The sequence below is a fragment of the Chiloscyllium punctatum genome, chromosome 18 (genome assembly GCF_047496795.1).
Source record: "Chiloscyllium punctatum isolate Juve2018m chromosome 18, sChiPun1.3, whole genome shotgun sequence".
NCBI lineage: Eukaryota > Metazoa > Chordata > Chondrichthyes > Orectolobiformes > Hemiscylliidae > Chiloscyllium > Chiloscyllium punctatum.
In genome coordinates this window covers 48,629,218-48,701,306 of record NC_092756.1, presented here as the reverse complement: position 1 = coordinate 48,701,306, position 72,089 = coordinate 48,629,218, and the positions used below count along the sequence as shown (strand labels likewise).

Below are 72,089 nucleotides of genomic sequence, written 5' to 3'. Positions count from 1 at the left end.
GAAAATGATATTTGACAAAAAACCAATCGTAATAGAGCTAGCATCATAACTCTAAGCATCCCCAGCAGTCTAAAGAAAGTGCTGAAGCACCAAAAAAACCTAATTTACAATCTTACAGAAATAATCCGGCGCTTGCGTCACCACTGTATAATCAGTTTCTCAAATTCGCTTTAGTCTGAGTTTCAGCGGATCTTGCGTTGATTCGGCTGTCCAGATTTCTTCCTCAACTGGAGGGTCCACTGGCCCTTTGATCCGAGTGTAGTGAGTCCAGCCTTTCCCCACCGTCCTTATTGCCGTTTCGGTAGTCAAAAGAGCCTGATACGTCCCTTCGCAGTCTGGCTGCAATTTAGTCTCTGTCCATGATTTTACTAAGACCCAATCTCCCGGCCGGATGGGATGAACGGTGAATTCAAGGGGTGGAGTCTGTGCCAATAAACCCTGTTCCCTGAGGAAAGACAAAGAGGAGGACAAGCCCAGTATATAGTTCTTTAAGAAAAAATCTTTAGGTTCGGGAATTGGCTATTCTCCCTTCCTTCGAAGATAAGGTAATCCAAATAAGATTTCATAGGGCGATCGTCCCAAATCTTTCCTTGGGGCTGTTTGTACTCACAAGAGAGCTATAGGTAAACATTTGGTCCAAGGGAGTGTGGTTTCTATTATCAATTTAGAGAGCTGTCATTTGAGTGTGTGGTTCATTCTCTCAACCTTTCCTGATGATGGCGGGTGCCATGGAGTATGGAACTCCCAGGAAATTCCCAACCCTTTTGTTACCCCCTGTAACACTTTAGACGTAAAATGAGTTCCTTGGTCGGAATCTATATTGTTCCCTAGCCCATATCGGGGAATTATGTTCTCCAATATTGTTTTAGACACCCCACTCGCAGTGGCAGTAGCTCGGGGGTATACCTCAACCCAACCAGATAGATGATCTACTCCGACCAGCATATATTTTAGTCTTCCTACTCTGGGTATTTCAGTATCATCTACTTGTATACTCTGGAAGGGTCTCTGTCTGGGTCTCTTCCTCCTGGGGTCTGTTTTCTCAGGCCTTTCTTATTTACCTTTCTGCATATTATACATCCCTCACATATATGTTTAGCAATCGTATATATTCCTTTACATCCATATTCTCTAAGAACGAAATCACACATGGCTTGTACTCCCCAATGGCTGCCATGATGTGGGACAGCCATAATTTCTCGCATCTTCATTTTGTTTAACGTTTACCTTCCATCAGGTAACCTCCAATGCCCGTCAGCTGTTTTTACAGCCCCTAAATCTTGCAATTCTTTTTCCTCTCTTTCAGTAAATGTAGGAGCTTCCCGAGGACCTGGGACAGGAGGTATTAGGAAATGGATCACCACTTCTTATGGGCTCAGGGCTGCTTCCTGAGCCACTTCATCAGCTAACCTATTCCCCCTAACTTCTGGTTCATTTCTATTCTGATGACCATTGACATGCACTCCCGTTATTTCTCTGGGGAGTAATAGGGACTCCAAGACCCGTTTAATCAACTCCTCATATGCCAATTCCTTCCCCCGGCTATTGATCAGTCCTCATTCCTGCCATATCTTTCCGAACGTGCCAACACCAAGTGCATATTTAGAGTCAGTGTATACTGTTCTCTCTTTATTTTCTAACGCCCTAAGGCTCTTTCCAATGCATAGAGTTCGCAGGTCTGTGCTGACCACCCATTTGACAACCTTCCTGCCTCTACCACACTACATTCCGTCCCATCGACGACTGCATACCCATTAAGTCTTTTCTCTTCAGTCACCCGGGATCATCCGTTTATAAAATGTGGGGCTCCTGCATGAAGCGGAACATCTCTCAGGTTCATGCGGGCCTTAGTTTGGTATTCTATAATGTCAAGGCAGTCGTGCCCTGGATTCTGAGGAGATTCTCCTTCCCCTTTCCAAAGAAAGGCAGCTGGATTTAAACAATTGTCAGTGACCAACACTAGATCATCCTTTTCTATTAATATTGCCTCATATTTCAGAATCCGCGAGTCAGTCCACCATCGCCCAGCTTTTTGGTTTAGGATCGTTCTCACTTGGTGTGGGGTGCTTACTCTGAGGGCTCCCCCAAATGTAAGCTTTCTGCTTTCCTCCACCAACAGTGCAGAGGCAGCCACGGCCTGCACACACTCAGGCCACCCCCGGGATACTGGATCCAATAGCTTCGAAAGATATGCTACTGGCTGTCTCATTCATCCCCACCTCTGGCTTAATACTCCAAAGCCGCTCCCTTATCTATGGTAGCAAAGAGGTGGAAAGGTTTATCTAGAGAAGGTAAGGCTAACATGGGGCATGGACGAGATCTCTTCTGAATTCTTAGATAGCTTTTCCTTTTCTTCCAAACTCAGACACTTTGGTTCCTTCTGTAATAGTTTGAGATATAATTTATTCGTCTTTTGAGCATAAGAATCAATCCACAATCTGCAATATCCCGTTAAACCCAAAAAATTACGTAATCCCCGTTTGCTCCTGGGCAGCGGAATCCCCACTATTCCCTCCACTGTTCCGGCCTTATCTTTCGCTTTCCCTCCCTAACTAAATGTCCCAAGTATTTCACTTCTTGCTCCACAGATTGTAGTTTGTTTTTAGATACCCGCAGTCCTTGCTGACCCAGGAAATTCAATAATTTGTTAGTTGCTTCTACTACTCTTTCTTTTCTTTTTCCTATTACTAAAATGTCGTCTACATATTGCAACAGGGTAGTCCCCTTGGGGCTGCTAAATTTCTCCAATATTTGTTCTAACATCTGTCCAAATAAATCCGGGGATTCCGTAAACCCCTGGGGAGCACGGCCCACCGGTATTGCTGTTTCCATCCTGTCTAGGGATTAGATTTTTTTTTTAGATTAGATTACTTACAGTGTGGAAACAGGCCCTTCGGCCCAACAAGTCCACGCCGCCCCGCCGAAGCGCAACCCACCCACACCCCTACATCTGCCCCTTACCTAACACTACGGACAATTTAGCATGGCCAATTCACCTGCCCTGCACATCTTTGTGACTGTGGGAGGAAACCGGAGCACCCGGAGGAAACCCACACAGACACGGGGAGAATGTGCAAACTCCACACAGTCAGTCGCCTGAGGCGGGAATTGAACCCGGGTCTTTGGCGCTGTGAGGCAGCAGTGCTATTCAAAGCAGTGATCTTCCCATTCAAAGGCGAACAAATTCCTACTTTCCTCCACCAAGGGACAAACCCAAAAGGCATCCTTTAAATCTATCACACTAAACCATTCGTGGTCATGAGGGATCTTACTTAATAATGTAAAGGGATTTGGCACCACTGGGTGCCTGATCTGTACTATTCAATTCAATGTTCTCAAAACCTGCACCAATCGATAAGTTCCATTTTCGCACTGGTAGAATTGGGGTATTAAGAGGAGACACACATGGCTCCAACAGTCCATCTCTAATCAGTCCCTCAATTACTAGCTGCAGTCCTCCTTTACCTTCTATGGAAATGGGACATTGTTGCTCATAAACAACGTCCCCTTTCCTTTTTAAACTTATTTCTAGGGGACGGATCTGTATTTTTCCATGATTCCCTTCTCTAGCCCATACAATAGGGTCTATCTCTCTCTCTCCACATCTTCTGTCAACATTGTCATTTGTACAACTAATTCTTTTTCCTAAATTCAAATCTCCAGTCCTAAGAGGATAATTCAGTCTCTCCCGAATAAGTTACTTCCTATATCAGGGATATACAGCGGTTCCCCTGTGACTCTATCCATAGGACATCTATCATCATAGGTTCAAATACTGGAACAGTAAATCCTTCCCCTTTTACCTCGGAACAGTAATTGACCGTGTTGACATTCCTTCTATCTTTGGTTTAAAATTCAGCGATGACTGTGCTGCCCCCGTATCTACGAGGAAGACTACGTCTTCCCTACAGGGTCCCTCTTTCAGGTTTATCAAGGGGTCCTGGTCGCCCCCCGAGGGCAGGAACCCCTGACAACCCTATTCTTCAACAAAATTCATAAGCGGAATTGCCCTTTCTTCCCTGTGTAGATCAGGACACTCCAGCATAAAATGCCCGGGTTTCTGCAATAACAGCATCCTGCCTGTGGAGACTTGCATCTCTGCCCCTGTCGGCCGAACCCTCTATCAAATGCTCCCCCTTTTCTTCTCCTTCTCCCTCTTCCTCTCTGTCCTACATGATGCCATCTACCGCTCCAGTTGCTCACTATTGGTTCCATTCTTTTCTTAACTACCTCATCAACCGTAGCGACCATCATTTTTGCCTTCTGTTTTTGTCTCTCATCCTCTCTCTTTCTGTGCCTCTCGTAACAATTCATCTAATGGTATTTCACTCCTCCCTTCTATCTTCAGTATCTTTCTCTGTGTCTGGCCATTCCTTTGTCACAAAACATACTTTCAAAAGACCCTGTGCCACTGGGTCCTCAGGGTTCATTCTAGAGTATTTCCACATTGAGTCTCTTAATCTATGCAAGAAAGCTGAGGGAGTCTCATCTTTCTCCTCTTTAACTTCAAAGGCTTTAGTCAAATTCTGTGACTTCGGAACTGCCTCTCTTATTCCTTTTAGAATCAGGTCTTTCAATTCCATCATTTATTTCCTATGCTCCGGGTTTTGATTTTCCCACTGGATGTCACTGAGGGGAATCTCTGTCTCTCCCTGTCTAGTATCCCCATCCCCAATGTTAAGTTCCCATATTTTAATGGCTGCTCTGGGTATAAGTCCCCTTTCTTCCCCAGTAAATAGTACATTCAAAATAGACATTAACTCAGTCCACGTATACAGACTGGGCACCAAGAATTGATCAATTTGTTCAGACAACCCTACCGATCCTCAATCAGGACCTTCATCTCCTTTTTAAATGTTCTGTCCTCCCCACTGGTGAGGGGGACAGTTTCAAACCCAACCTTTTTGTCTGCTATTCGTACCTCCCGAAGGGGATAAGTCTTTATATTCTTCCCCTTTTTTTGTTTTGGTTTTTCCCCCTTAGGCTTTCGTTGAGATACTCTAGAGGCCTCCTCTACATCTACTTTATCTTCCCTTCCTTTTGTTGCGGATTGATAGTGGGGACCAATAACATCCCCGTGCACCACCCCTTCGTTCTCCTCTTGTGGGTCATCTGTTCCCTGTCCCTGTCTGTCTGTCTATGGCCCTCCCCCATTTTCACCCAATATGATTTCACGGTACGGTGGGGGGGGGGGGGGGGGGGGGGGGAGGGGGGGCTGGGTGTGCAAACAGGCAAAAGGATCCCAGGGACTGGGTCGGGTAGAGGGGGAATCCCTTGTCTTCACTACCATCATTCCCAAGCTGCCCTTCCAACAGGACGCATTCTCCGCCTCTTCTTGACTAAAAGTTTGTTTTTTATTCACATACATACCTAAATACTGACAGACCCAATCCTCGCCTGAACCGTACTTTGGCCAGAAGACTGCCAGACGAAGGATTGGGTCTTTGGTCCATACTAAACAACAATATTTCATCATTTTCTTTTTATCTTTTTCCCTTGTACAAGTGTTACTTGTCCATTCCTTCAACATCCTCCCCAACGGACATTCAGGAGGAATATTACCAGGGACTTTTTCTTCCTTTACTCAGTGACAGTTCGACTTTCTCTGCCTACACCCCATTTTTTGGGGCCCTCACCAGTCACTCAGTGATTAAATACCCCTTTTCCTGGCCACCAAGTTTATACTTAAAAGTCAGTTTTCTGATGTTGGTCTGTTCACAGAGTTGCCTGGCCCCTTTTCTACATATTTTTTATCGACCTTGTTTCACTGCCTGATTCAGATATCTCTCTTGTGGGATTCGTACCTGTCACCCAAGGGAGAGGACAAAACTGGAACAAGAAACCCCTCATCAATTGTGAATGGGAGGCATCTTCGCAGTGTCCAGGGCCAGGCACTCCCCCCGGCGATGGAAGAAAATCCAGGATGATCCCGCAATTGCGAGAAACTTAGCCCACTCACTTCAATAATTTCAGTGCGAGATAAGATCTGAAGCAATCAGTATGTTTATTATACGCTTGCAAGCGTGGTGCCTGAAATAGACTCGCAGAGTTTAGCAAGTACATAGGATTCACTACTCCAAACCCGGTGCCCATTACTATTGTTTCTCTCTTGCCTTATCTGGCCTTGTGCATAACAAAGTACAGGTTTTACTTGGCCTTTTCACCACATCCTGACTGTGGTCAACTGTAAGGTATATCCTCCTTCACTGTGATCTATTTCTCCCACTTGTGACATTCCCTCCCTTTCCAGAACCATATTGAAAATTACGACCTTTTAATTGGGGTTTGGTTTTTGTTTTTGCAGAAATGGGAAACAAATGCTTATAACTACTGCTTGTACAAGCATATCTGGCTTAACCTACATCCTCACAGCACCTTAACTATTTGTCTGTACCATATACTATTGCTTGCAGACACCTTTCATTCTTGTATGCACATTTTAGCTAATATGAAAACAATTATACATTTCCTTAATGTAGGTTTCATTCTTGTTGACTCAGCTCTTGGTTGAAACAATTACAAACTGGTGTGAGCTCATTTACCTTGCATAAGTAATTATGATTGCAGAAGTAACACTATTTCACCTGAAACCCATCGTTAGTAGTGTCGTGAACAAAGAAGAACAAAGAATACAGAGAATGTGCAGCCCAGGAACAGGCCCTTTGGACAGCCGAGCCTGAGCCGGTGCAAATCAACTATCTAAACATGTCGCCCAATTTCTAAGCATCTGTATCCCTCTGATTCTCACTTACTCATGCATCTGTCTAGGCGCACCTGAAATGAATCTACCGTGCCTGCCTCTACTACCTCTGCTGGCAACGCATTCCAGCACCTACCATCGTCTGTGTAAAATACTTTCCATGTCTATCTCCCTTAAAAGTTTCACCTCTCTCATTGAACGTGTGACCTCTCATTATGGAATCCCTCATCTTGGGAAAAAAGCTTATCTCTATCCACCCTGTCTGTACCCTTCATGATATTGTCGACCTCAATCAGGTCCCCTAAATCTCGTTTTTTTCTAATGAAAGCAGAAGTAATCTACTCAACCACTCTTCAGAGCTTGCATCTTCCATACAAAGCAACATCTGCATAAACCTTCTCCGCATTCTCTCCTAAACGTCGACATAATTTTGGTAATTTGGCGACCAGAACTGTACAAAGTATTCTAAACGCGGCCGAAACATCTCTTGTACAATTTTAGCTGGACTTGCCTGCTCTTATTCTTATGCCCTATCCGGTGAAGGCAAACATACCATGTGCTTTTTTGACCACTCTATCCACCTGTGAAGTCACCTTCAGGGTACAAAGGACCTGAACACCCAGATATCTCTTCTCATCAAGTTTACCCGAGTCTCTTCCGTTTACTGTATTACTTGGCTCTGGAATTAGACTTCCCCAAATCATCACCTTACATTTGCTTGGTTAGAACACCATTTGCCACTTCTCTGCTCAAGTCTTCTGTCTATATTCCTCTTCATTCTTTGACAGTCCCCTATGTTTTCTGGCTACTCCACCAATCTTTGTGTCATCTGCAAATGTAGTGGTGATATACTGGGCTATCAACCTTTGGAGATTGGAACATGGCAGTTGTTCATCCCATGCAGCAAGGAACCATGTTTTGATGCTTTTTCCTAGTGAAGTACCACTGTTTCCTGATGTAGATCAATAATTCAAACTTTTTTTATTAGGAGTCATGATTTAGATGTTTACTGATGATACATAGTCTTGTAGTTGACTCTGATGAATAATGTCAGGGACCGCAGGGATGTATCCTTCAGGTGGAAAGGCAACATGGTGAATGGAATTGAATCCAGACCAATGAGTGGTGGTGAATTTGGGGAGTTGTAACAATAACAGTGAGGATTCTGATTGGTGAACAGGAACAAAGAGATCTTGGAATGGGCATTCACAGATCCCTGAAGACAGGGACAAGGAGATAATTTGTTCGAGAGGTTTTTGGATATTTTCTATTGTTGACCACAGACTGTGGATGATATTCGATATTTAGCAACCGCCAGTTTAGGAAACAACTAAAGGAATGAGCACAAGTCTGGTCCATGCAATAATCTACATTTTTAATAACTGAAAGATGAAAGATAGAGGGCTGAAGTATCAACCTTTGCCCATCAAACTACTTCACCACTCAATGAATTTATCACTGATCCCTGTCCAAGTCATGCTGGTATGTGCCTTGGATGGTAATTTGCAAATGGTGAAGGTTCAGTGCATCTTCAACCTTGTCCTTATGGTCGGGACAGTTTTTGAGCTTTGAAGTTTCTGTCAACAAAGCTTGGATGACTTACTTCAGTGAATTTTCTATGTGGTGCACTCTGCTGCAATTGTGCGTTAGCAGTTAAGGGAATAAATATTCAGGTGTTGAACAATATACATTAAAGTGACTGCATTGTCGTGGAGGGTGTCCAGTTCCTTAAGTGGTATTGAAGCTACACGCACCTCGGCAAATGGACAGAGTTCTGTTAAACATCTAATTTGAGCGTTGCAGACGGTGTAGGTTTCACGAAGACAAGAGTTGAGTTAATAATCAAACAAAGTCGACCCACGGACAGGTTTTTGTCGTCAACTCCTTTATAGGGGTGGTCAGGTTCCATTTTTCCTTCATAAGAGCTCCAAGGACGATTACACGGAGGAATTCAGTTACATTGAAGTCATTCAATGTCAATCGAATATGATTAGATTCTCATTTGTCAGAGTTATCTTCGCTGTATTTGGTCCTTCTGTGGGTCAATCCGATTCTAATCGCTTTCTGATTTCAAGTTCCAATTCCCATCTGCGCCTGAAATTTCAACCCGTTTCCTCGTCGAAATTTCTCCATCTGTCTTAATAATATGTAAGGGACAGCACAGACTTACTAACATGTTGTTAACTCTGAATACAGTAGAACATCGTGATATGATTGGTTAGGCTGGGATTATTCTCCTTCAAACAAAGGAGGAGGAGAGGAACTTTATAATCACATAATAACAATTATAAATGTTCAATATTCGTGGGATCTTGACAGGGTAGATACGGGTAGGTGGCTTGCCCTTTGCTCTGAGGAGAGCAACAGAGGACATAATCTCAGAATTAGATATTGCCCATTTATTTCGGAAATGAGGAGCAATTTCTTTGCTCAGGTGTTAAAGAATCTGTGACATTTTCCAATAACCGCTGTTGAGACTGTGTGGTTGGGTACTTTCAAACTGTGCCAGATAGTTAATCAGAAAGATGATGACACTTTGTCGAGCTAAGTGAGCAGAAAGAAATTCAAGATTATCAGATCAATATGTTAAAAATCACACAACACGAGGTTATAGTCCAACAGGTTTAATTGAAAGCACATTAGCTTTCAGAGCGACGCTCCTTCATCAGGTGATATTCAGGTGACTATCACCTGATAAAGGAGCATTGCTCAGAAAGCTAGAGCTTCCACGTAAACCTGCTGGACTCTAACCTCGTGTTGTGTGATTTTTTACTTAGTCCAACACCGGCATCTCCAAATCAGATCAACCATGAATGGTTGAGCAGACTCCTTGGGCTGAATAGCATATTTCCACTTGGTTTAACATTTCGTCTAAGGCTTTATTTTATTCATAGGTTCAGAATTGTGAGGGGATGGGATGAAGTGACAGGAAAGGTTTATTAAACAGATCAGACAGATCAGGAAAAAAGCTCATAAACACAGGAAAAAGAAATGTGCTGTGACCTGGGGGCAACAAATGACACTGGGCACCAGCACAGGTGGCTGTGTACAGAAGCTGTGATTGCTGAAGGAAGGTGCTAGATCTTATACAGTTGGCAAGTCAGTGATCACGCTGGACGACAGATCGTTGTATGATTGACACACAGCAGAAATTGGTGAAAGAATGAAATGTTTGTTTCATTGGAGAAATTTTCTGTGGTTCCAATTCCGAGTGACTGTTTGAAATACTGATCAGATCTTTGTGTGAAGTGTTAGGTTAAAATACTCATGAACAACCTCACTGGATACACTTGTGCGCTCGATCGCTTGTAATTTTTTTCTCTTTGTTTCGATGTAAATTCATAGAAAGACAAGATGGAATGTAGGGCAGAAAGAAAAATGCGTTCCTTCTCATTCCACCAATTTCATATACAATTGAATAGAATGACTGCTCTCACTCTTCATTTCGACTTTAATGTGGTGTCGATTATTTGTGAATCGCCCGTGCAGTGAAGGGCAAGAACAAGATTCTCGATCCAGTGTTTACCAGAGGGTGAGGTGCAAAGGAAAACTGCTAGAGCGGTGCGTAAAGTTAGCAACCAGAGTGTGACTCGAACCCGTGAATGTGGAGCACAGCGGTGCAATAAAACAGCACCGTAATCTCAGTCTCCTCTGCACATTTTGTCGTGGGGTGACATGTGACCTCATCAGGTTACATGTGGTGAAAGTCATGGATGAGAAAGTTCCAGAGCGGAATCAAATCCACACCATTGTGTTACTGCTTTCAGTCGAATTATCATAACAGCAAATTCCAATAAATAGCCAAGCTGGTCAGAATGAATAGCTGTCATTAATACATTCTGAGTCAGAACTGAGTGCTAGATCTTCTAGTCAGAATGAAACAGGACAAGAATTTTCCGTCATATTTACACCTACATTTGACTCATAATTTCTTCAGTCACTTTCTCTTTCACGTGAAGAAGCAGCCATGGTGAGTGAAATAAAGGCAATGTTGTTGCTCAATGGCGTTTCTCATATGGCTGAAGCTGAATTGGATTCAATCGTAAGAAATGCTGATTTATTCGTTTTATTTTAATTTTGCTGAAACCTCACAAGTTTCATTGTAATAATCAGAAGTGAATTAGATATATCTCATTGGAACGATTAATGTTGTATTCAAATTTGCTCTGACTTAATTTCAGCTTACGGAAAATACTGCTTAGAAAAACAGAGGGTTAAAGTGCAAAAGAAAACCCAGCCGTTTTGTTGCTTGTTACTTTGGCAGATTTCACTGAGTATTAAATGGACCAAATATCATGGTGTTTGTTCTCACATCTTTAACGCATGTGATGAAAGCAGGAAGTCGATCTCCAAGCAACTGGTCACTTCCTATTCATTATGTAATATCTTCCGTTCACAATAAATAAAAATCCACTCAGTTACATTTACAATGCTTTAGGTGGAATATTATGCCAAATCTTTCAAAATGCAGAGTTTTGGAAGCGAATCTTATTCAGTTTTGCACACATTAAAGAAATTTCTTTACATTTAATGTCAACCAACTTCGACATTGTTTCCCGCAACTTCCGACCGACTACACCCCACCTCTGCACCATTACCTAGCCACATGCTGTCTCTCTCCTTGTGAAATTTATTCTTTGTATGTCACCAATTGTGCCTTTCCAAATATTTTGAAAATCAGATTCTTGCAGTGACAGCGAATCTGTTCACATCATTTCTTTGTCCTTCCAAGGTTTTATCAAAGGTATTGAAAGCCTGTCATCTCGATGTTTACTTACTTGAAAGAGGGAATTTTCCACCTATTTAGTCTGTTCAAACATTTCATAACCTGAAAAAATCACATTACGTTTTCCTTGGTTCAGGGATAACTGTTCTCAATTTTCCAAGAAGACAAGTGAATAAAATCTCATCCTCAGTTCACCCCCATCAGCATCTTCTCTAATGGCTTTACACCCCAGTAAACACCGTCATTATCAATTCATAGAATCAAGGAATCCTACAGTGTAGAAAGAGCATTTCAGTCAATCGAGCCGGTGTCGACTCTCTGAAGAGCATCTCACCCAGACCTAGCTCCCCTCCCTATTTCCTTATATTTCACCTGAAGAAGGGGAATCCCTCCCCCATATGATTTCAAATAAACCTGTTGGAGTATAACCTGGCGTCATGTGACTTCTAACCTTATCCCCACGTTACCCATGGCTAATTCACCTAATTTACTTAATTCACTCCCTGGAGACGAGAGGGCAATTTAACTTTGCCAATCAACCTAACCCTCCCTCTGAACAGCAATGCGAATTACTGAGACAATGTTCCATCATACTGGGCAAATGCTGTATCATTTTTTAATGGTTTTCTACCCTGGTAACAGCCTCATTAAAACAAATGAACCCAAATTCAATTTCATTCGTGCTGCGGGAAATGTTTCTGCACTCATATTTGAATGCGTTTATGTTGTTTTTTTCCTCAGCTTCCTGCTTCTAGTAAACACTTCAATCCGGAACAAGTCTGTCAAATGCTTTTCATTCCAGCACAGGCACAAGGTGAAGTTTGCAGAAGTCACGTGTTTGGCCGTTCACTGACACTCTGCCTCCCTGAGAGTTGCAGTCCTTCCCCACCTTTAAGGAGAAAGTGAGGACTGCAGATGCTGGAGATCAGAGCTGAAAATGTGTTGCTGGAAATGCGCAGCAGGTCAGGCAGCATCCAAGGAACAGGAGAATCGACGTTTCGGGCATAAGCCCGTCTTCAGGAATCAGGATTCCTGAAGAAGGGCTTATACCCGAAACGACGATTCTCCTGTTCCTTGGATGCTGCCTGACCTGCTGCGCTTTTCCAGCAACACATTTTCAGCTTCCCCAACTTTATTCAGGCAGCAATGTCCTTCCTGTGACATGCCCCATCGAGACTCGAAGGGCAGGTATCCATACCCACATTTGGGAATGGAGCGACAGTTTTAAAATATTTACATTGTCCCCAGCGGAAAATTGATCCCTGTGTCAGGCGGGGACATGAACCATTATACTACTGAGGACAAGAATGTCAAAGGAAGCCCTCCAACTCAATGTGGCCACACTTGACAAAAGCAAGTGCCTAATGAACTGAATCCCATTTCACAATGCTTACCCCACAGCTTTATATGCCTTCGTATCAAAAGTTCGCATCTGACTTTTATTCAGGTTATTAAGGATTCTGCCGCTTTGAAAAATGCAGGCAGTGTATTCCAAACTCCAATCACCCACTGGCTGATAAAGGTTTTTCGCAAATCTTCTCAAAACTTTCTGTCTTTCTTTTTAAATCTCTGGCCCCTGCTGATCGATCCCTCCATCAATAGGAAACACGTTCAGTCAACCCTGTCCATACTCTAACTCAATCATGTCTTGTCCACATTTCCTTTACACGGCGACAAACACTCCACTCTGTCCTGTCTTTCTTCACAAATGAAACTCTTCAGCCCAAACAGTATCCGGGGAAATATCTCCTGCAATTTTCTCTGTGTGATCACATCCCTGCTATAATGTGACTAGCAAAACTGCGCACAACACACTTGTTTGAGCCTAATGAGCATTTGTTTTAAAATTTTTGGATTAGTGTGAGGGCGATTCTGGCGAAGCAGAATTTATTACCCATTCCGAATTGCCCAGAGGGCAGTTGAGACTCAATCATATTGCGATGAGTCTGAAGTCGCAAGCAGCCCCGACCAAGTCAGGATAGCAAATTCCATCCCGAAATGACATCAGTGAAACAGATTTTGTTTTCAACAATTGTCAATGGATCTATAGTAGCCATTAGATTCTTCCTTGCAGATATTTTTTGAAACCAAATTTGACAATCATGGCATGGTGGGATTCAAGCCCGAGTACCCAGACTATTACCTCGGTCTCTGGATTATCAGTGCTATGAAATTACCACAAGACCAACGCAGAAAGCCACAAAAGCTGATCTTTTCCAATAAAATGTCTTTGCACCCAAACTGCCCTGCGTATTTTCCATGAGCCTGACGCTCCAATTGTCTCTGGCCTATGTCAGTAAATGTTGCTACATGGGGATTGATTTCACAACCGCGGTATCCAAATGGATCGACTTGTTTGAAGGTCCCGATGGTGGGACTGGGGCACGTTCACCCAACAACAGTGACCGCAGCAGCAGCACAGACAGAACAGTATGAATGTGAAAGAGAGTGATAGATTGTGCATTGCCTCAGAGAAATGGGGGGAGGGACGGAAATGAGGTTTAACGATCGTGGGAAGGAGAGGAGTCTCCGACAACGGGTGTGTTTGAATCCTGATAAATGCAACGCAGAGATGTAAGAGAGCGGAATTTGAAGGTAAAACAATTAATTTCTTAGCATTTGTCACAAAAAGGACAACGGAGAGAATACTAAGTGCCGTGATTTGGTTTCAAATCGGGGTTTCTGTGGTCACAATTCAAAAAACCGACAACCACGATCACAGTAACCACAGAACAGGATGCTTGCAAGCAGCAATAAGTATACTAGCAGAGGAAATGTTCGGAAGAACAGCACATGTTCAATATCAGTACCCAGGGAACAGTGACAGACATGTGGGAACTGAGAATGAGTTGAATCTTTCAGTTTGATGTCCTCAGAGGCTGTGGAGATCCCTTGAATGAGAATGTTGAAAATGAGTTTGATCGATTTCGACAAAACATCAAAGACTCGGGGGACAGTACAGGATATTGTTGAAATGTATGCTTCAATAGCATTTTAGCTTAACATCGGCACAGCCGTCCCAGACCGAACCGGAAATGGGGATGGGAATGTATGCACGGAGTTATTCTCTGACTCCTGTGATGAAATAGGTGAGCGTCCTGTCCTTCTGTGATGGTATAGAGGCGCAAGAAATTCCTCGGTTGAGTGTGCTCCTGCTCAAGGGAATGGTTGTCCCCGTTTATACTATCATTGCGATTTCCAGTTCATTTTTCTAAGACAGCTGAGTGGCACAAGTGGAGCATGTTGAGTTCTGAACTTTGCAGTGGTGGGTTTAAAAGATGATTTTGCTGTTTGGATCTGTGTTTCTGACACTGGCAGTGGCAGCTACATTTGCTCGCATCAGCTCAGTATCAGCTTCTTCCACACAGTCAAGACTTCAACCTGGAGAAGGTGGCGTTGGGGTGATATTTTAAACTAGCCATCCTTGGGGATTGGGACATGGAAACGGTGATGTTTACGTTCGACGAATAAAACATGAAATACAAGCTTGACCTCAGGAACAGAGATCATGACTTTAATTTACTGCAAACCCATTCATTCATGACCCTTATGTAGGGGATTCAACCATCTTCACCCAGCCATGCCCACGAGAGACTCCAGGACCAGAAAAACATGAGCTGACCCTTAATTCAAGAATCTCCACAGTGTGGGGAAGCAGTCTAATCGGCCCTTCCAGTCCACACGGTACATCAGAAGCGCATCCCACCAGTCCCCAGGGTATTCTCTGTCCCAAAAGCCTGCATTTCCCATTGTTGATCCATGTAACTGGTACATCTTTGGTCTGAGGGAGAAATGAAAGCGCAAACATACAGAGAATGTGTAGAGTGCCCACAGACAGACACCCGAGGCTGGGATCACAAACCGGGTTTGTGTTGAAGCCAGACAGCAACGAACGAGGGGCGAAGAATAAATATTGTTCAGGCCAGTCATACTCACACCCGGTAGGTGAATGAGGAAGAATGAAAAGACATTCACAACATGAAATGTTTGTATCTGTGTGGACACAATTTGAAACGATCGTTCACCCTGTGAGGAACAAAGGACACTGATACCACAGAGAAAGCAGGGCAATGTGGGATCTGTTGGAAGGGAATCAATTAACCGCAGAAATGGAAACTCATTTAATCAGGAACATTGGGGAGAGACCGTTCACCAGTCCCGCGTGTGGGAAGGGATGACTGAGCAAAACAACCTCCGGAGACTCCAGCAGGATTACATATCCCATCAGGTGTTCAGTTATGCTGTCAATGCTGCTGTTAATCCCAACCAGCTGCCTGCTCCATAGTGTCAGTCAGAGTCATATAGCATGAAAACAGGCCTGTCAGTCGACCCAATCCATGCTGAGCATATTGCCAAACTAACCCATTCCGGTCTGCCTCCTCCTGTCCCCGCTGAGTGGTGATAATGCCCTTGTAGTTTTATTACTGTGTTGTTAATCCAAAACCCAGGCAATATTTTGGGGACAAGGGGTTCAGGTCCTGGCATGACAGATAGTGGAGTTTGAATTCAATAAGCACCTGGAGTTGAAGAGTCTCGTGGTGTCCTGAATCAGTTGTGTGGAAAATCCCATCTGATTCACTCATGCCAGTTCGGGAAGCATCCTGCCATATTCATCTGCTCTGTCCCACAGGAGACTCCAGATGGATAATACCGTGGTTGACTCTTAAATGCCCTCTGGGAAATAACAACTGCACTAGGCATGAAGAAATTTATTTTAAAAATCCCACTTTCCCATTCATGTTTGGAATTAATTGTCCATTAAATGTTGCAAACATACCCTCATCCATCACTTCCTCAGCAAGTTAATTACACACGTAAAACACCGTCCCTAAAAAATGCCTTATGTCTTTTTTTTAAAAAATTCTCTCTTTTCAAGTTCAACATCTGCACTCTCGTCTTGAAATCCCCCTCCTGGGAAAAGGCAGCTATCGTTAACTCTAAACTTCCCTCTCAATTATTCATAAACTTCTGTCAGGTCGCCGCTCAAAACCCTAACCTAGATTGAAAACACTCTCATCTAGGAGAAAGTGAGAACTGCAGATGAGAGATCAGAGTCAAGAGTGTTGTGCTGAGAAAGCACAGCCGATCAGGCAGCATTTGAGGAGCAGGAGAATTGACGTTTCGGGGAAGAGCCTGGTGAAGGACAGTTGCGCGAAAAAAAATTAGTTCTCCTGCTCCTGGGATACTGCCTTACCTGATGTGGTTTTCCAGCACCCCGATCTCGAATCTGAAAATAGTCTCAGCCTATCCAGCCTTTCATTAGAACTCAGACCTTCCACAGGCAACAAGTATGTATACCTTTTGTGAACAGACTCCAGCTGAATAATATCATTCCTACAACTGGGCGAAGAGAACTGGACATAATATTCCAGAAGAGGCCTCATCAATGTCCTGCAAAACTTCAACATAACGTCCCAACTCCTATACACAAAGGACTGAGCAATGAAGGGAAGTATGTTAAATGCCTTTGAACCATCTTGTCTGTTGGTAATGCAAATTACGAGGAATTATGTACCTGCACACCGAGCTTCCCTGTTCTCCAACATAGGCAAAGCCATACTCTTTTTGTTGTACCAAAATGCAATACCTTCCATTTATCCAGATTGAACTCAATGTTACATTTTTCAGTAAAACGACTCATTGGATTTAGATCCTTTTGAAACTCAGATAATCTTCCTCACTGTCTACAATTCTGGCGTCGCCTGCAAACCTACGCTGCATGCCTGCTGTGAGTTCCACTGTTTTCTCATATAGATCAATGATTCATATTTACTTGTAGTGGCCGTGATTTAGCAGTGTGCAGATCATACAACAGTTAGCCATACCATTAATCATGAGGAAGAAAGTGGCAGACTGCAGGGAGATATCAAACAATTTGAAATAAAAATGGTGAAAGCAATTCATTCCAGGGAATTGGGTGATAATGAAGCAAAATTAAACTTCAAACCAGCTGCCCACGCTTCAGCTGTCTCAGTAAGATGCACTGTAGATTGCTGTTATTATAAACGGGAACAAATGTTCCCTTCTACACCGCCTTTGACCAGAAGGACTCCCAACCTCGGAATTGCTTGCGCCTCTAAACCATCATAGAAATACCGTACATTCTCCGGTTGCGTCACTTGAGCCATCGAGTATCTCTGCGACCTCATTCCCATCTCGATTTCAAATTGGTTATTCACGACTGCGCCACTCAGTTCATCTGATTCTAGGGCTAGGAACTGGGACTATGTGGCAGCACTGGTTACTGCCTTGTGTCGGGAAACTCGAGAAGTAGCCGATGTTAAACTGCATTGTTATTGAAGTATACATTTCAACAAAAGCTTGGTAAAAACAATGACTGCAGATGCTGGAAAACAGATTCTGGATTAGTGGTGCTGGAAGAGCACAGCAGTTCAGGCAGCATCCGAGGAGCAGTAAAATCACCGTTTCGGGCAAAAGCTCTTCATCACGAATACAGGCAGAGAGCCTGAAGAGTGGACAGATAAGTGAGAGGAGGGTAGGGGTGGGGAAAAAGTAGCATCGAGTACAATAGTTAAGTGGGGGAGGGGATGAAGGTGACAGGTCGGGAGGGAGGGTGGAATGGATAGGTGGAATAGAAGATAGGCAGGTAGAACAAGTCAGGACAAGTCATGGGGACAGTGCTGAGCTGGAAGTTTGGAAATGGGGTGAGGTGAGGGAAGGGGAAAGGAGGAAACTGTTGAAGTCCACATTGATGCCCTCGGGTTGAAGTGTTCCGCGGCGGAAGATGAGGCGTTCTTTTTCCAGGTGTCTGGTGGTGAAGGAGCGGCTGTGAAGGAGGCCCAGGACCTCCATGTCGTGGGCAGAGTTGGAGGGAGAGTTGAAATGTTGGGCCACGGGGTGGTATGGTTGATTGGTGCGGTTGTCCCAGAAATGTTCCATAAAGTGCTCTGGGAGGAGGCGCCCAGTCTCCCCAATGTACAGGAGACTGCACCGGGAGCAACTGATTCAATAAATGATATTGGTGGATGTGTAGGTAACAAAAGCTGCACTGTCCCGGGAGTCTTTGATGTTTTGGAGAAATCTATTTATCTCAGCCTTCAACACATTAATGATGGAATCACCACAGCCACTGGGGGAACCGATGTTAACCGGTCAGCCCATTCTGAGTTCCCACATATCTGCCACTGTTCGCTCAGCACTGATATTGTGTATTTGTTGCTCTGCCTAATATTTCTTATGATACTTTGCTTATTCTGAGTGTTTAGCGTGTTCGTCTGTGGTTTGCCGTGATCGTATAGTGGTTAGTACTCTGCGTTGTGGCCGCAGCAACCTCGGTTCGAATCCGAGTCACGGCAGTAGTTGCTCTAGGTGTCCCAGGCTTTTGTGAAACACAAAGGAATCAGTTGTTTGAAAGTTTTGATTTTCTCCAAGGTGATATTTTTTTCCTTCAAGCTCTGCTCGCTCACATCTCGGTGTTTCATATGTCAGAATTCAAATCCACCTGTTCTCAGCGATTTCTTCCCTCCTACGATCACTAACCGAACTTTCCATCCCAGACCCCCACCTCATTAATTTGGAGATGCCGGTGTTGGACTATGGAGTACAAAGTTAAAAATGACCCAACACCAGGTTATGGTCTTACAAGTTTTATTGAAGCACTAGCTTTCGGAGAGCTGTTCTTTCATCATGTGTTTGCGGAGTCATTTCCTATTTCACTCAGGCATTGCAGAATCTAATACAGACTCTCACATTGATACCGATCAGTCTGTGTGGCTGTGGTCACTGTTGCTGGATGAACGTTCCCCAACCCCACCATCGGGACCTGCAGACCATTTGATCCATTTGGTTACCACTATTGTGAGATCAATACTCATGTAGCAGCTTTTACTGATATAGACGAGATATTGGGGGCGGAGTGAGGGGAGTCCAGCTCAGGAAAATGGCACAGAACAGTTTCGGGGAAAAGCGACTTAATTGGATTAGATCAGTTTCACTACTTTTCTGCAATGGCCAAGCGCTATTACCACTGAACACTGAACTGTTAATTCAGACACCACGGACCTGGATTTAACTCTGACCATGTTAGGTGGTAGAATTGGGATTCAATAAATATCTGGAATTATGAATCTAATCACTCCTATATATCCATGTTCAATTGTTGAAAATAAAACAAAACAAACTGACGTCATTTAAGGAATGAAACTGCCATTCTTACCTGCTCGGGTCTCCATGTAACTCAAGACTCACTACAAGATGGTTGAGTCTCAACTACCCGCTGTGCAATTAGGGATAGCAATCAATACTGCCGAGCCAGCGACGCCCTCATACTGTAACAGAATAGCAAAAATAGTTCATTCGGCCCGAGCGAGATTACTGTGTGCAGTTCTGCAATTCAGAGTACTGCATCGATGTGATCGCACTGGGAAAGTTGCAGGAGAGATTCACTGGGATATTGTCTGGGCTGAAGAGTTTCAGTTGTGAGGAGAGATTGGACAGACTGGGGTTGTTTGTCGCCGAGCAGAGGAGATTGGAGAAGACATGACTGAGATGTAATAAATACTGAGGAATATGGATAGGATTGACCGAAAGAAGCCTTTGTTATTGATGGAGAGATCGAACACCGGGGCCAAGAGATTTCGGGAAAAGGCAGAAAGGTTTGAGTCGATTTGCGGAAAGGGTCAGAGAGGCGGAAATCATTCTAACCTTTAAAAGAATTAAGATGTTAATTTGTGATGCCAAAACATATAAGATTATGGGCTAAACGATGGAACTTGATTCAGGTCTTCAAGCAGTTGTGTTGGACAAGTGCGGCCACAACAGGCTGAAGGGTCTCCTTCGATGTTGATATCCTCCACAGTATCGTGGTTCGTGTCCCCTCCTGTCACGGGGCTCAATTCTCCGCTGGGGGCATCGTGAATGTTTTAAGCCTGTCGCTCTGCTCCCCAGTGAAGGTTATTCATGCCTGGCTTTCCATTCTCGATTGGACATGTCACAGGAAGGACAGTGCTATCTGAATCAGCGTGGGGAAGGACTGCAGCTCCGAGGGAGAGAGAGTGTCAGTGAAAGTGCAAACACATAACTTCAGCAAACTGCACATTGTGTTTGTGTTGCAATGAAAACCATGAAATAGAGTTGCTCCTAACTGATATGTTTATTTAAAGCAGGAATCTGAGGAAGAAAACAGAATAAACCCATTCAGATCTGAGTGCAGAAACATTTCCAGCAGAACTACTGAGGTTGTACAGCGTAGAACCGCGTTTGGATGCATTGAATTCGGGTTGGTGGGCGCAGCTTGCTTTCACTCGGCGGAGTTGCCAGTGTGTAAAGCCATTACACATGATATAGATAGTGTTCAATGTGATGGTACATTTGTTCAGTGGTTCGCACTGCTCTTAGGTCTGTAGGTGAGGTGTGTTGGCCATGTTAAATTGCGCTGATGTGCCAAGGGAGTGAATTCAGTAAGTTAAATGAGTTAGCCATGGGTAACGCAGTGATAAGTTCAGCAGTCACAGGATGCCATGTTTTATTCCAGCAGGTTTATTTGAAATCACAAGCCAGAGGCCTGGAGGGATAGAGATGGGAGCGAGGTCTGGTTGTGATGCTGTTCAGAGTCTCCCTCCAGACCTGTTTGACTGAACTGCACTTTCTGCATTGTAGGAAATCTGTGATTCTATCAGAGAGGACACTGCCAGCGTTTACTGGGTCGCTAAGACATTAGAGACGATGCTGTCGGCGTTTAGTGGGGATGGAGTTTTATTTATTTGTGTTTTGGAAAATTTGACACTGAACCAAGGAAAACCGAATGGAATTTTTCCAGCGTATTTGAGGATTGGAGAGAGTAAATATATGGAAAATTCACTCTTTCAAGTTCGTATATTTCTGAACGTCAGGCTTTCAAAACCATCGATGTAGAGCAAATAAATGATGGGAGCAGAGTTTCTGTCACTCAGAGAATCCGTTTCCAAAACATTTGGAAAGGCACATTTAGAGACACACAAGCAGTGAGTTTCACCAGGTGAGAGATAGCCTGCGGCCAGGTAAAAGTGTAAAAGTGGGGTGTGGGGGGTAGAAGGTGCGAGGAATCAGTATCTAATTTGGACGACTTCAGATGCAAAGAAATATCAGAAAAGTCTGCAGCTGAGTAAGATTCAGCAAAAAACCCTCAGAGTTTTGAAAGATTTTATTAATATTCCATATGAAGCATTATAAATGGAACTGAGCAGATTTGGCATATTGTCAAGGCAAGCTATTCCGTAATGAAAAGGAAGTGACCCGTCTCTTAGAGATCGATTTCCTGCTTTAACCCCATGCCTTCAAGGTGGGAGGACGATCGCCATGATGTTGGGTTCATTTGATACCCACTGAAATCTGTCAAAGTAACTGAGCATCAAAACTGGCATCTTGTTTTGTAGTTTAACCTTCTGTTTTTCTCATCAGTATTTTCTTTAAGCTGAAATAAATTCCGAGCAAAATTGAACACAACATCGAGCGTTCCAATCATATAAGTCCAATTCACTTCCGATCATTGGAATGAACAGAGTGAAGTTGCAGCAAAATTAATAAAACGAAACGAACAAAACTGCATTTCCGGGAATTTTACCCAGTTCAGGTTCAGCCATATGAGAAAGCCCATCAAGCTAAAAAAAACCTTCACTTCTCTCTCCGTATATACTTCTTCACGTGAGAGAGAAACTGTCTGAAAAATTATGTGTCAAGACTAAATGTGCGTGTGAATGTGACGGGAATTTTATGTTTGCTGGTTCGTTCTGAGACAGTTCCGAATCGGAATAAATCAAGGACAAGGTATTCCTTCCAAGGGCATGGTGAATCTCTTGGATTTTGCTGGTATTATTTTTCCTTCGAAAGCAGAAACATAATGGTGTGGATTCGATTCCGCTCAGGGAATTTCTTATCGCCTCGGAGCACCATATGTAATCTTGACGGGGTCACATTTGAGCCACTTTGAAATGGGCTGAAGTGGCCCAGAGGTTAAGGCGATGGGTTGCTCTTCCATTGCGCATGTTTGGATTTGAATCCTTCTCTGGCTGTTACTTCTATCAAACGCACCTGTGGTTTCCCTTTGTGCCTCGCATCTTTAGGATACATTGGATGGAGAATCTTGCTTTTGCGCTTCATTGCACCGGAGATTTGTGATAAATCGGTACCTCATCAAAGTCAAAGTAAAGCAATTTGGTTCTGTTGTAAGTTACATTGGGATAATGAAAAGGAGGGCGACGTTTCTTTCCTCCTTTCATTCCATCTTGACTTTCTATGAATTTGCATCGAATGAAAGGGGAACAAATAAGGAGAGATCGGGTGCAATAGTTTATCCAGTGGGATTGTAAATTTTAATGTAATACTCCATACAAAGTTCTGATCAGTATTTTAAACAGTCAATTGAATTGGAACCGCAGAAAACCTTTCCAATGAAACGAATTTTTCATTCTTTCACAAACTTTTGCTGTGTGAATCATACCGCGATCCATCATCCAGCGTGATCACCAAGTTGGCAACAATATTAGATCCACATAATATCTTCAGCAATGACAACATCTGCACATACCCATTTGTGGTGCCCAGTGCCATTTGTTGTATCCAGGCCACTGCACATTTCTTGTTCATGAACTTATGAGCTTAGTTCCTGATCTGTCTGATCAGTTTGAGAAAACTTTTCTATCACTTCATCCCATCCCTCAGAATTCTAAAGATATCAATAAAATAGGGCGTTAGACCAAATGATGTAGGATTGGAAATCGGCCATTCAGCCCATCAAGTCTGCTCCACCATTCAACGAACTCATGGCTGATCTGATAATCCTCAACTCCATTCTCCAGCATTGCCTCTACAAAGCTTCATCATCTTTCTGGTTAAATGTCTGTCTGGCACAGTTTGAAAATACACACCATCTCAGCCTCAACAACAATTTCGGCAAGGAGTTCCACCGATTAACTGGCCCCTGAGCAAAGAAATTACTCCTCATTTCTGAATTAAATCGGCAACATTTTATTCTGTGTTCATGTCCTCTGGTGCTCTCCTCATACCAGAGGGTGAACCACCTGCCCGTATCTACCCTGTCAAGATCCCATGAATATTGAACGTTGCAAAATGTTACTTTGTGTTTTTAGAGCTCTCCTCCGTCTCCTTTGTTTCAAGAAGTATATTCCCAGCCTGATCAATCATTCCACGAAGCTCCATTTTCTCCATTGTTGACAACATGTTCATTCATCTCTGCTGTCCCCTGCAGTGACCCTACATATTGTTAAGGCAGGTGGAGACATTTATGTGAAGAAACGGTTGAAATTTCAATCACAGACGGGAAGTGGATCTTGAAATTCGACAGCCACTGGAATCAGATTTGTCCACACAAGGACGAAATAGAGTAAGTATCACTCTGACAAATGAGAATCTAATCATATCTCATTGACATTCAACAACTTTACTGCAAAGAAATTACCCCGTGTAATCGTCCATAGAGCTATTATTTCGGGGGAAATACTTATAAAAACTGGCTACATAAACACTTTGACAGCAACAACATGTTCTTGAGACATTTTTTTGATTATAAATTCAACTCATTGTTCCGTGAATCCTACATCGTTTGCAAGGCACAAATGAGACGTGGAATATAACTCTCTCCATTTGCCTAGATGGGCATAACTTCAATAACACTTAAGGAACTGGACACCGTCCACGACAATGCAGTCACTTGAGTGTATCCGCTTCAACACCTGCAATCGTCATTTCCCTCACCGCTAAGGCGCAATTGCAGCAGAGTGCACCAACTATAAGATGCACAGGAGTAAGTAATTTGGGCATTTTTGACAACCTTCAAAGCTCAACAGCTGTACTGACGAAAAGGACAAGATTAGAAGATGCAACGAAACCCCACCATTTTCAAGTTACACTCCAAGGCCCATACCACCCTGACTTGGAAAGGAATCAGTGAGAAATCATTGGTGAAACGGCCTTGATGGGCAAAGTTGCAAACTTCAGCCTTCCATCTTTTATCTTACAATTTTAAGAAAAATGTTGATTTATGCCGTGACCAGACTTGTGCTCAGTCCTTTCGCTGTTCACTAAACTGGTGGTTGCTAAAGTTCTGCTATCATCCACAGCCTGTGGTCAACAATAGAAAATACCCGAAAACCCTCTCAATCAGCTGACTCCCCTCAAGATTAGAGTGGTGTTGGAGAAGCACCGCAGGTCTGGCAGCATCTGAGGAGCAGGAAAAATGGACGTTTCAGGCAAAAGCCCTTCATCAGGAATGAGACTGGGAGCACATGGGATGGAGAGAGAAATGGGAAGGGGGTGGGGCTGGGGAGAAGGTAGCTGAGAGTGCTGTAAGTGGAGGCAGGCGGGGGGGTGAACATGATATGTCAGAGAAGTAGATGGAGTGGATAGGTGGGAATGAAGATGCACAGGTGGGACAAGGCAGGCGGACGGTGTTGAGGTGGAAGGTGGGAACTGGGGTATGGTAGGGGGAGGGGAAATGAGGCTACGGGTGAAGTGAAAATTGATGCCATGGGGTTGAAGGGTCCCGAGGCGGATGATGAGGCTTTCTTCCTCCAGGCATCGGGTCGTGAGGCAGTGGCGATACAGGAGGCCAGGACGTTCATGTCCTCGGGAGCGTGGGAGGGGGTGTTGAAATGTTTGGCCATGGGGCACTGGAGTTGATTCTTGCGGATATCCTGGAGATATTCTCTGTAGTGTTGTGTGAGAACCCATCTCCTCTCTCCAACTTAGAGGAGACCGCATCGGGAGGACCGTATCCAAGAAATGGCATGTGTGGAAGTGCAGGAGAAACTTTGATGGATGTGGAAGCCTCCATTAGAGCCTTGGACAGAGGTGAGGAGGTAGATGTGGGTGCAGGGTTTGCAATTCCTGCAGTGACAGGGAAATTTATATTTCCATCCCCACCGCTATCCACTTTTCACAAAGACTGTTTCCTCCATGACTACCTAGTCAAGTCCACGGCCTCCAATGACCCACCCTCCCCTCGCATCACCTTCCCCTGCCACCACAGGAATCGCAAAACCTGCACCCACATCTTACCTCTCACATCCTTCCAAGGCTCCAATGAGCCTTCCACATCCATGAAATGTGCATGTGTACTTCCACACGTGTCATTTATTGCATCTGTTGCTCGCGATGTGGTCTCCTCTACATTGGGGACTACATTCTCGGAGAGCGCTTCAGAGAACATTTCCAGGTCACCCGCAACATTCAACTCCAACGCCCCATGACCAAAAACATCAATTACTTCCACACCACCCCCCCCACCCCGTCTCTCCCAAGGACATGCACTTCCTGGGTCTCCTCCACCACGATTCCCTCACCACCAGACGCCAGATCTTCCACCTCGGTACCATCAACCCCAGGACATCAAAGTGGTCTTCACCAGTTTCCTCATCTCCTCACAGTCACCTTATCCGGGTTCCAACTTTCTAACTTGGCTCCGTCCTACTGACCTGTCCTACCTGTCTATCTTCCTTTCCGCCTATCCGATCCACCCTCTTCTCCGACCTATCACCTTTAACCCCATCTCTCTACACCTCTTGCACTCTCAGCGAAATTCTTCCCAGACCAGTCCTGCCGTTTATCTCTCCACTCTCGAGGCTCCAAGCTTTATTCCTGATGAAGGGCGTTTGACCGAAACGTTATTTTTTTTCTGCAAATCGGATGCTGCCTGACCTCCTGTGCTTCTTCAGTACCACTCTAATCTTGATTCTGATTTCCAGCACCTGCAGTACGTACTTCCGTCCATCTGATTCCCCTGTCATTGATCTTGAATAGGCCGTTGCTAAAGTTCCAGTATCGTTTCCCTGCTCTTATATTTCCACCTGCGGTCAAGAACAGAAAGTATCTCCAACCCATCGAGACCACTTGATCCCTTGTCCAATCACCTTCAAATATTCGTGAATGCCTACTCCAATTTCTCTTTTGTTATTGTTAACAGTCACACTTTTATCATTGTTAATCCTCAAATTCATTATAACCCACTTCACTGGATTGAATTCCATACAGCACATTTTCTTGCCAATTGTTTCCAATCTCCCTGCAGTCTATAGCTGTCTTCCTCATGCTTAATGACATGACTAATTGTCATATGATTTGCAAACTGCGAAATGATGGCCACGACAACTAATTAAAAATCGTTGACCTATATGAGAAAACAATAGAACTCATAGAAGCCATGGTTCATAAGCTTGCAGAGGACAGCAGAATAGGAGACTGTAAAGAAGGTGATCTAAGATTCCAGAAGGATCTTAATCCATTGCATCTTTGGGCTGAAAAATGTCACATGAAGTTCAGTCTGGATAAATGGAAGGTATTGCATTTTACTACATCAAATACGAGTCAGGCTTATACAATTAATGATCGGGCGTTGCATCGTGTTGTGGAACACAGAGGCCAGGAATGCAAGTTCATAATTCATTTTAGTTTCCATCATATATAGACAGAATGGTTAAAAAAAATCATCTTGCCTTCGTTGCTCAGTCCTTTGAGCGTAGGAGTTGGTACATTATCTTGAAGTTGAATAGGACATTGGGTGATGCGTCTTCTGGAATACTGTGTCCAGTTCTTGTCGCCCAGTAATAGCAAGGACATTATTCAGCTGGAGTAGGTTTAGAACAGGTATACCAGCGTATGGCTAGTGGGAAAGGTTTGTGTTATAACGAAAAGCTGGATCAGCTGAGAATATTTTCACTCGAGCACTGAAGTTTGAATGGCGACCTGATAGAAATTTATAAATTATTGTGACTTCTGCTTGAGTTAACTGTAACATTCATATTAACAATGCAGTAATAATATTACAAGGGCATTATTAACCCTGAGCCATTACAGGAGCGGTCAGATGCGACTCGTTTAGTTTGGCATTATGTGCAGTATGAGGTGGAAGGAGTGAAAGACCTGTTTTCATGCTGCATGAGTCTATGACTTTGACGCTATGAAACCGGCAGCTGGTTGGGATTAACAGCAGCATTGACAGTTTAATTTACCTCCGTTTGGTATATGTCATCTTGCTGGCTACGCTGGAGTTTTTATTGGCCATTGAGCCCTTCCCACGGAACTGTTGAACAGTCTGTCCCCAGTTTGACTGAGTAAAAGAGTTTCCACTGCAGCAGGTATTTGAATTCCTCATTGCGCTGGTTTCTCTGTGATATCGGTGTCTTTGTATCTACCCAGGATAAACGATTGGTTCAAATCATGTCCACGCAGACATAAGTCCCGTTGTCCATGTTGTGGATGTGTTTTTATTCTTCCTGATACACCCACAGGGTGTGGACGTCGCTGGTCAGGACAGCATTTGTTGTTCATTCTGATTCGCTGCTGCCTCGCTGCACGAGAGACATGGATTCGATCCCAGACTCGTGAGATTGTTTGCAGTTTGCACAGTCTCTCTTTGCTTGTGTGAGTTTCCTCCCACAGTCTGAAGGTGTGAAGGTTACTGGGATCAGCCATGGGAAATGAAGGGGAAAGGAATAGGTATGGAGTGTGGGTCTGATAGGATGTGCTTCCAAGGTATGGTGTCGACTGGAATGGGCCGAATGGCCAGCCTACCCACAGTGTCGGCATTCTCGGATTGTTCTGCACCTGGAGTCACAAGTAGGCAGGATTGGGTAAAGATGGTAGCATCCCCTGTATAGGGGTCATGCATGAATGGGATTGCAGGAAATTCAAGGCATGTTCACTGTTCCTGAGGTCAGGATTCCATTCCAGGTTTTATTCGTCGAACTTTAACATTACCAGTTCCGTGTGTGAGTCCCCAAAGATGACTCGTTTACGATATAACCACAACACCACCTTCTCCAGGTTGCAGAATTTACTGGGAGCAAGAAGCTGATCCTGAGCTGATGCAAACATAAGCAGCTGCTACTGCTAATGTCAAGAACACTGATCCAAATAGGAAAATGAAATTTCGAACATTGCCACCCCAAATGTAAAGGTCCAACACGCTTCAGATGCGCCAATCGGCTGTATCAACAACATGTACTGCTTATGGCTATAATGTAATAAATGGGGGCAAGTATTCCCTTCCGCCCCGCTTTTGACCAGGAGCAGTGTCAACCTCGGAAATACACGCGCCCCTCTCCTGTCATTCCATCCCAACTTCCAATTGGATCTTCGTGGCTGCTTCACACAGTTTCCCTGATTCCGGGTCTGGAACTGGAATTAAGTGTGATTGCCTGCAGCAGTTGGTACTGCCTTGTGTGGGCAAAGTGATGTAGTAGCCAATGTTAAACTATAATGTTTTTGAAGCATACGTTTCAACAATATTCTGCACTGTCCCATGAGTCTGGAGAGTTTCATTAATCCCATTCTCCAGTACTCTTATTCATGGAATCTCCCCAGACTCTGTGGACGTTAAAGTTAAAGATTCAGCCCATTCCCAGTTCCCACATGCCTGTCATTAAGTCCTGATATTGTGTATTCTTCCTGATGTTTCCTCTGCTACCACAGTGGCTGCGGGTTGGAAGTGCGGTCTGTGGAGTGCTGCAACCATTTAGTATTTCGTTTTCTGCGTTGGGATTGCTGCGACTTCGTATCGAATCCACATCATTGCAGTCAGTTCTCTCAATGTTTTACTTTTGATGAAACACGGTAAGAAATAACTCGTTTTTACATGATAATGTTCTCCGAGGTGATGATTTGTTTTCCATCGAATTTCATTCTCTGATATTTCAGCGTTTCATGCATCAAGATTTAAACCCAAAAGTTCTCGAAGATGTCCCTCCCTCCCACTCGCCCTCACTCTCTTTTCCGTCCCTCGTCCCATTTAACTAAGGCATTGCACAATCTAACTTAAACTTTCACGTTGATACCGTCTTTTCTATGCCATTGCACTTACTCTTGCTGGGCGACCATGCCCCAATCTCTTCATTGGCACCTTCAAATCCTTCGATCCGTTTGGATATCGTGGCTGTGAGATCAATTCTCTTTTAGCAGCTTTTACTGACATGGACCAGAGATTATTGGAGCGTGAGGCTCAATAAATGGACACAGAGAATAATTGGGGAAAAGAGACTCTATTGGAAAAGATCAGCTATGACGACTTTCTGCAATAGCCTACTGGTATCATTGCTGGATTTTAACATAAAAGGCCAGGTCACATTCTGGTGAGACGCGTTCGATTCTCACCACACCACGCCGCTGGTAAAATAGAAATGCAAGAAATATCTCCAACTAAGGAACCGCTAAACCCGTTGTCTCAAAAGCCCATCTGTTTCACTAAAGTCCGTGAGGGAAGGAATCTGCCGTCCTTAACTTCTCTGGCCTCCATGTCACTCCAGACGTCTCGGCAATATATGCTGCAGACCAACACCACATGATGATGCAGAATGTAAAAAAAAAGGTTCATTTGACTCTACATAGACAATTGTCTGCAGTTCACAGGAGTCGAAGGAATGGGATCACACTGGGAAAGTTGCAGGAGAGGTTCACTCGGATAGTGTCGAGGCTGAAGAGATTTGGTCATGAAGAGAGACAGGACAAACTGGGGTTATTTTTCATGGTGCAGAGGCATTTGTGAGAAGGCATGGTTCAGATGTACAAAATAATGAGGGGTATGGATAAGGTAGACTGAAAGGAACGTTTCCCATCGACAGAGAGATCGATTACGGGAGCGGGAGCGGGAGCGGGAGGGGGAGGGGGGGTGGGGAGAAATTTAATGAGAAAGACAGAAAGGTTTAAGTAGATGTGTGGAAAAGCGTTATAGGTCGTCGTGTGTTGGAATTTGCAACACTGTGTCTGTTAGGGTCAGAGAGGCAGGAACCCTGAGAACCTGAAGAAATATTCAGATATGAATATGTTCTGCCAATAGTACAAAGCTATGGGCTAAACGGTTCGAGTCGTTCAGCAGTTGTTTTTGACAAATTGAGTCACAACGGGCTGAGGGGTCTCCTTTGAAACTGTTGTCCTCGGGAGTATAGTGGTTAGTGTCGTCGCATGTTATGCTTGAGATAGGAGCTCAATTCCTCGCTGGGGCAGTGCAAATGTTTTAAAACTGTCGCTAATTTCTCAAATGCGGATTATTAATGCTTGTCCTTCCATTTTCCATGGGACATGCCACAGGAAGGACAGTGCTGTCTGAATCAGCGTGGGGAACGACTGAAGCTCCTGCCGAGACAGTGTCAGTGGAAGTACAAACACGTGACTTCTGCAACCTGCACCGTGTTTCTGTATTGGAATCTAAACCATTTAATAGAAAGAAGAAGGAAGCTGAAGAAGAAACAGGGTCAACCAATTTCAATGTGAGTACACAAAGATTTTCCGCAGCATCTTGAGGAAAACTGACAAACGGTTCTGAGAAAGAGTTTCACTTTCAGAACTGTTAGTCCACAGCGGTGTTTTTGTTCCACTTAAGCACTTAAGAAATTGAATAACAATTTAACTGAAGACTTGAAATGTTAGAACACACCAGACGACGAGTCACGTGCTGGAAACTGTCTTTACAAACGAGATGTTTGATGACTGATAATGATGCAATAGGCGGAAGGGCCATTCGCCATGCTTTTAAAAACACAATGACTGTCATTTTTCAACTGAACCAATAAGTCAAAAACAAAGTCACCAAGAAAATTTGCAAACCTTGCATATGTCTTCGTTGGTGCGAGAGTGTTCAAATTCAGCTCTCTCACTGCTATTTCCCAACGTTGATTTCCAGTCAGGGAAAAATATTTGTAGTTCCTTATGAAAGTCGTAAATTGAACATGAATTCCTGACATTACAAAATAGCAAAGATATCAGTGCTGTCAGAGTCAGTGAGAATTTCATATCGGAGATGAATTCCAATGTAAATAAACGTTTGCCATTTCCTGCTCAGACTCAGTACTACAAAAATCATGCTGACTGAAACATTTAGGTTTTTTTCAAGGATTTAATAAGTTGAATGCACAATGGTTGATTCTGCAACCAGAATGCCTTGGATTGAATGACTTGTCGATGCAGGTTTTGGACTAGGGTATGCAAATTTGAAAATCACAGAACACCAGGTTATAGTCCAGCAGGGTAAATTGGAAATACTAGCTTTCAGACTGCTGCTCATTCATCAGGTGGAGTACACAGTTGTAAGACACAGAATTTAAAGCACAAGTTTACACTGTGATGTAACTGAAAGTGTACATTGAAAAATACCTTCATTGTTTGCTAAGTTTCCCATCTGTTAAATTAACCATGTTAGCTTCACTTCTTTCATTTGTAAAGTGCAAAACTTTTTATTATAAAGTTACATTCTCATGTGAGCTTTAAGAATTGGTGTCAGCCCCCGTGTGCTGTTGTCTGTTCCATAATGTTTAGACTGATTCGAATTTTATAAAACGAGTTAAGAGAGATTTACATGGATTCATGCAGTTTTTGATCAAAGTGCAATGTAATTTTGCAAGTACAAATTCACCCCACGTGTGTGTGTGTGTGTGTGTGTGTGTGTGTGTGTGTGTGTGTGTGTGTGTGTGTGTGTGTGTGGAGGAGGGTCGCTGTGTGTAGATAGGGCATTGGGACCACCTGTACTGTGACATGAACCCAAGATCACAGTTGAGGCCATCCCCATTGGTTCCGAAATTTGCTATCAGCCTCTGCTCGGGCACATTTAGCAGCTGCCTGTGTTGAAGTCTGCCTTGGAGGATTGTCACCTGAAGGTCCGAGGTTGGATGTCCTGGACCAAGGAAGTGCTCTGCAGCTGCGAAGGGGCACAAATGTCTGTGATTGATGTGCAGTTCCATTCATCTGTTGCTGTACCCTTTGCTCGGTTTCACCAATGTACCATGCCTCAAAACATCCTTGCCTGCAGCGTGGTATTTTGTTTAGATTAGATTACTGACGGAGTGGAAACAGGCCCTTCGGTTCAACAGGTCCACACCAACCCGCCGAAGTGCAACCCACGCAGATCCATTCTCCTACACGTCACACTACGGGCATTTTAATATGGCCACTTCACCTAACCTGCACATTTTTGGACTGTGGGGGCAAACCGGAGCACACCCACAAAGACACTGGGAGAATGCACAAACTCCACACAGTCAGTCGCCTTAAGCGGGGATTAAACCTGGGTCTCTGGCGCTGTGAGGCAGCAGTGCTCACCATTGTGCCGAGATTAGCGTCAGCCCAAACATTATGGCACGGACACAGCACACAGGGACTAACACCTTCAAAGTATTATCGGGGCTGACACTAACTGTTAGAGTTCACCTGAGAATGTAACTTTCAAAAAGGTTTTGCAAATTACATAAGAAAGAAGTGAAGCTAACATGGTCATTCTTACAGATAGAAGATTTAACAAACAATCAAGATATTTTTCAATGCATATTTTCAATTACATCACACTGTAAACTTTTGCTCTAAGTTCTGTATCTTATAACTCTTGCGCTCCACGAACACCTGATAGAGGAGCAGCCCTCCAAAAGCTAATGCTTCCAATTAAACCTGTTGGACTATGACCTGGTGTTGTATGATTTATAACTTCGTATTAGAATGCAGATCTCAAAATTAAAACAGAGATGGAGAAGCATTTATTCTCTCTGACAGTTCTGGATCAGTGGACTTTCTTGTAGCAGAAGGCTGTTGAGGAAGTGTCATTAGGTGTAATAAGGCTGAGATCGGCAGTTCTTGAAACTGCAAATACATCAAGCGTTATGGGGAAACGCAAGAAAGTGCAGTTCAAGGTTATCAGATCAGACATGAAACCATTCAATAGCGGAGCAGACTTAATGGTCTGAATGGTGTCTTTCTGTTCCTAAAATTGTTGGCCTTAATATGAAACTGCAAAACCGACCTGAGTAAAACATGCCAAATTAAAAAAGCATGGTCCTCCCGGAACACTGAACCGACGTGCAATGAACAAAGAACCACACAAATGGCAGATAATATGAGTAATTGATATGGAGTGGTCAGTATACCAAGATAAACAGGAAAACCGATATTCAGTATCGACATTGAACCTGGCCCCACGAGGGATGTAGTTAACTCTCACAAACCACCATTCCCCTTCCATTTTAGTGACGCCCTCTCCGTTCTTGATTTAAAGTGGTTGAACGTCAGGCAATTGCAGCTGACGTTGCTGATGCAGAACTGTAACATGCAGGGAAGCGGTTCTGACTGCTGCACAACATCATTCTGCTTCGAAAGATCAGGCAGCATTTCATATCGATTACTGAAAACGTTAACATTTAACAAGCCATGACAGTGAAAGCATTGAATCCTCATCACTATACTACCAGGGAAGATTTCTGTTAACACCACCCTGGACACCATGAGATTCATCATTCTGTTCTCCCATCCTTCTGTGCATGATGCCCTCGGCTCTATTCCAGTCTTGTTGTTTGCCTTACAACACTGAGGCTAACCAATCATCTGTTGCATTGAAGTTTCTAATGTATGAGACCTTACCTCTGAGCTGGCAATGTGCTGGCTCAGTGGTGATATCACTGGTCTTGTAAACTAGAAAGTGTTTGAAATATTCCATTCCTGTTTTTCAGTCCAAGAACTTGAGGAAAACCGTTCGGCAGGACAGGAAATAGCGAGCGAGAGCAACGATCTAGTTTTGCTGCAAGAACGAGGTGAGGCAGTATAAAATACAGAGTAATGGGGAAACAATTAGCAAGGAACACTGGGACGGGAGGGGCTGAATGTTTCCTTTCTTTGCTGTAACCAGACACTGGCGTTGAAGTCTGAAATGGGACAATATCAGCCAAGCGGGCGAAATCTTACTTTCTGTTTGTTTTCTCCAGAGGCCTGTTTCACTCTTGTGGAAATGTGCCTGCGTGCTTTAGTCTGTGGGTAAAAATGGGCTTCAGTTCCCCGACTGGGTGTGAACATATTTTCCCCATCTCAAACTTCAATCCCATTTATTACATCTTACAAGATTAAAACGTTCCAGGGTAATTAGCATTGAGATGAACACGTGAAATATCAGAGTTTACAAGAGTACAGACCAGGTGCTGGGAAGGAAGATGATGGGACCCATTTCTGTGCTGGAAACACTTGATAATTCATTCATCTTTGAGGGGAAACGTATCTGCAGTGACACAATTTTAAAAACTGTGTTATGAAGAAACGGTGCAACAGTTTCTGCCCTCATCCCTGGTGAACCAGTGGTTAGTATTCGGCGCTTTCATTGAGTGGCCTGGGTGTCATTACCGTTCAGGAAATTAGGATATTTTGTACCTGATGCAGAGAGAGCATGTCTTCCAGGAATCTGTTTAATGCCTTAGATCAGTCAATACCCCAGCTCATCAAAGAAGGGAAAAGTGCCTTCCTCCTGTCTGCGCAGTCGGACAGTTCATCCTTCATTCACCTCTGAGTCCACTTCACAAAGAGTTTCAAAATACGATCAAAACTGAGTGTCAGCGATTCCTTTTCTGTGCTTTTAATACACAGAAGCTACAGCGATTGAATGGGTTGGTTTCTGAAAATGAAACGTACTTATGAACAATGTGCGTTGCTATTTCAGGATTGTCTTCTCTGACAGCGCTGAGACATGATTGGTGTTCTCTATGATATGGAAGTGCCAGTGTTTGAGTTGGGTAGACAAAGTTAAAAATTACACAATATCAGGGCATATTCCAGCAGGTCTATTTGGAAGCACGAGCTTTCATAGAGCTGTTCCTTCATCAGGTGAGTGTCTTTCTGCCGAAACTTGATGTATGTGTCAACATGCGCGATCTTTTGGAAGATCATCTGGACTTTAACGGATCGTTCGTGGTGTCAAGGGAACTTAATCGTATTTTTCATCACCACCGAATCATACTAAAATACTTTCTTTCTTAAACTTTATTTAGCACGTGCATATTGCAGTCAATGCGAAGTAAGATAATGGTGTTAACTGACGTATGTTCAATAAAAATTACAACTTATTTTTCATTTTGAATTACTGCTACTTAAAAAGGATAATGTTTTTAATAAAATCACAGTTTTATTCCGTGTGAGCGAACGTGGTTTGTATTATTTAAATTGAACTTCTTCGCTGTGTAAATTGATGAAATCGATCTCAATTTCAAAATAAAATTGGTATTGTTGTCATCCACCTTGAAATGTGGTCATAGAGATATACAGCATTGAAACAGACCCTTCAGTCCAACCTGCCCATGTCGACCAGATATCCCAACCCAATCTAGTCCCACCCGCCAGCACCCGGTCCATATCCCTCCATACCCATCCTCTTCATATTCCCATCAAAATGCCTCTTAAATGTTGCAGTTGTGTCATCCTCCACCACATCCTCTGGCAGCTCATTCCATACACGTACCACCCTCTGTATGAAAACGTTGTCCCTTAGGTCTCATTTATAACTTTCCCCTCTCAAACTAAACCTATGCCGTCTAGTTCTGGACTCCCTGGTCCCAGGGAAAAGACTTTGTCCATTTTTCGTATCCATGCCCCTCATAATTTTGTAAACATTTATAAGGTCAGCCCTCAGCCTCCAATGCTCCAGAGGAAACAGCTCCAGTCTGTTCAGCTTCTCCCTAACGCTCAAATCCTCCAACCCTGGCAACATCCTTGGAAATCCTTTCTGAACCGTTTCAAGTTTCACAACATCTTTCCAATAGGCAGGAGACCAGAATTGCACGCAATATTCCAACAATGGCCTAAACAATGCCCTGAACAGCCGCAGCATGACCTCCCAACTCCTGTACTCAATACTTTGAACAATAAAGGAAAGCATGCCAAACGCCATCTTCACTACCCTATCTACCTGCGACTCTACTTTGAAGGAGATATGAACCTGCACTCCAAGGTCTCTTCCTTCAACAACATTCCCAAGCCCCTATCATTATTTGTATAAGTCCTGCTGAGATTTGCTTTCCCAAAATGCAACACCTCGCATTTATCCGAATTAAACTTTATCTGCCATTTTAAGCCCATTTGCCCATCTGGCCAGATCCTGTTATAATCTGAGGTAACCCTCTTCGTTGGGCACTACATCTCCAATTTGGAGTCATCTCTAAACTTACTAACTGTATCTCTGTTGCTGATATCCAAATCATTTATGTAAATTATAAAAACTCGAGGACGCAGCACCGATCCTTGTGGCACTCCACTGGTCACAGCCCTCCAGTCTGAAAAACAACCCTCCACTGCCACCCTCAGTCCTCTACCTTCGAGCCAGTTCTGTATCTAAATGGCTGGTTCTCCCTTTATTCCATGAGATCTAACCTTCCTAATCAGTCGTCCATGAAGTCCAAATAGATCACATCTACTTCTCTGCCCTCATCAATCTTCTTTGTTACTTCTTCAAAAAACTCAATCAAGTTTGTGAGACATGATTTCCCACGAAAGCCATGTTAGGTATTAGAACGAAACGTCTGTTAATGACATTCGTTTAAAGACATTTTAGATCCTTAGACATTTAGTTTATGCTGCATTAATCAGTGGTTATTGATGCACAGTTTATGTTCACTTCCTGCAGTTAACATGCTGATTTCTCCAGTTGTTCATAGTTCAGTGTGATGCATCCAGTGTGTGCATAACGAGAGGGAGCTTGCTTCCCACATCTCGTGTTTATCTGTGTCTTATATCCAGTATTCATCAATGGGAAGAGCAAGGGGGGAAGGACGAGACCAATGTGTAAGTCTGTCCCTGCCAATGCACGGTACCCACATCGGCAATTCTCTACTGTGCATTCACAGCCAGTTTTCTGTGCCGCTACACCCACCCACTGCACCTTTGGAAATATCTCTATTATTTTGTGGTGTCTCTCTGTGCTCTTACCAGCAAGATGAATCACATCTACCCAACCTGCTCCAGATTTCATGTGATAAAACACTCATTCAGAATCCCATTGCATTAAACATGCACATCGCATCTCTCGTTATTTCGTTTCCCTGGATCTCTTTCATAAGATTAACGTTCACAGCAACTTGGAAAAGAAAATCGCGTTCCTTTTCATTATCCCAATTCAGTCTACATTTCGTTCAGTTCAGGCATAGGTCTCAAATTATTCTTTGAAGTTTTATAATATGATCGATACAGATAAACTAACCATTGGAGTTCCAATTTCAATAAGACAGCTGTGATAATCCAAAAACAGCGATGAGAGTGGGATTCGAACCCACGCGTGCAGAACACAATGGATAAGCAGTCCATCGCATTAACCTCTTGGCCACCTCGTCGCATCGGCATTGTCGGGTAGAACATAATCTCCCAGACGATCACAATCTCATCATCTCTGGGGAATCTCCCATTCACAGCCTCCAACCTCATTGTCCATTAACCCCACACTGCCCGATTCTCCTCCTTACTAAGATCTGCTGTCTCTGCCTGCGCCTGTTTAACCCAACTCATCTCTTCCTACCTCAACACCTTCCTGTCTCCCCAGTCCAGGAAATTCTCACCTACGTTTGTGACACCACCTATGCACTTCATCTCCTCCAAGACTTTAATTTCCCTGGTGCACAACGCGTCATCTTCATATTGGAGATCCAGTCTCTGTACACATGCATTAGCTATGACGGAGTCTCCAAGCCCTCTGTTTCTTCATCTCACCCCATCCCAACCAGTACCCTTCCACCGACACCCTCATCCAGCTGGCTAAATTAGTCTTCACCCTCAACAACTTTTCTGTCCAATCCTCCCACTTCCTCCAAACCGAAGGGGTAGCCATGGGCACACACATGTGACCAAGCTATGCCTGCCTGTTTGTCAGATATGTGGAATTGTCCAACTTTCGCAGTTACTCTGGTACCTCTCTCCACTTTTTCCTCCACTGTATTGATGAATTCATTGGCCCCACTTCCTGCTCCCACGAGGAGGTTGAACAGTTCACCAACCAACACCTTTCCCCCAGAACTCAAATTCAGCTGGATCTTCTTGACAACTCCCTTCCACTTCTTGGAACTGTCCATCACCGTCTCCAGCGAATGACCAATGACAGACATATATTACAAGCCCACCGACTCCCACAGCTACCAACACGACACCTCCTTCCACCCCACCTCGTGTAAAAACACCATCCCTTATTCCTAATTCCTCCGCCTCTAGCGTATTTTTGCCCAGGATGACCAATTCCACCTCAGAAAGTCCCAGTTGGTATCCTTCCCACGTGGTTGATGATGCCCGTCAGTGCATCTCCTCCACTTCACTCACCACCGCCCTTAAACCCCACCCCTCCCGCAACAAGAACAGAATCCCATGGTCCTCAACTTTCACCCCACCAAACTCAGCATAAAACACATCAGACTCCACCACTCCTGCAATCTCCATACAGACCCCACTGTCAGGTATATATTTCCCTCCACACCCCTATCAGCATTCTGAAAAGACCATTCCATCCACGAACCCCTAGTCAGGTCTACAACCCCCAATAAACCCACACCCCACTATTGGCATATTTCCATGCCACCGCAGGAATGGTAAAAGCAGCTCCCACACCACTCCACTCATCTCCGTCAAAGTCCCCAAGGGATCCTTCCACATTTGTTAGAAATTCACCTCTGCAACGTATAATGTCATCTACTCCATCTGTTGAACCCAGTGTGGTCTCCTCGACATTAGGGAGACAGGACACCTTCTTGCAGATCATTTCAGAGAACATCTTTGGGACGACGCACCCACCACCTTCACCATCCCGTGACTGAACACTTCAACTCCCCCTTCCCACTCCGTCAAAGACGTGCAGGTCCTAGACCTCCTTCAGCGCCAAACCATAACCACCCAATACCTGGAGGACGAATGCCGTATATTGCGCCTTGGGACTCTGTCACCTCACGGGATAAGAGTGGATTTGAACAGTTTCCTCATTTCCGTTGCCTCAAGTCTCAAGCCTCAAACTTGACACCGCCCTCTGGACCAATTCCATCACGGCTCCTTCTGAACTATCATCTTCTCCCTCACCTTCATCCAACCACCACTTTCCCAACTATCTCCCCCAACCCCAAATCCCTACCATTTATCTATCAGTCCCGACTCAAAAGCCTTATTCCTGTTGAAGGGCTTATGCCTGAAACGTGGATGCTGACTACCTGCTGTGCTTTTCCAGCACCACACTTCCGACTCTGATCTCCAGCATCTGCAGTCCGAACTTTCTCCAAGGAATAATCAATGACCTCGGAGTGAAGATGTCCCTGGATTGCAGTGATCACAGTGTGTCTGAGTTTTGCGTGTATTTTGGGCGAGGATAGTCTGGGTCTGAGACGAGCGCTTAACCCCCAGACAACGGGAATGGTATCAGGTAGCGAAGTTAGGGTGGGCTGAAGTGAAGTGGAAAATTCTGTCAGAAGGTGGGTCAGTACAAATGCATCACATCACCCAGACTGTAAAAGATACGCAGAAGGAGCAAAGCAACTTCAATGTAGGCACAATAACAGGTAAATTAGAAAGAAGACAATTGAACACACTGAGATGGAGTGGAATTATTTATGAGAAAGAATTAAATATTGAAGCTATTTTACATACAGACTGTCGTCACATTGGAAAAAGGAATTTCCTGCAAAGTAACGGTGATATTTGCCTGCGACATCACAATTCCAAGAGACTCTGACATATTATCTTCTGCAACAGCGTGGCCGAGTGAAAGCATGATCGGCCCATCAATCAGAATTCAATACTTCAAAGCTCTCCTCTGCGCTGTACAACCTATTTGCTGCTCCTGTAGTCAGATCCCAATCGCTTCACAGTGTATCTTTTACTGCTTCCTGCCTCACGTAAATACTTCAAACATTATCCAATCCCCAGTGTTTCCGCTTTAACCCATATTTTGTAACTCCCAAGCGGACACAGGTACGAGTGACCAATTGGCCTTTTCGAGCGCTCTCACTCTGTATGATCTGAATGATAAAATGCACTGTATCTGATCCGCAGGACACACTGCAGAAATTATCCCATCCCAGCGGACTGAGCTGCCTCCATTGATAGAGCTGTTTCCATTGGGAGAGTATCACAAAGTCACAGTGAACGTCTTTTGATTTCATCCGCGAAGGTACTTGCGACAAAGAAGCGGAAGACGGCTGGAAACTGCTGTCATTAGTGCGATAACAGGGGCCCAGTGGGATCCTAGTGGCTATAAACCAGAAATCAATGGATAAAAATATTCTTCTTTTGAGAAGAATCCAATTCAGACCATCAAGTTAACACTTCCTGGGGAGAAAATGGATGTGGGAGAGCGGACAGTCTCAACTGGTTGCAGCATTTACAATCTTGGTCCGTGTGACAACAAAAGCAGAAACCTGGAACTGTTTATCTTGCTTCTGAAAAACAGGTTAGCAAATTTTGAAGATCATAGATATTTTTCCCTGGTGTTCATGATATGACCAAGAGCAGAATACGGTTCCCTGAGGATGGTCTGACTTCTGTGTTATGGACTGTGATATTCTGCTCACATGATCTGAACACAAAAAAGAAATGACTCAGTGACAAGATCTGCTGAATCGGATTCCGTGAAGAACAGAAGCCGATGGAATGAAAAGAGCCATAAGAGCGGGAATGCAGCAAATTATTTTCCAGACTCGAGGAGAGTGCACAGTACTGTTTCCACGGGTCAATATCTGTGCAAGTAGACTGAAACAGCGTTGGGTGTTGTTGTACTGCATCTTTTGTATAATGGTACAAAAGCACTGAACTTTTGTATCGAGGGGACAACTTCAAAATCCCCAAAGAGGCAAAACACACAAATTAGGCAAACAACAAAGTAACCACACAATTTGGTGTTACATCATGCAGTAAACTTCCCTGCTCAAATTTCGTTCAAAATCGCTCTCAGTCTAAATCCTAATACTGATATTTGAACAGTGAATGGTCTATGTCAATAGAAACTGCTCTGATCTCACAACTTCAGTATTTCATACCCAATCACTTATGTATGACTTGCAATAGTGATTGATCCTCACTGTGTAACTTCAGCCCACGTAGAGAACAAATAACTATAAGAACTGACTACATGGCTCTGACTACACTCACCTGAGCAGCCAACACCTACATCAGCTTCCAAACTGGAAAACTGAATTGGGAGGGAGACATCAGGCTATTCCTGGATTCCCTGACTGTTTCTCTTCAACTGCCTAGTCCCCTATTCCCTTCCATATTTCAGGCCGTCATGTCTGCAGTGTGATCTGCTCTGTGTGTGTGCTATCCCCCTAACTCTCAGCATAACACAGTCTCTAGTCACTGTCTGAGCTCCAAGACCCAGTGTTTATCTAGGACATCCGCAGGGGCTATGACTCCCCAATGTAACAGAATACATTTTCCATCTGACAAATATGTCTTGCCATGTCGTAATATGCAACATGTCTAGAGTAACTTAACTAATTACTTAGAATGAAGTTAACATCAGGGAAATAACAATATGGTTAAGTACCTTATTCAACCATGGCTTCCTGAGGGCAATTTACTATACTAGCTCAGAATTTCACTTCTCCCTCTTATTTCTGTGTTCAACCCTTATTTCAGAGTTGAAAAACTAAATTTGCTAACTTATAGCAATTGACGGAAAGTTGCTTATAACGGTGTATTTATCAGCCAATGAACTTACAGCCTTTTCTGTGGTGGCTCTTGCACTTCTATCAAACTCAGTGCAGACAGGTCCCAGCATCAGAAAGTTATCTCTGTGCCTCTCAGGTACGTATAATCCTCCAGCTCCCACTCTACGCTACTCCCTCACAGCGTCACCATCTCTGTGACTCACAGGTACATGTAATCCTCCAGCTCCGACTCCACTTTACTCCCTCACAGGGTCACAGTCTCTATAACTCCCAGGTGCATGTAATCCTCCAAGTCCCTTCCACTCTGGTCCCTCACAGGGTCACCGTCTCTGTGACTCCCAGGGATGTGTACTTCTCCAGCTCCCACTCTGCTCCACTCCCTCACAAGGTCACCGTCTCTGTGAATCCCAGGTAAGTGTAATCCTCCAGCTCCCACACCACTACACTCCCTCATAAGGTCACCGTCTCTGTGACTCCCGGGGACGTGTAATCCTCCAGCTCCCACTCCACTCCACTCCCTAACAGGGTCACCGACTCTGTGACTCCCAGGGATGTGTAATCCTCCAGCTCCCACTCCACTCCACTCCCTCACAGGGTCACCATCTCTGTGAGGCACAATTAGGCCTCGATCCTCTGTGCTGATTTATATCCTCCCACTTTGCTGCCTCTGTAACTCCCAGGTCTAAGTTAGCCTCAAGCCTCTGATCCAAGTTGCTCCCTCACACAGTCGCTCCCTCTGTGGCTCGATGCTGATTTTCAGCCTCCTGCTCTGCTGTTCCTCCAACTCCAAGTCCCAGTCGGCCTTGGTCCTCGTTGCTGATGTATATTCTTTCGCTTTGTGCTGCTTTCACTCAGGTTTCCTCCCTTTGCGACTCTCAGGCAATGTTAGGCCTCAAGCCTCAGCTGAGATTTATAACATCCCATTCCGCACTGCTCTCTTCTCGGATTGAAGTTGTTCCAGGAAAACAGTGGAAACGAGGAGGATTAGACAAAGAGCAGATGGTGTTCCAGTTTTTGAGCAAGTTTTATGGGATGGAACAGGTTATGTGGGGAGCAAGGCAGACCGGCAGCAACTAAAGAAGTTTACTGAAGAGACATGAGAGTTGCAGCCATCGAAGAAGGCAAAGGAAATAGGAAGATGGTAGCTTGTTCATGACGGAGCTTTGTACAGCCTTAAGGGCTTTTTCAGAACTGCTTACAGAGATGTGCAGACTTCAACAAATGCAAATTGACATCCAGCAAGTGTTGACTGGTCCTGGAGACTTGGACGTGACAGACTTGGAAGTGACAGACAGAGTGAGAAGACTTGCAGTAACTGGGGGTAATATAAACCTTTGGGGCACTGATGGTTTTCAAAGACCCTCAGGAATTGAGGAGGTGCAGAGAATGGGAGCATTGCAAATAGTGGGATTGTGGGGGCTGGAATCCTGAGATGGATAAGGAGGATGAAATGTGTCAATTTTACACACACACACACATTGTAATTATAGAGATTTAAGGAAGGGAACCTGTGCTGCCATTGATTACAGTGATATGGAGAGTTACAGAAACTGAAGGGGTTACAAATTTAAAAAAGGAGAGAGTTTGGGCGATCAGATGTTTAAACAAGAATAAATAAATTTTAGAGATCTCAGGCACAGATGTGAATGGAGGAGGTGAGATATTGTGAGGAATTGTCAGATTTATAAGGCGAGGAGGATGTCAGATATGAAAGGGAGAGCTGCATTGTCTGTGTGCAATTAGAGACATGAGGAGTGTTGTAGCGCCTGCTGGAGGGGACACAGATAACAACAGCTCCAATGGCTGGTGCAGTGGCTCAGGAAGGCAGCTCACCACCACCTTCTCAGGGACAACTCCAAATCAACAATAATACTGGTCCAGCCAACAAAGCTCATGTTCATGAATGAATGAATGAATAAAAGATCTACAAGTAGCACTGACGTCACTCAGGAAGGGTCTTTCAATGGCACGTCGCAAACCCGGAACCACTAGAAATTGGAAGGACAGGAGCGCCAGGTGCACGGGAACACCAGCGTTTCCAAGGTGCCCTCCAAGGCACGCTCCATCCTCTCAGCACTGTGTCTGTCCCTACACCCAAAGGACTGCAGAGGGTCAGGAAGGCAGCTCCCCACCAACTTCTCCAGGAAATTATAGATGGGAAGGTAATGGGGAAACTCTGCTGTTTACAGCCAGACAGAAAAATAAATCCAGCAGTGGGTGTGAAATGAAATTTCCGTTTCAGACCAACATGCTGAACATGGATAGTGCATTTGTCTCATTGGTACAAGGCCGAGAGTGTGAAGAAATGGGTCTTTTTCACGATAGAAGTTGGTGATGAAGGGAGCGCAGCATGAATCAGTGTTGGGACTACACTCTAAACGTTATTCATTCAGAATCTGGACAAAGGATGTGAAAGGGTACGAGAAATGGGTTTCCAAGAAATATCCCAGGGATAAATTTCGTGCCATATGAGGACCAGGTGAAGTCTCTGGGTCTGTACTTGATGAGGTTACAGAGGGGGCGGCAGAATGTCATTCAAACTTACTGAATACTGAGGGGCCTGGATGGAACGGACGTGGGGAGGATGTTTACATGGGTACGAGAGACTAGTGTCCAAGGGCACAGCTTCAGAGTGAAGGGATGACCCTTTGGTATGCAGATGTGGAGGAATTTATTCAGCCAGAGCGTGAAGGACCTGTGAACTCACTGCCTCATGGGGCTGTGGATGCTCAGTAATTCAGTGTATCTAACTCCTAGATAGCTCGGTTCTTGATGACTGAGGGGATTAAGGGTTACAGGGAGTAAATGGGAGAATGGGATTGAGAAACGATTCATCCATATTCGAACAGTAGAATAGACCTGATGGAATGAATGGCCTAATTCTACCCCTATACATGATGGTCTTATGGACTGCGCTTATTCCATGGGTTTCTAAGTGTGCAGTTAGCATTTCTGGCATATCTTTTACCATACATTCCAGCACTTTCCTGATTATTGCTGTCACCTCTTGGTTTCAGATCAACGGCAGAAAGCTCCGCCACTGAATAACGTGGGAATCCTGGTGTATAAACCTCAGAAAAATGGAATAAAGGGACAACAGGTCATAGAGAAGGTAAATGGAATGCTGGCATTGATTTCAAAGGGAATGGAGAATAAAAATAGAGGAAGCGTGTAATAAATATAGAGGACTCCAGTCAGCCCACGCTGAGAATACGGTGAACAGGTTTGGTCCCCTATCTCGAGGGAAAATGTCCTTGCATTGGAGGCAGCCCAGAGAAGGCTGTTCTTCAAAATGGAGGGATATTGATGAGAAGAGGTAGAGAAGGTTGAACTTGGAGTCGTTAAAATTTAGAAAATGAGGCAAATTTATTGATACACCAAAGATTCTTTTGTTCTTACAGATTCGGTACTGAGACTTGTTTCCCTGAAAAAGGATCTGTAACTGGAGATAAAGGGGAATACAGATATCAGAGAATTAACAGAGAAAAGGGGGTTGTAGAGACTGGAGGATGTTTCAGAGTTCAGGTGGTTTGAGATCACTGTTGGTGATTAGAGATCAGATCGGTTGTCGGGCTGAAAGATGTCAAGGAGAGTTACAGGGTTATCAGTTCTGAAGGATTTACAGAGATCGGGAGGAATATAGGGACGAGAGATTACACAGTACTAGTTGGAGCTACAGAAGTATTTAGAGAAAGGGAGGGTTATAGGCAATGTAGATTAGTCAGATTGGGTGGTGTTTGGAGCTACAGGAGTTTATAGAGATAGGGAGGGTTGGACGGACTGGAGATTACACTGATACAGGTGGTAGTTGGAGCTTCAGGAGATTATAGAGAACGGGAGGATTGTTGCTGCCGGGAACTACACTGACATGGACAAGAGTTGAAGCTGCAGGAGTGAGTGAGATAGGAAGGGTTGAAGGGGATGGAACAGTTCACACAGCCAGGGAGAAGTGTAGGGATTGGAGGAGCCAGAGATTCTGAGGGTTGTAGGGCTGCAGGAGTTCAGAGAGTTCGTGAGGACTGTGCAGGCAGGTTTACAGCATTCCCATCAGTTACACAGAGATGTGGAGTGCTGCTCTGGAGGAGGTTACAGAAATCAACAGGGTTGCAGATACTGGAAGATATTACAAAGACAGTGAGCTGTAGTATTTGTGGAGGTTACAGCGACAGGATGTATTGAAGAGTTGGAGGCTGCTACAGGTATTACACATGCTGCAAGGGATCAATAACCTTACATCGACCAGGTGGATTGGAATATCTGGAGATAAAGAATGAGAATTGCAGTAACTGAAGAATATCACAGAGATGGGGAGTAACATATGAGTTAGAGGAGTTATAACATGAGATGGGCTTTATTCAATGGAGTCAGAAAAGATAAAGGGAGATATGAAGGGACCACAGGTGATCAAAATGACAGTGAGGTTTCTCACTGTAGGATTGGGGTCGTTTACACAGACAGGGAGTATTTTGTGGAATGGTGCTATTTACAGAGATTATGAAGTTGTATGGAATTGGGGAACGAACAGAGATAAGAAAGGCTGTAGTTAATGAAAACATTTGTTGATGTCGGATGCTGAGGTTCTGTATATTAATTGGACTGGAAAGCTGGACAATATGTCAGAGCTTCCAGAGACAGGAACAGCAATCGAGACTGGAGACACGAACACAGATAGGGAGCATTGCACACACTGGAGGAGGTTTCCGCTTTAGGGATGGTTGTAGGGGAGTGCAACGTTTACACAGATAGGGGTATAAGGGCTGGAGAAGGTTATGGAGATGATTAGATTGATGGGGAGACTGAAGGAGCTGACATTGACAGAGCGGTGATAGTGACAGGAGAATGTGACATAGATAGTCAGTCTTGTAGAAACTGATCGGGAGAGTCACAAACGTTGGAGTTGGTACCACAGATCGGGGGTGTTACAGGGACCTGAGAAGATTACACAGATGGGGAGGTTTGCAGGATGTTCACATTTTCAGAGTGTTCCAGGACTGGAAAAGGTTACACAGTTAAGGAGGGAGCTGTGGGAGTTCCAGAGACTCAGAGGTTTGAAGGGTTTGGGGCTGTTTATGGATAGAGGGATATATTAAAGGATTGTAATATGGAACGCAGAGGGAGAGTTTAGATTAGATTCCCTTCAGCATGGGAACACGTACTTCAGCCCAACAAGTACACAACAACTCTCCAAAGAGTAACCCACCCAGACCCACTTCTCTCTGACAATGCAAAAAACATTATGGGCGACTTAGAATGGCCAATTCACCTGGCCTGTACATCTTTGGCCTGTGGGATGAAACCAGAACACCCAAAGGAAACCCACACAGACACAGGGAGAATGTGCAAACACCACAAAGACAGTCACCCAACGAACCTGGGTACCTGGCGCTGTGAGGCACCATTGCTCACCACTGAGCCACCATGCTGCCCCAAATTGCAGAATTACACAAAGAGAGGGTGTTTGAGGTGCTGGGAGGGATGTAGGGAGTGGAGGAGCTAACAGAGATGTGGAGTGCTATTGTGGTTTGAAAAGTGTTTGGAGGTGTTTATATTCATAAGGAGAGCGGAAGGGATGGGAGAAGGTTACTGTGATCGTGTGGTGCTGTAGGCCAGGAGGCAGGTGCGTTGTTGGGCCTGCAGAACGTTACAGTGATATCATGTTCTCCTGAGGCTTGAGGAAGGTACACAGGTGGGTATTTTGGTCCAGGCTGGAACTTTTAACAGAGTCGGGGGCACTGTAAGTATTGTGCAAGAATACAGAAATAGGCGTTATTGTTCTGAGTGCAGAATGAGATTATTGAGATTGGGCATGTTATCGTCACTGAAGCAATTTACACACAGAGAGAGTCGTCAGCATTCGAGTAGGTTTGAAAGATACGGCGGGATTATGGGAGGGTGGAGGTCCCCTTGGGGGGAGGCCTGCTTTCCCCTCTGTTGTACTGATTCTCACTAAGACAGCACAGACCTGGATTGATAACTGTCAATTTCCCATATTGACATGGGAAGGCTCAGTACAGCAAAGATGAAAGTAAACAAGAGGGTGGAGATTGAGCCTGGAAACCATCATACTCTGTGTTCACCCTTCAACACTGTATCGATGTCATGTCTTCCGGACCAAAGTTCGATACCTTACATGCACTCTGCTCGGTTCACTGTGAGTGATCTTACCTATCTGCAGGATTTACTTCAGTTTCCAGATCTCTCTCTCTTCTTCTCTCTGGCTGACCAAATATCTTCAGTGTGGTGATGAACGAAACAGGGATTGGGAATTCTGCTGAGTCAGAAGCATCCTGATTACCTACAGGAGACAGAGAAATAGAGAGAATGGGAAATTTGACTGATGCAGTGAGGGTTACACGTGGAGAATGGCACTGAGCCCCACAGAGATCTGGAATATCCCAATCTGCATCCCTGGCCTGTGCTACCTCGTCTCCCTGGAGTGGAGAGATCGATTGTTCAGGATCTGGAGTAGCTGCAAAATTAAACCCTCACGGTGACAGATATCACATGGAAAGATATCACCAGAGTGCAGGAAGGTATCACGATCAAACCACGGTCACGAAGACGGTGCACTGGGATCAGCACTCACGAATGAGGGAGCTATCAGTGGGCCAGGCAATGGCCTCGGGTTACTCTCACTCGACTGTTCATCCAGAATTTAATCCCGGTAGCAGGGATACCCCTCCGACTACTTAATACCCTTTAAGTAAGGAAATCTGTTATAGGTTGCTGGTCTGGCCTACATATATATCCAGACCCAGAGCAATGGGTTTGACTCTCAAATTCCCTCTGAAATGATCTGGCAATCCACTTCGCTCAAAGGTTGGTCAGGGTGGGCCTGAGATACTGGTCAGCCAGAGACAGCAACATACTATGAGTGCATTAAAACCAACCCTGCTGGAAGCAGTGACCTGGTCAATCATGTCGGTAGGTTTATGGACAGGGCTTTAAACTGACAAAGAGGATGCAGGGACAGGGTTCAGGTGAATGGAGCTTTCCAAATCCAAAGAGAAAAGGTGAAGCATCAGAACAGATGGGAATGTGGCTGAAGACAAGCAGAAAGGAAGAGTAAGGGACAGAGTTGAAAGAAAACTGTACACCAGCGAATAGGATTGTAACAGGACATTGTGGGAAAATGTAAATTATTAAGTTTTTTTTTCGCAAGGACAAACTATCTATATTATGGTGACTTGTGACACAGAGAAAAATGGGATGTAGTCACCAGACAGACGTGATTACATGGTGAACAAAAGGTGGAACACAAATATTCAACAGTAAACAACCGTACAGGAACTCAGGGAGAATGGAAAAGCAAGATGGGATCCCTGACAGTAATGGATAACAAAGGCCTTACAGAGAAAGCATTTGGCCTCAGATTATGCAGCTGAATCAGCCTAAATGCACATTCTGTGTGCCACGTGTCAAAAACAATATCAAGAGAACAGTTTTTCAACTGCCTTGCAGTATTTCGTTGCTCATCCCTGCATTAAACAGGAATTCATTGCACTCTGTTACAAAGGTGGTGTGATAATTTTGGGAGACCTCAATCTTTGTATATCTGGGACAGACATATTGGCAAGAATGATATTATCCGAGATCAGTCTTGAATATTTTAGGCAGTGTTTCTTTGAATAACACATTGTGCAAATGGCTAGGGATGTACCTATCTCAGATCGACCGTTGGGTGATGAAGCTGAGTGAATGAATAATATTGCATCGAGATCCTTGAAGAAATTATACCGGAATTTAAAGAGATTATGACATTTTCAAGTGACCATAAAGCATACTAAAGCATCAGTAACAAAGCCAATTACATGATATTGTGAGAGAAAACTCACCAAGGTTAACAGGGGAAACAGACTGAAATGTCAGGCTGTAAATGAACAGTGGAAAACATTTAGAGCCAGAGAGACCTAGAGACGTACAGCACATAAAGGGACCCTTCGGTCCAACTCATCCATGCCACCCAGATATCCGATCCTAATCTCGTCCCATCTGCCAGCAATTGACCCATATCCTACTAATCCTTCTTTTATATTCATATACCAATCCAGATACCTTTTGAATGCTGCAATTGTACCAGCCTCCAACACTTCTTCTGTCAGTACATTTAATACATACACCACACTCTGCGTGAAAACGTTGCCCCTTAGATCCCTTTTAAATCTTTCATCTCTCATTCTAAACCTTTGCCTTCTAGCTCTGGTCTCCACCACCCCATGGAAAAGACCTTGCCTGTTTATCCTATCCATGCCCCTCATGATTTTATAAAACTCAAGCATGTCACCCCTCAGCCTTTGACGCTCCACGGAAAAGAGTCCCAGTCGTTTCAGCCTCTCCCGATAGCTCAAATCGTCTAACCCTGGCAACATCGTTGTAAATCTTTTCTGAACACTTTCAAGTTTCACACCACCTATCCAATAGTAAGAAGACCAGGCTTGCACGCAATATTCCAAAAGTGTCCGAACCAGTGTCCTGTACAGCTGCAACATGACCTCCAAACTCCTGTAGTCAATGATCTGACCAATAAAGGAAAGCATACCAAACACCTTCTTCACTATCCACTTCCCTGCGACTCTACTTTGAAGGAGCTATGAACTCCAAAGTCTCTTTTTTCAGCAACACTCCCTAGGACCTAGACATTAAATGTATAAGTCCTGCTCAGATGTGCTTTCCCAAAATGCAGCACTTCACATTTATCTGAATTAAACTCCATCTGTCACTCCTCAACCCATTTGCCCATCTGATAAAGATCCGATTTAAATCTAAGGAAACCTTCGTCACTGTCCACTATATCTCAAATTGTGGTGTGATCTGAAAACTTCTTAACTGTACCTCCTACATTCAGGTCCAAATCTTTCATATATTGCCGAAAAGTAGCGGACGCAGCACCGATCTTTGTGGCACACCATCGGCCTCCAGTGTGAAAAACAACCGTCCGCCACCACCCTTTGTCTTCTACCTTCGAGCCAGTTCTCTATCCAAACGGCTAGTTCTCCCTGTCTTCCATGAGATCTAACCTTGCGAAACGATCTTCCAGGAGGAACATTTTCAAATGCCTCGCTGAAGTCTCTATAGATCACATCCAATGATCGCCCCTCATCAATCCTTTCTGTTACTTCTTCAAAAAACGCAATCAATTTCTTGATATATGTTTTCCCACACTCAAAGCCATGCTGACTATCCCTCGTCACTCCTTGCCTTTCCAAATACATGTAAATCCTATCTCGCAGGATTCCCTCCAAAACTTTAACAACTACTGATGTCATGCTCATTGGTCTATAGTTTCCTAGCTTTCACTGACCACATTTCTTAAATAGTGGCGCCATGTTAGCCAAACTTAGTATTTGAAATTACCTCACCTGTGATGATCGATTATACACATTTTTCAGCAAAGCACACATCGATCATTTCCCAAGTTCCCATAAAGTTCCAAGGTACACCTGATCAGTTCCTGGGGATTTATCCACTTTTATGTGTTTCAAGACATCCAGCACCTCCTCCTCTTTACTATGGACGTTTTCAAGTTGTCACCATCTATTTGCCCACATTCTTTCTCTTCCATTTCCTTCGCCACATCAAACACTGATGCAAAACATTTGTTTAGTATCGAACCCATCTCCTGCGGCTGCTCACAAACGCTGCTTGCTGATCTTTGAGGGACCCTGTTTTCTCCCTCCTTATCTTCTTGTCCTTTATGTATTTATAAAAACCCTTTGGATTCTCCTTTACCCTATTTGTCAGAGCTATCTCGTGTCCCCTTTTTACCCTCCTGATTACCCTCTTAAGTACGCTGCTACTGCCTTTATAGTCTGAGGATTTACTTAATTTCCCGAGTCTTTCCGTGACAAATTGTTCCTTCTTTTTCTTAACCAAAAGCTTAGTTCTCTCGTCATCCAGCATACCCTACACCCACCAGCATTTCCTTCCACCCTAATCGGAATACTGTATACTGTCTCTGGAAAGCTGGAATCTCATTTTTGAAGGCTTCTCATCTTCCAATGATAAAGGCTTCATTTTCCCAATCCCCAATTACTGCAACTCACGAAACTGCCATTTGAATATAATGAAAAAATAAAGCACATTCTAAATGAAGGCTTTGATGAGATGAGCTCTGGTCAGCCATGTAGATTGGGGGCCACCAGATGCACGGAGAGTGCTTTCTATCAGAGCAGCTCCAGGTCAGTATCAGGCGCACAGAGAGAATGGGGAAATAGATACACATCTGAACTCATATCTCCCAGCCTGGCAATCTGAAGCTGTGCACAGACTTCCTGGGAAACATCTCCAAAATTAGGTCATCAAGATCGACCTAAAAGTCTAATCAAAAATAAATCAGTCATTCAGACTAAAATATCCATCAGGTTGCACAACCCATTCCCGGTCTCATCCTGCAGGTTCTATGAATCTCGCTCCCTCTAATGTCCTGCAGATTCCTATCCCCTCCTATATAGAACATAGAACATAGAACATTACAGCGCAGTACAGGCCCTTCGGCCCTCGATATTGCGCCGATCAAAGCACACCTAACCTACACTAAGCCACTATCCTGCATATACCTATCCAATGCCGGTGTAAATACCCATAAAGAGGGAGAGTCCACTACTGCTACTGGCAGGGCATTCCATGAACTTACGACTCGCTGAGTGAAGAACCTACCCCTAACATCTGTCCTATATCTACCCCCACCTTAATTTAAAGCTATGCCCCCGTTGGACCACCCTACAGATTCTGCAGCACTTCCCACCTCCTATCATGACTGGGATTCTAAAACTCTTCCTTCTTTAACAATATTCCCTAGAAGGGTACTGTAGGGTGGTGGGGGTTACAGGTTTAGGGAGGAATATCAGGATTGGACAATTTTGTAGCTATTAGTAATATTGAAGTGGCTAAAATTGACTTTGATAATTTTGATGGTTCACGCTAATAAAGGAGGTAACGGAGCTTAGGAGGATTGTAGGGACTGGAAGACGTTTCACAGTTTATGGGCTTTGTGGGGACTGGAGGAAGGTACCAAAACAGGGAGAGTTTAAGATTGAAGGTTTCTGCTGAGAACCTCTATTGGGTTGAAGGCAGGGTTCTAGGTAGTGTGGAGTACGAGAAGAATCTTGGGGTCCACGTTCATCGATCCTTCACATATGTCAGCCGTGTTGAAAGGGTGTGAAGAAGGCGTGTGATGTCTTAGCATTCTTTAGCAAGGGGATTGAGTTAAAGACCTGTGAGGTGAGGCTGCAGCTCCATATACCCTGGTTAGTCCACTCTTGGAATATTGTGTTATGTTCTGGTCGCCTCATTATAGGAAAGTTATGGAATCTTTGGAGAGGGCGCAGAAGAGATTGATCAGGATGTTTTCTGGATTGGAGGGTAGGTTTAATGAAGAAATGTTGGGGAAGCCAGGGCTTCTCCCATTGCAATGAATAGGATGAGAGCTGACTTGATTGAGGTGTACGAGATGATGCGAGGCATACAGAAAGTGGGTGGCCTGAGAATCTTCCCTTGTGAAAATGGCTATTACGATGGGCATAAGTTTAAGGTAATTGGAGGTAGGTTTAGGGGAGATGTCAGAGGTAGGTACATTATGCAGATAGTGGTGGGTGTGTGGAATGCACTGCCAGCATTGGTGGTAGAGATAGTTACATTAGGGACATTTACTTAACTTTTGGACATGCGCATGCATTATAGTAAAATGAATTTCTCAAAATGGAGACTTGTGCTCAGTGCTGTTCCACAAGGATCAGTGCTGGGTCCACTGTTGTTTGTGATATACATAAATAATTTGGAGCAATGTATAGTTTGTCTGATTAGCAAGTTTGCAGATGACACGAAGATTGGTGGAGTAGCAGATACTGAAGGGGACTGTCAGAGTATACAGCAGGGGGGAGATGGGCAGAGAAATGGCAGATTGGGAGTCCAATCCAGGCAAATGCAAGGTGATGCATTTTCAGAAGATCCAATTCAAGACCAAACTAAATGAAAAAGTCCTGGGGAAATCTGACGTACAGTGAGATCTGGGTATTCAGGTCCATTGTTCCTTGAAGGTGACAACACAGATCATTAAAGTCGTTAAGGGGGCATACGGCATGATTTCCTTCATTGGATGGGATATTGAGTCAAGGAGTTGGCAGATCATGTTACAGTTTTATCAGACATTGTTTCGACCACATTTGGAACATAACATGCAGTTCTGATCACCATATTACTAAAAGTATGTGGATGCTTTGGAGAGGGTGAAGAGGAGGTTCACCAGGATGTTGTCTGGTATGGAAGAGGCTAATTATTTAGGAAGTGTGATTAGATTCGGATTATTTTAATTAGAAAGACAAAGGTTGACTGGGAAGCTGATTGAGGTCTACAAAGTCATGGGATGCACAGACATGGTGGATAGCAAGAAGCTTTTTGCCCTAGAGTGCGGTGAATGGAACAGATGACAGAGATAAAGTGGGTTGTATAGCCTGGAAGACCAAACAGAGATAGGGAGGGTAGTCGTAATGTTTCCTTCTGCAGATTATTTAGACATGGAGGGCGTGGTGTCTGACGGATTTTCCAGAAGGACAGCAATTTTGGTTGGAGAATGTTTCACAGATAAGGAAGTATGAGTAACCTCCTCCAGTTTGGTCAATTTGGGAAAGTTTGTAGGGAAGGGTGACATTTACACAGATAGGGGTGTAAGAGCTGGAGAAGGGTATGGAGATGAGTAAATGCATGGAGATACAGGAGGAACTTACATTGATATGGTGGGTGCTGGTGACAGGAGAATGTCACACAGATAGTGAGTCTTTTCGGAACTGGATTGGGAGAGTCACAGGCTTTCATTGGGTTCTGCAGATCGGGAGTGCTGCAGGGTCCTGAAAAGATTTTCGTGTCTCCAGCGAGTGATCGTGTCTTTAGGATTGGAAGAGGTTATGTTAATAGAGAAAGATTGAAGTCAATGTATGCTGTTTTCTTTTTTTTTCTTGAACAGAGCCTCAATATCCCTCATGAGCCAGGAATCCCTAAACCTGCCAGCTTTTCCCTTAACTCTAACAGGGATACATGGCACTGGATTCTTGACAACACACTTTTAAAAGCCTCCCATTTGTCAGCCATTCCTTTTCCTTCAAACAGACTCACCCAGTTGATGGGAGCATGATGTGGAGGAGCTTGTGTTGATCGGGGGTGGGCAAAGTTAAAAATCGCACAACACCAGCTTCCAGTCCAATAGGTTTATTTGGAGGCACTAGGTTTCAGAGCACTGCTCCTTCATCAGGTGGTTGTGGAGCCCAAGCACAGGACATAAAATTTATAGCAACGGGGTATTAGTGTCATGGAATGTAATATCAAACGAATTTACTGTTAATTTTAACTTTTGGGATGATCACCTGCGCTTTGAAAGCTAGTGTTTTGACATAAACATGTTGGACAATAACCCGGTGTTGTGTGATTTTTAATTCACTCAATCGACCTCTGCTCGATCCTGCATAATGGCCCCAAACCTCGCCCTGCTCCAGTTTAAGACACTAATCTGTGGAAATGTCTGATCTTTTTCCATAACTATGTTAATACGAAGACAGTTGTAGTCTCTGGACCCAAAGTGCTCTTCGACTGACACTTCAACACTTGCCCGACTTCGGTTTCTGAGGGGAGGTTCAGTGTCGCTCCCGCCTGAGTAGAGTGGGGCCCTCTATATATTGATCTCGGAAACTTTCTTGGACACATTGAACAAATTCCACTCGATACAGGCCTTTTACACTCAGTGTCCCAGTCAATACAGGGGAAGTTAAAATCTCCAAACAGTACTATTCTATTATTTCTATAGGTACCTGCTATCTCTTTACACATTTGCTCCTCTAGTACTCGCAAGCTATTTGGGGGTCTAGAACACCATCCTAGTAGACTGACCATCCCCTCTTTGTTTCTAACTTCTCACCATATGTCCTCATTTGATGAACGCTTAAGAGTATCCTCTCTAAGCACTGTTTTTACGTCCTCCCTTATCAAAAGAACAACTCCCCTTCCTCACTTACTTGCCCCTCTGTCAGACCTGTAGCTTCTGTATCCTGGGACATTGAGCTGCCAGTCCTGCCCTTCTCTCAGCCATGTTTCTGTTATGGCTATAATATCCCAGTCCCCAGAGCTAATTCATGCTCTGAGCTCGTCTGTCTTAACAGTCAGGCCTGGTGTGTTGAAATAAATGCACTTTAAACCAAGAGGGTTTCCCTCCCTTGATTGTGCCCCTGGATATCCTGAATAAGAAACTTGCTCTTGATGGCTAACCCCTGCCTAACTAGTTTATACATTGCACAGTAACACTACCAAATCTCCCTGCAGTGATACTGGTGATCGTCTGGTTCAATTCTAACCCATCCCCTTGTCCAGTTCACCCCAACCCAGAAGATATCCCAATGATCCAAGAACGGAAGACCCTTGCCCCTACACCAGCTCCTCAGCCACACATCCATCCGACCTATCTTTCTATTTCTATATCCACTGGTGAGTGGCACTGGGAGTAATCTGGAGATCACTACCCTTGAGGTCAGCTTTTTAACTTCTTACCTAACACGTGATACACATTTCCTAGGAGCCCATTCCCATTGTCTACCTCTGATATGTGGACCGATGTGCACAATGACCTCTGGATGTTCACTCTCTACCTTCAGAATGTTATGTCAAAGCTCAGAGACATCCTTGCCATTGTTTCCCGGGAGACAGCACACCATCCTGGTTCAGCAGCCACACATCCTCCTGTCTGTCCCCTTCACAACGGAGTCTCCTGTCATTACTGCTATCATTAGACAGGATCTGACAAACAGAGACTGGGAGCAAATGCCTGCAGTTGGGGCTTTATTGGCAAAGTGGGAGTATTTTGAAGTGTTGCAGTGAGGATTCATGGCCAGTGTGTTCCTTGAAGAGTGAATGGCAAAGGCAGCAAGTTCAGCAAATACTGATCATGTGATATCGTGAGTTTGTTAAAGAAAATACAGTGCCATAAACACAGGTGAAGCCCTTTCCAAGTATAGAGAGGGCAAGGAGTCCTTAGAAAAGAGGGCCAAGCAATGGTCATGAAATATCCTTGGCAGACAGTGCTATGGAAAAGTCACAAGGTACTTTACCAGTACCGTGAGAGTCAGAGGATTACTGGTGAAAGACTGAGGCCTGTTAGATACCAAAGGGACAAACTGTGTATGGAGCCAGAGTAAGTAGGTTGAGGTCTTCAATGAATACTTACCATCTCTATTCACACAGGAGAAAGGCATTGCAGCCGGGGATTTTAGTTGGAATGGTGAGGTTCTGGAACTTGTTAAGATCAATCAGGAGGAGGTATTAAAAGTTTTAACAGGCATAAATATAGAAAATAGAACATAGAAGAATACAGCGCAGTACAGGCCCTTCGGCCCTCGATGTTGCGCCGATCAAAGCCCACCTAACCTACACTAACCCACTATCCTCCATATACCTATCCAATGCCCGCTTAAATACCCATAAAGAGGGAGAGTCCACCACTGCTACTGGCAGGGCATTCCATGAACTTACGACTCGCTGAGTGAAGAACCTACCCCTAACATCAGTCCTATATCTACCCCCCCTTAATTTAAAGCTATGCCCCCTTGTAATAGCTGACTCCATACGTGGAAAAAGGTTCTCACTGTCAACCCCATCTAACCCCCTAATCATCTTGTACACCTCTATCAAGTCACCCCTAAACCTTCTTTTCTCCAATGAAAACAACCCCAAGTGCCTCAGCCTTTCTTCATAGGATCTTCCTACCATACCAGGCAACATCCTGGTAAACTTCCTACTTCCTCTGTACCCGTTCCAGTGCCTCCACATCCTTCCTATAGTATGGCGACCAAAACTGCACACAATATTCCAGATGCGGCCGCACTAGAGTCTGAAACAACTGCAGCATGACCTAAGGACTCCGGAACTCAATTCCTCTACCAATAAAAGCCAGTACGCCATATGCCTTCTTCACTGCACTATTTACCTGGGTGGCAACTTTCAGAGATCTGTGTACATGCTCATCCACACTACCAAGTAGTCTACCATTAGCCCAGTAATCCATCTTTTTATTACTCTTACCAAAGTGAATCACCTCACACTGAGCTACATTGAACTCCATTTGCCACCTTTCTGCCCAGCTCTGCAGCTTCTCTATATCCCGCTGTAACCTGCCACATCCTTCCTCACTGTCTACAACTCCGACTTTCGTATCATCCGCAAACTTGCTCACCCAACCTTCTAACCCTTCCTCCAGGTCATTTATAAAAATGACAAACAGCAATGGTCCCAAAACAGATCCTTGAGGAACACCGCTAGTGACGGCACTCCAAGATGAACCTTTGCCATCAACTACTACCCTCTGTCTTCTTCCAGCCAGCCAATTCCTAATCCAAACCTCCAACTCACCCTCAATGCCATATCTCTGTATTTTCTGCAGTAGCCTACCATGGGGGACCTTATCAAACGCCTTACTAAAATCCATATATACCACATCTACCGCTTTCCCCTCATCTACCTCCTTAGTCACCTTCTTAAAGAATTCAATAAGGTTGGTGAGGCACGACCTGCCCTTCCCAAAACCATGCTGACTATCCTTGATCACATCATTCTTATCCAGATGTGCATAAATCCTATCCCTTACAATTCTCTCTAAGACTTTGCCCACAACAGAAGTGAGACTCACTGTCCTATAGTTACTAGGATTATCCCTACTCCCCTTCCAGAACAGGGGAACCACGCTTGCTAGCCTCCAGTCCTCTGGAAATTCTCCTGTAGATAAAGAGGACACAAAAATCAAGGCCAATGGCTCTGCAATCTCCTCCCTTGCTTCCCAGAGAATCCTAGGATAAATTCCATCAGGCCCAGGGGACTTATCTATTTTCACCCTTGCCAGAATTTCCAACACCTCTTCTCTACATATCTCAAAGCCATCTGTTCTACATATTCGTGCCTCAGTATTCATATCGACAACTATGTCCTGTTCCTGAGTGAATACTGACGAAAAGTATTCATTCAGTGCCTCCCCAATCTCTTCAGCCTCCACACGCAACTTCCCATTACTATCCTTGATTGGACCTATTCCTTCCCTAGTCATTCTTTTATTCCTAACATACCTATAGAAAGCCTTAGGGTTTTCCCTATTCCTACCAACTAAGGACCTTTCATGGCCCCTCCTTGCTGCTCTTAGCTCTCTCTTCAGGTCCTTCCGGGCTACCTTATAACTCTCAATCGCCCCATTGAACCTTCACGCCTCATCTTTACAAAGGCTGCCCTCTTCCATTTAACAAGGGATTCCAACTCCTTATTAAACCACGGCTCCCTCACACGACCCTTTCCTCCCTGCCTGATAGGTACGTACTTATCAATGACACTCAATAGTTGCTCCTTGAACAAGTTCCACATATCAATTACGCTCTTGCCTTGGAATCTATTTTTCCAATCCACACATCCTAAGTCATGCCTCAACGCATCATAATTTCCTGCCCCCAGCTATAACTCTTGCCCTGTAGTACACACTTATCCCTCTCCATCACTAGAGTAAAAATCACCGAATTGTGGTTACTGTCCCCAAAGTGCTCACCTACCTCTAGTTCTAATACCTGGCCTGGTTCGTTACCCAGAACCAAATCCAGTGTGGCCTCACCTCTTGTTGGCTTATCTAGATATTGTGTCAGGAAACTCTCCTGCACACATTGCACAAACACTGACCCATCTAACGAACTTGAGCTATAGCTTTCCCAATCAATATCAGGAAAGTTAAAGTCTCCCATAACAATCACCCTATTACTGTCACTCTTCTCCTGAATCATCTTCGCAATCCTTTCTTCAACGATTCTAGGACTATTAGGAGGCCTGTAAAAGACTCCTAACAGGGTGACCTCACCTCTCCTATTCCTAACCTCAACCCAAACTACCTCAGATGGCAAATCTTCGTCCATCTTCCTTTCCACCGCTGTAATACTATCTTTGACAAGCAAAGCCACACCCCCCCCCCCCTTTTACCCCCACCTCTGACCCTACTAAAACATTTAAACCCTGGGACCTGCAACAGTCAATCCTGTGCCTGATCTAGCCATGTCTCCGTAATAGCCACAACATCGAAGTCCCAGGTACCAACCCACGCTGCAAGTTCACCAACCTTGTTTCGTATACTTCTGGCATTAAAGTATACACACTTCAAGCCACTATTCTGTTTACAGGAACACTCCTTTAAGATTGATGCCATATTCCTAACCTCCCGACACTCCAGCTCCTGCACCCTAAAGCTAAAGTCTGGGTTCCCATGCCCCTGCAGAGTTAGTTTAAACTCCCCCCCCCCCCCAAAGTGCACTAGCAAACCTCCCCCCAAGGATACTGGTGCCCCTCAGGTTCAGGTGCAGACCATCCTGTTTATAGAGGTCCCACCTTCCCCAGAAAGAACCCCAGTTATCCAAGTACCGAAATCCCTCCCTCCTGCACCATCCCTGTAGCCACGCATTTAACTGTTCTCTCTCCCTATTCCTCGACTCTCTATCACGTGGCACGGGAAACAAACCAGAGACAACAACTCTATTCGTTCTAACTCTGAGCTTCCAAACTAGCTCCCTAAAAGCATGTCTAACATCCTCAGCACTCCTCCTACCTATGTCATTGGTGCCAATATGGACCACGACTTTAGGCTGCTCCCCCTCCCCCTTAAGGACCCGGAAAACACGATCAGAGACATCACGTACCCTTGCACCTGGGAGGCAACATACCAAACGTGAGTCTCTCTCGTTCCCACAAAACCGCCTATCTGTGCCCCGAACTATCGAGTTCCCAATTATTATTGCTCTGCTCTTCTCCACCCTTCCCTTCTGAGTAGCGGGGACAGGCTCCGTGCCAGAGGCCTGAGCCCCGTCACTTACCCCTGGTAAGTCGTCCCCCCCACAAGTATCCAAAACGGTATACTTGTTCTTGAGGGGAACGACTGCAGGGGGTCCCTGCACTGGCTGCTTCCTCCCAGTCCCCCTCACTGTCACCCATCTATCTGCCATCTTTGGAGTTACTACTTCCCTATAGCTCCGATCTATGACCCCCTCTGCCTCCCGAATGATCCGAAGTTCATCCAACTCCAGCTCCAGTTCCCTAACACGGTCTTGGAGGAGCTGGAGATGGGTGCACTTCCTGCAAGTGTAATTAGCAGGGACGTCCATGCGCGCTTTTAAAGGGGAAACAAACCTACCCAGGTAAGCTTACGCTCTACCTGCTTCCGGGTCTCGGCTACCTCTCTGGTCGTCGTCACTTCCCCCTGCTGCTCCCGCTCTTTCTGTGAAGAGAGTGTGAAAAAAAGCACCGCTGCCCACTACCGGTAAGTACTTTTAAAACAAACAGTCTTACCTTAGCTGCTGCTCGTACTCAAAATGACCGTTAGCGTAGAAGGGTGAGTATTTATACACACTGCTTTCCTTCCCGGCTACCTCTCTGGTCGTCGTCACTTCCCCCTGCTGCTCCCGCTCTTTCTGTGAAGAGAGAGTGAAAAAAAGCACCGCTGCCCGCTACCGGTAAGTACTTTTAAAACAAACAGTCTTACCTTAGCTGCTGCTCGCACTCAAAATGACCGTTAGCGTCGAAGGGTGAGTATTTATACTCACTGCTTTCCTTCCCGGCTACCTCTCTGGTCGTCGTCACTTCCCCCTGCTGCTCCCGCTCTTTCTGTGAAGAGAGAGTGAAAAAAAACACCGCTGCCCGCTACCGGTAAGTACTTTTAAAACAAACAGTCTTACCTTAGCTGCTGCTCGCACTCAAAAGGCGGAGGAATCCCCAGTTCTCAATGAAAAGCATCCCAGGCTGCTGTGCGAGGCAAGGGAGGAGATTGCTAGAGCCCTGGTGGATATATTTAATGCTTTGCTGGCCACAGTTGAAGTGCAGAATGACTGGAAGATAGCTAATATGCTTCAGTTGTTCAGGAAGTGCAGCAGGGATAGGCCAGGAAATTACAGAACAGATAGTCTGACATCAGTGGGAGGGACATTTATGGGAACAATTCTGAGGGATAGGATGAATCAACACTGGAAAGGCAGGGATCAACTTGGCTGCATCATCTCAGATTTGGTAGAAGAAGATGCCGCCTCAGGAATTCAGTTGAAGTTTTTGAAATGGCCTCTCAAAATGTTGAGGTGAGCAGTGCCGACGATGTGGGTTACATGGAGATCAGTAAGGTCTTGGACAATGTCCCATATGGAAGGCTGGTCCAAAAGGGAAGAGACCATGGAATCCAAGGCAAGTTAGCAAATTGAATCCGCAACTGGTGGATGCCTGTTTTTGTATTTGGAAGCATTTCACCAGCTGGTGTACCACAGGGACCTGTGCAGGAGCCATTGCTGGTTATTATGTATATTAATGACTTGGATGCAAAAGCAGAAGGTATCATTGGAAGGTTTGCAGATAACATAAAAGGTGAGTGTTTTGTTGACCGTCAGGAGGATGGTCTCAGGCTCCAGTCTAAAATCGATCAGATGATAAACTGAGCAGAGTAAACTCAAATGTAGTTTACTTCTGATCAGTGTGAGGTCAAATTCTGTGGAAGGTATGATAAGCGAAGTATAGACAGAATGCACAGAAGTCCTTGTGGAGTATTGAGTAACACAGGGGTCTTGGTGTCCAAGTCCATAGATCCCTGAAGGTGTAAGCACAGATAGACCGGGTGGGGAAGGCACCTGAACTGGGAGCGGGACGGTGATCCATATCTTGATGGGGTGAATTGCTGGAGCTGCTCGAGAAGATTTAAACTACTCTGGCAGAGCTGTAGATCCCTCACCAGTTAAGGCAGATGAACCAGAGCACGCGTAGGGTCCTGGGAATAGGATATAATAGGTATTGTAGAATTGCACAACAGATGGACTGGCAGCAGCTCATTGTTCCATGGAACAGATGCTATAGGAAGGATGGAACAGGAGGCAGAAGAGGAGCAGCGGTGATGGGTTTCATTAGTGGAAACATCACAGCAGTATTTGGAGAGAATATTCACACGGAATCACCCAATTAAACAGTATTAGTGGAACTGAGGAAAAAAAATATCAGTTTGCTATGATTGTACTGGAATTGTACTACAGCGGTAGGCAGTGGGAGATGGAGCAGCAAATCTGTCAGAAGATCTTTGATATGTGTTAGAATAAGAGATATGTGTTTTAATCGTAGGGGATTTCAACCTTTCCAAACCTGGACTGGGATTGCTACCGTAAACAAACATTTGGATGGAAGGAATTTGTTAAGTGCGTTCCAGAAACTCCCAGTCAATATGTAAACGGCCCGACTGGAGAATGGGGCTAAACCTGCCCGCCCCTTGGTAAACAAAGTAGGGAACAGGACTGAGGTGTTAGTGGGGAGCAATTTGGAAAGTCACCACAATTAGTTTGGAAATAGCTTTGGTAAATCACAGGCCTGGTCCACAAGTTTGAGTTAGAAAATGGAGCAAGACCAGTCTTGATGGTATTAAAAATGATGATTTTAAAAGGTGGAAGCCATTTGCCGGTAAAGGGAAGTCTAGCAGGTGGGAATATTTTAAATGGGAAATAAAATGCATGTTCCCGTTTGTGTGCAGCTCTATGTTGACAGAATTAGGAAACACTGGCTGACTGTTCATGCTCTGGCGAATAAGAAGGGGGCACATGTCAGGGAGAGCCAGCTGGATCAAGGGAATCCCTGAGGATCACAGGGGCTGCACGAATACACTTTGGATAGAAATCAGGAATGCAAAAAGTGTCTTGAGATAGCTTTGGCAGATAAGGTTAAGGAGAATCCAAAAAGAGTTCACACATGTTTTAAGAGCAAAAGAAAAGCGAGGGACAAAACCAGTATCCATAATGATCAACGAAACCAACGGTGTGTGAAACCACGTGATCGGAAACAAATATTTCACTTTGGAACTTACTGTGGATAAAGACTGAGGAGCTCTGGGAACTAAACAGTGTTTGGCTTTACCATTTCTGGAATACTGTGTGCAATTCTGGTCTCAGTGTCATCGGAAGGATGCTGTGGAACTTGAAAAGGTTCAGAAAAAAATGAGCAAAGATGTTGCCAGGGGTGGAGAGTTTGAGCTACAGGGAAATACTTAATTAACTGGTGCGATTCTCACTGGAACATGGGAGGCTGAGGTGTTATCTTATAACGTTTTTTTTAAAATCATGATGGGCGTCGATAGGTAAATAGTCAAGACATTTTCTCCCGACTTGGGAAGTCCAAACTACAGGGCGTAGCCTTAAACTGTGAATGGAACTGTTTAAAGGGACCTAAGAGACAGCTGGTTCCCATAGAGGTGGCCTATGTATGGAATAAGTTGCCAGAGGAAGTAATGGAGGCTGGTACAGCTTTAACAGGCATCTGGATGGGTATGTGAACAGAGAGGGTTTATAGGTATTTTGGCAAAATTCTGGCAAATGGCACTAGAAACGTCATGCAGGCGTTGGTACGAAGGGTCTGTTTCCATGCTGTACATCTCTATGATTCTATGTTATGAAATGAGTCCACGTTATAGAAGAGGAGGTGCTGCAGGCTGTAAACCCAAAGTTAGATCAATCCCCAGAACTGATCCAGAGTAGCTCAGGACATTTGGGAAGCTGGGAAAGAGATTGCGGCAAGATGATCAAAGATATTTGCACCATTGACACCATGTACATGCATCATGAAGACTGGAGGGTGGAATAGTGGACAGTGAAGGAGGTTTGCTAACATTACAAAGGGATATTGAGGATATGGGTGAAATGCCCGAAAAACCTTGGATAGATTTCAATCTGAATAAATGTGAGGTAATGCAATTGATACAACAAACAAGGGTAGATCCTATTTAATAAATGGCAGGACCTTCGGTAGTATTGTAAACAGAGACACCTCGGGGTTCAGGTATATAATTCTTCGAAGTGTACGACATCGAGAGACAGGATGGTTATGAAGGTGCTGCAATACTTTGTTTCATTGCTTAGTCCTTTGGGTATAGGAGATGGGAAGTCACGTTTCGATTGTACAGGCCATTGGTGAGGCCTCTTCTGGAAGAGTGTGTCCATTTCTGGTCTCCCAGTTATAGGAAAGATATTATTAAGCTGGAGTGTGTTCAGATGAGATGTACCAGGATGCTGCTGGGTGTGGAAGATTTCAGTAGTAAAGAAGGACTGGATAGACTAGAATTTTTCATTGAACCTGAATGTTGAGAGGCGACCTGATAGAAGTTAATACAATAATGAGGGAGATAGATATAGTTATCTTTTACCGTGGACAGGGGAGTTTCAAAACGGTGTACATTTTTACGTTTAGATGAGAGACATTAAAAAGAAAGACGTGAGGGACAAATTGTTGCACAGTGGGAGGTTTGCATGTGGAATTAATTTTGCGAACAAGGGGTGAATGTCAGGTCGATTACACTGTTGAAAAGGCATTTGGATTAGTACAAGAATAGGAAAGGTTTGAAGGGATATGATCCAGAAACAGATAGGTGGGACGGGATTAGTTTTAGATTTCATTCAGTTGACGCTGAACAGTTTCCATGCTGTATAACTCGAAATATAATGTTGTGTCATTATTTGATACGGAATGCAAGGGAAAGCCTGGGAACAACAGATTGATAATCCAGACATCAGGATGGGTAAGTTCTTGGAGATCATTCAGAGAGGTAGGATACCCATGCATTTGGAAAGACAAGGACTGGGCACCGACTTTGCGAATGGGAAAACATGTCTCATAAACTTAACTAAGTTTGTTGAAGATGTGGTTGGCTATATGAATAGGAGGAAATTGAAGGGATATGGGCTGGGTGCTAGCAGGTGGGACTAGATTGGGTTGGGATATCTGGTTGGCATGGATGGGTTGGACCGAATAGTCAGTTTCCATGCTGTAAATCTCTATGTGTCTATTTGAGCAAGGAGAGAGATTAAGGCAGACACCGTTTCTCTATTCAGCAAGGGAATGAAAATGGTTGAGCATGATACATTGGTTATTAAGTTTGGATCTCAAGGGATCAGGGAGAGCTAGCCATCTGCATACAAAATGGGATCTTGAGGATATGGGTGAAATGGCTGAAAAACCCTGGATGGAGTTCAATCTGAATAAATGTGAGGTAATGCAATTGGTACAACAAACAAGGGTACATCCTATTTAATAAATGGCAGGACCTTCCGTAGTGTTGTAAAACAGAGACACCTCGGGGTTCAGGTACATAATTCTTGGGTGGCAGAGGATGGTGGTAGAGGGTTGTTGTTCAGAGTGGAAGCCTCTGACCAGCGGTGTGCCATAAAGACTGGTGCTGGGACAACTGTTTTGCATCATTTTCATAAACGATATGAGTGAAAATATAGAAGTCCCTGTTAGTATGTTTGTGGATACCAGGATTAGTGAGATATTGGGCAGGGATTACAGTTATCAAAGGGGGTCTTAATCAACGGGGCCACTAGGCCAAGCAGTGAAAGATGAAATTTAATTCAGGTGTCGGATTTTTGTTAAGTCAAACCAGGGATGACTAACACAGTTAATGGTCGGGCCCTGGCCAGTGTGGTCGAATGGAGAGAGACCAAGGGGTGCAGTGACATTGTTCCTTGGAGGTGGCATCACAGGTGGACAGCGTGGTTAAAGTAGCATTTGGTACCCTTCATTGGTCAGAGCATTGAGTACATGAATTGGAGATATTTGTAATATTGTCATTAATATTTCTCCTGGGCAGAGCAGGCTACGGGGTGACCTTATACAGGTTTGTAAAACCGTGCGGGCTATAAGTAAGGTGAACAGCCAAAGGTAGGTGAGTCCAAAACTAAAGGATGTAAGTGTGAGGTGAGAGAGCAAAGCTGTACAGAATCAGCTGAGAACAACATGTTCCACAGAAGATGGTGAATAGACGGAACGGACTGTTAGAGGATATGGTAAAATCAAGTACAATGACAACATGGAAAAGGCACTTGGGCAGGAATATGGAGAGGAGATGGTTTGAAGGGCCATGGGCCAAATGCGGGAAACGTGACTTGTCACATTTAGGAAAGTTGGGCAGCATGGACAAGTTCAGCCAAAGAGTCATGCAGCACAGAAACAAAACCCTACGTCTCCAGTTATTGGAGGAGAGACTATCAAGACATGCTGTCAAGACTGAAGCAAGTTAGAGAGATATGGATGGTAGCCTGGACTGGAGCAGAATTCAAATATGTGAACGGATTGGTGAAAGGGGAGGAGATAACAGATACAGGATCTGTTCTTGGCGTTATAATGATTAAAGTCACTGATCCACGAGACATGCATAGATACAGTGTTGGAGAGGGAGCAGAGCAGAAGGTTCCCAGGCAGCATTCCCACCCTCACGTGGGAGGCCTGCTTTCCCCTCTGTTATACTGATGCTCACTAAGATATCACAGGCCTGGATTAATAACTGTGACACTCCCGATGCTATCGGAGCACAAGATTACTTCAAGTAGGAATGGTGATGGAGTGTGGTGTGTGTCTGTACTGTGCTCCCCCTTTAGCACTGTATCTGTGTCATGTTTTGTTCGCCAATGTTTGAAGGCTCCAGATCTCCCTGCCCTTCGTACTTCTGGCTGACCAATCATCTTCAATGAGATGATGGATGAGACACGCAGCAGTGAGGAAGTCTATTGAGTCAGGAACTTCCTGAGTATGTACAGCAGACAGAGGAATGGACAGAATGGGAAATTAGACTGATGAAGTCAGGGCTACACAAGTCGAACGGCACTGTGTCCCAAAGAGATCTGGAAAATCCCAAGCTCCATCCCTGACCTGTGCAGCCTCGTCTCTCCAGAGTGGAGAATTCTGTTGGCTCAGGATCTGGAGTAGCTGCAAGAGCGAGAGGCACTGGCCGAGGCAGCAATTAGACCCACACTGTGATGGATACCACATGAAGAGATACTGAGTGCTATCACCAGTGTGCAGGAAGGTGTCAGTATCAAATAATTGAGCAGGAAGAAGGGGTTTTGATCCATATTGCACTGGGATGAGCAACCTGTGAGCAGGCGAAGTGATGGCCGTGTGGTATTATTGTGAGGCACTTTATGCAGAAACTCAGCGAATGTTCTCTGGACATAGGTTCAAATCCCACCATTACAAATGATTGAATGTGAATTAAATGCTTCAAAAAGGATGTAATTAAAAACCTGTAAGTGATTATGAAACAAATGCTGATGTTAAGAAAAATTTATCAGGTGCATTCCTGTCTTTAGTGAAGTAATCTAAGATGAGACTGGGATATCATAGGCATTACACAACAACAGCTAAGGGAGGGACAGGAAAGGCAGCTCAATGTTCCACGGGACAGATGCTGCAGGAAGGACAGAAGGGGGGCTGAGAGAGGAGGAGAGCTGCTGTTTATGATTGGGTGAAACATCACAGCAGGACAGAAAGGATATTCCTGCAGGACCGTCCAGTGAAGCTATGTTCGTGGACTAAATCAATAAAAATGGATCTTCCCTTTCCTTTGATTGTTCGACAGCCCCAGAGAGCCCCGCCCTCCTGCACATTGACCTTCTCAAGATGGCGCCCCTGAGGCCCGCGCTCCCTCTTTCCTCAAACAAATGGCGGCCGTGACCCTGGGAAACTTCCCTGATCAGAGACCGCAACCTCTTTACCCGGGCAAAGAGGGTCATCGTAGCCTTTTTCCGGGATTTGTGAATTCTCTCCGCTCTTTTCTCCCAGCGAGGCTCCAACACACCGGCTCTGGGCGCCCTCTCTGAAGCCGATCGCAGCCGCTGCCAGGGAAAGCACCTTCATGTCTCTCTCTCTCTGCGCTTTGATCAATGTGACACTGCGCATGCTCTCCATAGAAACCAAACCGCACATGCGTCTAGGGTTATAGGTGAATGTATAGAGAATATTCTTATCCGCACAGAATCATGGTTGAAATCTTAGACATTAACAATTGCTCTCTCGCGTTACACACATAGCGATGTCTTGCATCAGACCATAAGACACAGGAGTGGAAATACGGCCATTCGACCCAGCGAGTCCACGCCGTCATTTAATCATGGCTGATGGGCATATGAATTCCACTTACCGGCATTCTCCCCTTGGCGCTTAATTCGTTGTGACATCAAGAATTTATCAATCTCTGCCTTGAAGACATTTAGCATCCCGGCCTCCACTGCACTCCACAGCAATGAGTTCCACAGGCCCACCACTCTCTGGCTGAAGAAATGTCTCAGCATTTCTGTTCTGAATTGACCGCTCTAATTCTAAGGCTGTGCCCACGGGTCCTAGTCTCCTCGCGGAACAGAAACAACTTCCTAGTGTCCACACTTTCCAAGCCATGTATTATTTGTAAGTTTCTATTAGATCTCGCCTTAAACTTGTAATCTCCAATGAATACAATCCCAGGATCCTCAGCCATTCCTCGTATGTTAGACCTCCATTCCAAGCATCAACTGTGTGAAACTCCGCTGGACATGCTCTAGTGCCTGTGTGTCCTTCCTGAGTTGTGGAGCCCAAAACTGGACACAGTACTCCAAATGGGGCCTAACGAGAGCTTTATAAAGTCTCAGTAGCACATCACTGCTTTTATGTTCCAACCCTCTTGAGATACATGACACCATTGCATACGCTTTCTTAATCACGGACTCAACCTGCATGTTTACCTTTAGAGAATCATCGACTAGCACTCCCAGATCACTTTGTACTTTGGCTTTATGAATTTTCTCACCGATTAGAAAGTAGTCCATGCTTGAATTCTTTTTTCCAAACTGCAAACAGACTGTTCGGCCCAACTCAATCATAACGGCCAAGTATGTAAATTACCTATCGTTCTGAGAGTTTGAAAAGAAATTTCTCACTCGAGTTGTGAAAATCGATTGGAAACATGTACGTTTATCAGATTTACATCTCAACTATTTCTTAAAATCTCACCTTGATTTCTGCTCCACTATGTAGGTAGAATGATCAATCCTGCAAAACAGTTTGCTTTCTGACCAATCCTGAAGCGTTCACTCCCCGAGAATGCGTTGGTCTCGCTTCTCACTCACTCTGGTTGGAGGATCAGCTGCTGCTCGGTCCTTCAGTTCTGCTCCTTCATAATTAATACAGAGTTGATTCAGACGTGACGCACAGGCAAAGGGACAAGGAAAGTTAGAGTCGATACCTTGTGATGTGGTGAAAATACCCCGAATCTTGGACTAAGAGGCCAGGGTTAAATTCACAGCTTGTGCAAGTGTAATAACAACTTTTGAACAAGCTCATTAGGAGAAACAAGGGAAGTTAAAACGATAGAAAATACATGCAATGTGGTGGGGCTCTCAATGTCAGATGATTTTAGTCTTTACCAAGTGTTTTAGGGCCCCTGAACAGACGGTTGCACTCCTTGCGCATAACCAGATACCACGATTGTGGAGCAAAGTGTTGTGGTGGGATATACAGGTGCTTTTGTGGAAAGGGCTCGATTTGGGAGGTGAAAATAAGTGAGAAAGCTTTGTATGGAGTAACCTGTTCCCCTCCTGTTGCAGCATCGTTTTATTGCCCTGGCTCTACCTCGTACATGTTTGATTAAAAATGTGTTGCTGGATAAGCGCAGCAGGTCAGGCAGCATCAAAGGTGCAGGAGAATCGACGTTTCGGGCATAAAACATTCTTCAGGATTCCTGAAGAGCTTATGCCTGAAACGTCGATTTTACTGCTCTTTTGATGCTGCCTGACCTGCTGCGCTTTTGCAGCAACACATTTTTAAGCTCTGATCTCCAGCATCTGCAATCCTCACTTTCTCCTCGTGCAGGTTTATAGAGATCAGTGACATTTCTTAAGCCCACAATACAAAATCTGTCACTCTTTAAGACAGTAGAAATCTCTTGTAGCACTATAGTCACAGAACAATACAGCACAGAACAGGCTCTTCGGTCCTTGATGTTCCTCCGACCTGTGAAGTATTCCCAGCTCATCCCCCTACACTATCCTAAAATCACCCATGTGCTCAACTAAAGGAATGTTTAAATCTACCTAATGTGGCTGAGTTAACTACATTGGTGCATTCCACGCCTTCGCCACTCTGACGAAAGAACCTGCCTCTGACACTGTCTTAAATTTATCACCTCTCAATTTGTAGTAATGACTCCTTGTACACACTGATGTCATCATCCTCCTCGGAAAAAAATAATTTCGCTGTCTACCCTATCTAAGCCTCAGATCATCTTGTCTATCTCCATCAAATCCCCTCTTAGCCTTCTTGCTAATGAGAACAGGTTCAAGTTTCTCAACCTTTCCTCATACGACCTTCCCTCCAGACCAGGCAACATCTCCTCTGCACCTTTTCCAATGCTTCCACATCCTTTCCGAAATATGGGCACCAGAACTGCACACAATATCCCAAGTATGTTTTTGTGTAGTTGCAGCATGATATTGCAGCTCCGGAACTCAATCCCTCTCCGAATGAAACTGTACACTCCATATGCCTTCTTAACAGTGCTATCCACCTGGGTGCCAACTCTCAGGGTTCTATGTACATGGACTCCGACATTCCTCTGCAATTTACAAGACCAAGAATCTTTCCATTGATCCAGTACTCTGCTTTCCTGTTATTCTTCCCAAAGTGCATCACCTCACATTTAGCTGCATTGAACTCCATTTGCCACCTCTCAGCCCAATTCTGCAGTTTATCCAAGTCCCCCTGCAACCTGTAACATTCTTCCACACTATCCACGACACCACCGACTTTACAGTCGTCTGCAAATTTACTAATCCATCCACCTATGCCTGCGTCAAAGTCATTTACAAAAATGACAAACTGCAGCAGTTGCAAAACAGATCATTGTGGCACACCACTAGTAACCGGACTCCAGGCTGGATATTTTCCATCAACCACCACTCGCTGCCTTCCTTCAGAAAGCCAATTTCTAATCCAACCTCCTAAATCTCACTCAATTCCATGTCTCTGCATTTTCTCCAACAGCCTACCATGTGGAACCTTAGCAAAGGCTTTACTGAAGTCCATGTATACCACGTCAACTGCCCTACTCATATACATGCTGGCCCGCATTCTCAAAACATCAGTGAAGTTTGAGAGACTCTACCTGCCCTTGATGAAACCATGTTGACTATGTGATATCAAATTGGTGTTTGCAAGATGATTATAAATCTTACCTCTCAATCTTTTCCAAAACATTTCCTGCAACCGAAGTAAGGCTCACTGGTCTACAATTAACTGGGTCATCTCTGCTCTCCTTGATCAAGGGCACAACATTTGCAATCCTCCATTCCGCTGGAACCGAACCTGTAGATAATGACGACTCAAATATCGAAGCCAAAGGCTCTGCTATCACCTCCCTAGCTTCCCAGAGAATCCTTGGATAAATCCCATTCAGCCCAGAGGACTTGTCTACTTGCCTCAACCACTACAGTCA

General features: G+C 44.5%; 1 non-coding gene across 1 annotated transcript; it reads left to right on the top strand.

Annotated features, from left to right (window-relative positions):
- Positions 1-18,670: 18,670 nt before the first annotated feature.
- trnah-gug (transfer RNA histidin (anticodon GUG)) lies at positions 18,671-18,742 on the top strand. The gene has a single exon. It is a non-coding gene; the product is annotated as a tRNA-His (tRNA).
- Positions 18,743-72,089: the final 53,347 nt, after the last annotated feature.